General features: G+C 43.2%; 1 protein-coding gene and 1 long non-coding RNA gene across 5 annotated transcripts; both read left to right on the top strand.

Moving 5' to 3' along the window:
- The first annotated feature begins 14,563 nt into the window (after positions 1 to 14,563).
- Positions 14,564 to 39,893, top strand: LOC135282997 (uncharacterized). Its single transcript, XR_010348946.1, has 3 exons — positions 14,564 to 14,666; positions 21,928 to 22,001; positions 39,322 to 39,893. It is a non-coding gene; the product is annotated as an uncharacterized LOC135282997 (long non-coding RNA).
- A 3,913-nt stretch (positions 39,894 to 43,806) lies between these two features.
- Positions 43,807 to 68,615, top strand: YWHAZ (tyrosine 3-monooxygenase/tryptophan 5-monooxygenase activation protein zeta). 4 transcript variants are annotated; one of them, XM_064393309.1, is made up of 6 exons: positions 43,807 to 43,949; positions 46,182 to 46,485; positions 61,229 to 61,352; positions 64,711 to 64,874; positions 64,964 to 65,059; positions 68,494 to 68,615. In XM_064393309.1, exons 2-6 carry the CDS (start codon positions 46,192 to 46,194, stop codon positions 68,551 to 68,553), a joined length of 738 nt encoding a protein of 245 aa, XP_064249379.1. In that variant the 5' UTR covers positions 43,807 to 43,949; positions 46,182 to 46,191; the 3' UTR covers positions 68,554 to 68,615. The 4 variants fall into 4 exon arrangements, with proteins under 4 accessions (XP_064249379.1, XP_064249353.1, XP_064249371.1 ...); XM_064393283.1 differs by having other exon boundaries at positions 43,852 to 43,993; XM_064393301.1 differs by lacking the exon at positions 43,807 to 43,949 and adding an exon at positions 44,029 to 44,149.
- The last annotated feature ends 3,064 nt before the right edge of the window (positions 68,616 to 71,679 follow it).

Here is a 71,679-nt window from a genome sequence, read left to right as displayed (position 1 = left end):
CTGCCTGTAACACTTCTGCAACTTAATGTTTCCAGCTTTCATTCTCCCTTTGTGTTCCCCAGTGACTCATCTAGGCAGGTATTTTCTTACCATCCCATGCAGCCTCTTAAGAGAGATGTTCTTTCCAGGTATGAGCTGAAAAATGCAACTGCTCAGAATAGAGCAGAAATGGGAAGGCAATCTGTCAGTCTGGAATGAGTAATTCAGTTCTTTGCAAAGCAGAGGTTGTTTTTGTTAAAAGCAAAAAAGGGTGAAAAGATCTTAAAGGCAAGATACTTTCACAGCAAGTTTCACATTAATGCATTCAATTCACTCCTCAGGTGGAGTCACAAGCAGCTCTTACTCTCCAGTACTCTGCAGTGGCAAAACAATAAGTATCCATAACTCCTGTGTCATTCTGCCTGCCTTAACATCCCAGGAATGCAATTTTCAAAGAGATAGGTTCTTCTTGGAAATTAAATAAATAAGTTTCTTATAAAAATTTGAAATGCCATTTCCATGTAGTTAAGACCACATATAAAGTCATCTCCTTAAGGAAGTGTGCAGATGAAGAGTACAACATTCTCCTTTCACACATCGTATCAAAAGAGGATCTCAAATGCTGTCTTCTGGTGTCCAGGTCACAGCATGAGTGCTGCCACCCACAGCACCAGCCACAGGAGGTCTCATGCAGACTTCATCCTGGTTTTGAAGGACTTTTTCTGTAAGATGACATCATATATGAAATAATTGAATCCCAATTATTTCATAGTGCATGCTAACATAGAACAGGAAGACCAGACCAGCCTTGAGCCCAGATTTGCTTGTCTCTGATCAAACTATAAATAAAAATTACTACTAAGTCATGAGGTTTTCTTGCTTGGGCAAATTCTCATGATGAACAACCACCAGTGCTGAGGTCCCAGCCAAAGACTTGAGCTCCCACATTTGATTTAGGGCCCATAAATCAAGATGGCTTATGTGATGAAAGCACTGGTATTATCTATCCATGCAGAGCTGCCTTGCTTTTTTAGTTCTTTATTATGGAGAAAGATCATAAAGGCTCCCCAAGTGGAGAAAATTACATCTCTTATTCCCTGATGGCATTCAGAATGAAGATTTTCTCATAGTTTTTAAATTACAGTATCCAAACCCTAAATTAAGACTATCCATGAATGTTCCATGAAAGTGTGGTGTAGGAAGGCTCTGCAAAGGAGGTGATCCTCCCTCACCTGACTGTCCTGGAGGAGTTCAGCCTGTTTCCTCTGGAGGCGCCTGACAGCTGGATCCAGTCCATCCAGTTGTGGTCTGTCTTAAATACCTGGCAAGTTTCCTGCCTCATTCACCATCCTAATGAACATCACACTTTCTGGGAAAAATTACTTCAGCTCTCTGAAGATGCAGGGGAGCCGTGAAAAACTTGAATAAGACTCTTACATTCTTCAGAGCTCTGAAGAGAGGGACGATTTCCAGCTCCCTGACTAGCAGCTCCCTCGCTGAGATGATATTTGGCACTTTCTCCTCTTCTTTCTGAGGGGAGGCAGCCAAGGAGGAACCAGCCTGCCTCTGCTCATGCCCCAGAGATGTGTTCACACACTCACACACACACACAGATATGCACACTTGCACACTCTGCCGTGGCTCCCCTTCCCCCAGCTCCTCCCGGCACTTTCCCTGTATGTGGCAAGTGAATAAAATTAACAACTGTGGCTGCTGCAGCCAAAATAAGGCAAAACCATGGAGAGGGAAGGAGCAACAAGAACAGAGGCAACAAAGGCACAGTAAATCTACAAAATCAGACCAGGTAAAGGGAAGGAATGGGGCTAAGCTGGCCAGATTAATTCCTTTGACTCCCAGCAAGACATCATGGCCTTACTGGAGGCTCAGCAATCAGGCCAGAGGAAGATAAAAACCTTGCTCTGGAATGGCCTAATTCTGACAGGGATGTCAGGTTTCCCATGCCCACAACCACCACACATCCCATTTTTGTCCATGTTACCCCAAAGCCACCCCCCCAGGGATGCCTCCTGTGCAGCTCCTTGTTGTCCAGCCCTGTGTCACCTCCGTGCCACGGCCGTGCTCTGCTGGGTGGCTGAGGCCCTGCTGGGTCAGTGTGGCTTCCAGGTTTCTCATGGCTAGCACCCATCAGCCTGTCCTGTATCTGCCTGCTCCCAGCCAGATGGAGAAACCATGGAGCACATCCCCAGCCAGCCCCAGGCTTTCTGCAGGAATATGCTGCACCTGGCCATGGTTGTGGCAGCTATTTGGGGTCGGAAGGCAACCCACTCCATTTCTGTCACAAGCAGGTCTAATCAAAAAAACACAAAAGACAAAAGTTGGAAGGGGCTTCAAGAAGTCTTTTGTCCAGTCACCTGTTCAAGCAGAACTGCCAGTAAGTCTAGGTCTTTACAGTCCCTTCCAATCCAAACCATGCTATCATTGAGAAGCTCCTTGTTTAGACAAGCAGTTCTTCCCCTGAAACCTTTGGTCTGACTACCCAACAGGAAGTTATGTTTCTCAGCTCTTGCTGTTTTCTTTTAAAGTTGGCCAGACTCTTGGCACCTTTTCCACACAGGTTTCCAAGTTTATTCTGCCTAACAATTCCCTTAACAAGCCCAAATCTGCTCTCCTGAAGTAGAGACTCCTAAATCTGCATCTTGCCTGCTGTGAGTCTCCCTCCAGAGCCTGCACCATTCACCTCAGGATGAGGAGATGGCCCCATGGTCTCAGCTGTCAGCTCACACACCATTACTGATTTTCTTTCCTATTTCCATTACTCACTGAGTTTAGATGCAGACCTGCACTGATGTTTGGCATTTCAATGCTGGAAGAGGTGCCTTTCTGAGCCCTTCTCAACGCTCACTCAAAAGGGGCTGTGTCATGCTATACCTCATCCATGTAGCAAATAGAGATTGAGCAACCAGAGCTAAAACACCAGCAACTCTGACAGAATGTTAAAAAATGGGCAAGAAAACAAAGCACCAGTGCAAATGGTTTGAGAAAAGGTGCTTCAACACTCCTCACCAGGGTACCTGGTGGGATCAAGGCCTGGGGACAAGAGCAGCTCTGCTCTCCCCGTAGTTTGAAAGGAAAATAAAGTCCCAGCATATTTTTCTCACTGGACTTCTCTGCCCCAGGAAGAAGAAGCATTTAAGTTACAGTAATCCCACATTACAGTGCTGCCAGCTTTGCACCTTTCCTTTTGCTCCGTGGTTGTCACACCCAGTCCTCAGAGACGTTACTCCTCTGGCTTCTGCTGTGAGAGGGCTCCTGCTGCCAGAAGCTGCCAAGGGTTAGTCTGACTCAGAACCCAGGCCCTGCACAGACTCCTCAGGCTTCTCTTTGAATCAGCAAACTTGTCCTTTCTCAGCCTTCTCCTTGCAAAGCAGGACATGCAGTAACTGTGTGTACAAGTCAGTACCCTCCCATGGGGCTGCAGCATCTTTGCCGTCTCCTCTTCCAGGGATCACTCCTGATGTAACTGCTTCTATCTGCTTTTATGCCAGGGTAAATCTGGGCCATAATTAACCTATTTTCTGTTATGTAACTAGCTACACCCATGAACAAGAAATAAGACAAGTTTTATCCAGACCTCCTGCCTAGGAGCTTGGCCTCAAACTGCTCTCCCAGGTCTCCAGGGAGAGTTTTTGGTGGTGCTAGGAGGCAGTTCCTGTCCCTGGTTCTGAAGCAGCTGCTGTTGGAGACCCAGCCCCCAGAAACCCAACTCTGCAGTCAATTGACCTAAATGTCTACTGGTATTTGGTAAGGCAGGTGACTAAACCAAGGGGCTGCAGCTGACAGCAGTTCACCCTGAAGACCAATAGCTGGGGACAGTGTGTGGATGTCCTTGAGATCCCCCACAGGCACCCACTGCAGCATAAACAGAAAGGGAGATGAGCGGTGTCAGAAAGACAGGCAGCCTTCTTCCTCCTGGGGAAAAGGTATCTCCTGGGAGGCTGGCAAGGGGAGGCAGCTTCTTCTGAGAATCCTTCTAAACAGTGGCAGGCAGGCTGGCCCAGGAACCTGCCTTGAGGCACAGAGATATGTGCCTGAGCACCAGGCACAGCTGTGTCCATTTTTCTTCTCCCGTTTATTAGTCTGGTGGGTGCTTGATTTCGCTATGCAAAACAGGAGTTTGGGAGCACTAACTCAGCCTCTAATGGTAAGAGCTGATAGCCCAGTTGGCAAAGGGTTCTTGGGGGTTCAAATTCCCTCCAAGAAGGACTTGCACTCCATTGGAAAAGGATTGGTGAGGCATGCCTTCCATTCTGAATGGTCTGGTACTTCCCCTTGTCTAGGTTTGGAATAAAGGTTTTGGGATGTAACTTCAAGGGGAAGAGGGAGATAAGGGCAGCAAATTCTGAGTGCAGGATTCATATCTCCCTCAAATCTTGACAATGGGCAGAATCCAGCCCCAAGAGCTGTCCCACATGTTTCCTGCAGGCCACCATTGTGGGTCCCTGCTTGGCACATTGTTCTGTGGATCCTGCTTGGTGGACCCTTCTTCCCTGCCTCCAGTCTGTATTGCATATGTTAGAGAGTCCTGTGAGGGCACAGTGCCCAGCTTTGGAGCATCATGGCCTGGCACCAGGAGTTTCCAAGTTTCCAAGCCAACGGCATGAATGGAGGAAAGCTGTTGCTGGTACCTTCACCCAAGGGAGCACAGCAAGGCCAAGTGAAGCTGTTCCACTCAGCCTGCTGGGGTTTGTCCCCTGTGCCCCACACAACACATGCCCACTCGGAGGGTTGGTGCTCCATGCTGGGCCCTGCAGGGACAACCATTGCTGCAGAGGCTGCCAGCATGAAAAAAAGTCAAGAGGAAAAGCAGAATTGTACAGAAGCATGCTGACTTCAGGATGTGGGCTTTCAATTTTTCCAGACTGGGAGCAGGGTGCTCATGGCATTAAGTGCCTCATACACATTTCCTCTGGGTTTTTGACAGTGAAATGTGAGCATCATGTTTATCATTAATACGTACTCACTATGCTGGAGTTAGGTGAGCATGTTCAGTGCATAGCTCTGGGGAGTCCCTGTGTTCCATGCAGGACACCCCTGTGCAGCTGAGCCTGCACTTACACCTTGGAGTTCTGCATTGCTGCCAGGCCTGCAGGGAACCTCTTTTCTCCTCCTTCTGAGGCAGCCTTTTCAAGCCCACCGACCACCTGGGGACTGAAATGTCACCATTTTTCCTCATGCTAATCCTGATGTTTGTACTGAATTTCAGCTGGATGATCACCAGTCCTTCTGGAGTCAAGCTGAGCTGTAGTACTGCTGGGATGCAAGGAGGGACTTGTGTCCCTTGGATGCAAGTTAGGTATCTGGAGATGTAGTTTTCATTCCTGTCTCTGCTGTACAATATTAAGCAAATTGTCTGCAGTCAGGTTTTTCAAACATCCAGCATTCACCAGCAAAACTCGGTCTTCAAAGCATGCGAGTCTTGCTAATGCATCATGAGGGAGGGACAGATTTCAGTAGGAGATTTTAGACATAGATTTTTAAAAATTTTTTAATTTATTTTTGCCAATAAGGGTATTGCTTTATTAGAGTAGTCTGGGTCTCTGCATTCTGTTTTCTCTCTGGTTAGTCCTATAGATAAAGATACACAACACTCAGAATATGAAATAATACCGAGTCAAAAATACAAGTTCAGGCTTCGTTGGTTTGAATGGTACTCTCAGGCTTTCCTGAATGTAATTGTTATTTGTAAGTGTTCTCAAACACTTGAGAAAAAAAAAATATGCTGTGGGTTGTCTGCAAATGTTCATTTTGACAAGTTGCTGTCTGTTACTGGTATTGGACTAGTCACACAGTGTATCTTATGTTCCCTAACTGGATGACAAGCTTGGAAAACAGAAGAATAGCAAGTGACAGATACTAGCATGATTTCTGGTTATTTTTTATAGTTCCTGATTTCATGGGCACTGGAAGCTCTACAAATTTCATGAACAAGATATTAGGAATGAGGAACTTATTGGGAAATATGGCAGCCATGGCAACTTTGTCAGAAAATGAAAGGCTCAGTGATGAATCAGGCATCTTCCCTTCACACAATGGCATTCAGTTACTGAGATGTACAAAGAAAGGCTTGTAGGAAATAATCAATAAGATACAGTAAGGTTTGATATGTGAAAGATTTATCTAAGTACTCCTGGCACATCAGAAGAAGTGTTTCATAGGTGTTTCATACTTACTTAAACACAAGGGAGGAAAAAAGGAAACTTCCTTAGAGCTCAAAACAACAGCCTAGCAGCCCAGACACTAATAATCTTTTTGCCCTCTTTAGATGTTCTTCATACCACTCTCTTTCCACTCTAATAACTTCAACATAGCTTCAAGCTAGAACAACAATCTTACAGAGGCACCTTGTTCTCAGAGAGTTCTACCTAATGTGTACACAGCGAGCACCTGGTTTCCCAATCAATTCTTGTATAGAACTGCAGTGATTAACCATCAGATTCCTGGGTTACAGTTCAGTGCAGTTTGCTGGTCTGACAAACATATGCCATCCATCAATCAAACAAGCTATTTAAATTACCTGTAAGAGTTATAGGTAATAGAATTTCAACTGATTTTTAAAAATGCATTTCAGAATAAAACTCATGCTTAAAATATTAATGTTTAGCTAAAGGGATTGTAATTTGTTCCAAAGAGAAACTGCAATATGGGATACGTGGCTTTGGTGGCATTCCTTAACCACAGAAATTGGCTTGGTAGGATGTTCTCCCAGAGCTTCTGTTGCAGTTATTCCCCAGACTCATTTCTTCTCTGCTCAGTGCTTCATATTCCAACCTGTCAGAATCATGGAAAGGGATTTTGAAGCTGAAACATGACCTCCAAGTCAACACAAGAATGTGTCCAAACTGAGAGGTGGGTAGTAAAGCAAAATGTTCATTTCAGGCCCCTTTTCCTTGAAGCTCCTTATAAAGAGAACAGGCCTCCTTCAGAGGCTTTGGACCACGGCACCAGCACAGAGTGATGGGAACCTCTGGTTGGCATCAGCTGGTCCAAAAGGCTTAGTGTTGTACCACAACCTATATGGTAGTAACAGATTTGGCCTGAGTTAGGGTATCAGAGTAAGAGCACTATTACCACAGTGGAAAGACCATGTCCATATTATCCACACTGGATAAGAAGCATTCTTTCTATTATCCATGCAACTGAATTTTCTGGAACTCAGACCTTATGACTTTTTTGGTGATTTGTGGAAGATGAAGATCAGGTGAGAATATCCACAGATGTAAAAAAAAAAAAATCAAAAAAATCAAATTAGTAAATTTGTGACCATAGTGATGAAAAGCTTTGAAGAACCTAAAATAATCTAGCTGAAAGGAAACTCAAGGCACAGGAAATGCAATGCAGATAAATGAAAGCAAGCACCTGCTAAAAGGAAAAAAAAACTCTACACATTACAGAATCCTAAATGAATTGATTGACTGTGTAAAGACACGTGGATGTAATGCTGTGCTTAGGCAGGGGCCATATAAGTAGCACATAAATGAAATGGGAAAGTCTGCATAAAACCAGAACATGATTCATATAGCACATGGCCCCTGCCAGCTCACTGAATGTGATGGGAACCAGGATGAGGAAACACCAAGGGCCCAGCAACAAGGCCTCTCTGCCTCTGCTTGGCAGACATCAGCAATTTGGAACGGACTTAGAAGGCTCCAGTAAAGAGCAGATCTCTCCTATAAATGCTTTCTGCTTGACTAACACTTCTATAGGCAGCTCTCGAAGATGAACAGCATAGGCTTAGAGAAGTGAAGCAATCCAAATTTGTATATGAATGGTGAACAGAAGTCAAATGAAAAAAGAGGTTCCCCAAGGAACCATTTCAGCCTCTGTACTGTTTAATTCAAATCTCATTAATTGCTGTGCCAACCATATAGGTTTAAAGGCAGAAGTACCCATTGCTGATGGGGGATAGTAACTGAGGGACTGCAAGTGTCATGGCCCTCTCTGTAAACGACAGAAAGGCCTGAAAAGTACAAAATTTACCTAAGTTGAGGTGGTTCTGGACGTCATTCCAGAAATGGCTTCCAGCAACTAGTGCTACCTTTTCAGCACATATTTAACAGGGAAGGACAGAGCTGTTATTCTTGGCTCTGCACCACCCCAGACAAGGTGCAGTCACCCGTGAGCAGAGGCAGAACTCACCTAACTCGGAGCAGGGAGAAGCTGGAGGCTGCTGTGTCGGCTGCTCCCAGCTCCCTGCACTCAGTGAGACAGAGGGGCACTGTCACAGTGACTCACACTCTGAGAGGTGTCTGAAGGAGGTGGGTGACTCATCCTTGGGGTGGTCCTCTCCACAGATGTTCTCAGGATCCTAGATCACAGCACAAGTTACATGCCTGCCTTTCTGTCCTGTCTTGCATGACAAAACATTTGTTTCTCTGTTACCTTGCACATACTTAGGACTTCTGGAAGAATGCACAGCCTTGTCTGGGACTTGGTGCACTCAGTTAAGGCCTTATGTATGCAGGAGGCTAGAGCTATTAAATGGTTTTCACAACTTTAGACAATTTGCGCTTCAGTTATGTTACATCTCGGGCCTTTCCTTTCATGCGATGGCAGTATCAGCAAGGTCAGGGTGAGGGTAAAGCCCAGACTCTGGCAGATGACCAGAGCAGGCAGCAGGACACTGGTCATCATGTTCTAGCCAGCAGTGCAGAACATTCTATCACTAAGGTGGTAAAACATGGGACACTGAACACAGAACATTTTGACATCCTATCCTGTTTTCCATCTTCCCATGAATCCAGAGCATTGTTAGCAGACATGCTGAAGAGTGGATTGTCAACAAGTCTGTAGTCTTATATTTATAAGAGCTTGTTATGTAAAGACTAAAACTGAATAAATTAGAAAAGCTTAATAAATAGACATTTAGCAATATTAGAACCAAGGAAAAAGTTCTTAAGTCAGATGCAGAGAGAAAACCAGTAATTATCTGGAAACTGCACCAACTCAATAGGCCTGGGCACCTGTGGCCAGATGTCTCCTCTCCACTTAGAGGCTGGCAGAAGAGCCTGCACAAGATGCAGAAGACAAAAAGCAGGACTCAGAAACTGTACAAGGATTTCCTTTTGGGGAAATCTAGAGATCTGCCTGTGGGACATGTGGGATGTCACCTCTACTCTCTGATCTTCTTCTGCTAACACGTATCTGAATATAAACCATAAAGTCCTCCTAAAGGAAAAAAAAAAAAAAAACAGTTTTCAACATTTATGGAGTCAGGCCACAAGGAAGGGGTCCAGAAGCTTTGCTTTGCATCCAGATGTGCTTTTTGTTGATATCTTCCCTAAGGGGATAAACATTTTTCTGTCTGTCAGACTGTGGTTATGTTAAATGCTTTAAACCCATGTCTCATAATGAGCACCACTGAGAGCACTGGCTCTGTACAGCAGATGGCTGCAGAACATGATCGCCCTGAGAAATCCAGGGGAAGGTCTTGAGCTGTGTTTTTATGTTATCTGCCTTCAGCTGGCACTGGAAAACCCAATCCATCACTTTGACACTGAGGGTGCTAAGCCTCCAGCAGCAGAGGAGCTGCCTTCCTGCAGTGCACACTTTGGAAATGTGATTTCACTGCCTGTACACGCAGCAGTCGTTCTCACCTGTAAGGACAGGTCACTTGTGTGCCTCTTAGGACCATCTGTTTTTTACTTGGCACATTTCACAATGACACCTTTCTGGGCATCTTGGAAATGAAGTGAATAAAGAAGTGGATCAAATTTCCTGTCTTTGAGTAGAGGGACACAAAATAAGCACTGTATTTCAAAACTGGTTAATAATGTTCATGGAGGGCTTGATTCCACCAAAGTTAGTCATGCTGAGTAGTTGCTTTTTCAACAAGTAGCCTATTCATCTCAATTAGATTAGTCACAGCATAAGGAGAACAGAATTGGACTTTGAATAATTTCAATTAATTTTCTGCTGTAAAAAACCACTATTAATTAATATTTCCCATTTCCTCGGCATTTGGCAAATATGTTTTAACTATGCATAAATATTACTAATATTCTACATTTTCTTCTTATAAAGCATTTTTGATAGTTTGTCAAGTTCCACTTAGCTTTTTAATACAGTTTTTTGTCTAAGAATAATTCACTGCATGATCTAAAGTGTCAATCCAGAGTGGGCATTGCTTTATTCTGCTAGAGTACTTGAAGTGAGAGCCAAAATTTTTGTGTACAGAATTAGGAGAATTATTTGACTGATCTAATGAAATTTAATAACATTTCATAACAATTTAATAACATTTAATGTTATCTTTTTTATGTCTTTAATATTATCTTACTCATGTAGAGAAGCATTGAGTTCTGCATTCAATCCTCATGGTCTAACATAATGCAGTTTTGAATTAAAATTCTCTTCCACTCTTACTGGAATAAGTCTGGGTCTTCTACCACACAGGATAAGATGTGCTCCCCTGAAAACCACAGTGTGGTAAATAAATTGCAGAGTATCAGTGTGCAGGTATCTCTAAATATAGGAGAAGGATATCTTGTGGAGTATCTAAAGCATACATGTGGCATCAGGATCAGAGGTGGTGACTTTGCTCCAAAAACATAACTGAGGGAAGGAGCTGTGCTTCCAGAAAGAGGTGCTGCAGCTGGACGAAATTCCTACATCAGAGGGCAGTGCTTCCCGCACTCAGGCAGGAAGGGAGGGGTACTGACCTCCAAAAGCAGGGGTGAGATGTTGTTCCTGAGTTTAGCCCTGCTGCTCCCACATGCTAAAGGGCTCAGTTTCTCAGTCTCTGCTCCTGGTCATAAGCAAGCCATAAACAGCTTAATGGAAGGTTCAGGATATTCTTCCAGAGGGAAAAGCAGGGAGATTCATCTGCCATCAACAGCACCAGTGGGATACTGAGGAGGGCAGGGCAGTCAGGTGAACTTTGGGATTGGGGTTCTGAAAAAGATGATCCTGGACCACTTCTGCAGACAGAGATGCTCCATGACTTGGTACTGTGGGGAAGGGGTGGGGTGCACTGGTTGTTTGCCTGATCTGCTGCCAGAAAAATGCCAGTACTTAGTGGCACCTACACAGTTCCCTTCAGAATTATCTTTAGCTGATGAAAATATCTGGCCAGTTCTGCTCAGGGAAGTCTTCTGTGAGAGCCTCTGGAAACATCTGAACAACAAATTCCACTCCTGCCCACATATCCACAGAGATTTTAGGAGGCATTTGATGGAGTCCAAATCTGTGCTCATGCCTAAGAGCTTGTCTTTGACATGCAACAAATGACTTATAAAGGTTAGGGGAAAATCTGAAAAAGGGAGAAACTGGTTTTACTTGTTGCTTAGACATCTCTCTTTTTAACTTCTGTGAAACTGATACCTGCCAGCAGTTTCATGCTGCTTTCTTACATAACTATACCAATTCTCTCCCCTGAATCACTGCTTCTGACTGACACAAAACCATCCCCTCCCAAACAAGCAACTGATCTCCATGAGGCTAACCAGAAACTTAAGGAACCAGATTGAGAACCACAAAGCAGACAAAGAGGTCCCTCACTTCCATTAATTTCTACAATGTTAGGCTGTAACACTGAGTCCTAGATCAGGACCTCAGTTCTTCTCAACACAGAGCGTAAGCAAAAGAAAAACGCGGGTTGTGAATACAAAAGAGGTACATGCGTTTCACAATGCTGCACTGGGTTATACACATGACATTACAGAGGAGTAGCTTCAGGGAAAACAATGTTTGTCAGCATCCTTGAATACTGAAAATTTAAAATCCGTGAGCAGAGAAACTAAAGAGATGATCAGACCTCTTCAACCAGTCATCCAGAATGCAGTATTAATTTGCTGCTCTACCAAACCCTGAAGTGCCATTCCTAATAGATGGGGAGTGATTTGCTAAGATCCATGTTATTTGCCTCTGGGATTTATAGAGATAACAGCAAGATCAGATAGAATTAACACCTTAACTTATAATACCTCATTTCTCTGAGAACATCTGAAAACCCTTTACAAGCAGCAGTGATCCTTCACTGATGCATGGTACACTGAGGAGTCTGTCACCTCAGAAAAATGGACAAAGGACCATTGTTGCTCTCCTCCTTAGCGATATAATCATTGGCAAGAAACAAGTAAACCTTTTCTTCACTGCTTTGCTTCATGGACATTTCTTTTAGAGTATTCCTTGTAAAATAGTTAAAAATAAGTGGTGCATATAGGTACTATTTTTCCTTACCATAGAAAAGGTTTTCCCATAGGACCAGTAATGGTATACTACAGCAGTGATACTGGCCTCCTTTATCTCAGAAGCATTTTCTAGTTCCTGACACTGAACTGGTCTGATTAGTTTCATATAACAAAGACTGTATAAATTAAGTTGGCATGTGAACCAAGAATTAATCCCCCCACAAAAAGATATGCAATACCTGTCATTTAGCTTTGCACACTAGAAGTGTTCATGATACTGAAACCTGCCATCCTGCAGTGAGGGAAAGATACATATTGGGCCATTTCTTTGAACACCAAAGACATTTCATCAGGCTTTAAGAGTAGGTGAATCCATATAAAGGATGGATTTTTATCTTTACAGCTTTAAAGAAATTTCTGCTGTGTAGCTGTGTTTTTCTTCAATGGTGTAGATTTCCTCCTATTTGTCATTCACACACACACACTCACTTATTAAGGTTAATGAATATCCAGTTTGCTGATGGTACCCCAGGGACCTGTGTTTTTGTTGTAAGGATGCTCCTTCAACAGATATCTCACTTACCTATCAACTTGGAGGTGTAAGACTAAGGATTTCTGTATTCTCATTTCACTTATACAACTACTGCTTTTAAAAGAAATTGTTTCTGGCAGCAGTCCACTGGAGTTTCTGAATGACCTAGTTCCCTCCTGAGGCATGACTCCTAAAACCACTTAATTCAAAGGCAGTTATCCTTAATTCTTTAAAAACACTTGGAAAAAAAAAAAAAGAATCCCAAATTGGGTGTTGTGTTTATCTGGCCAGCACTTTTGTGCTGGCTCAGAAGTACCTTCAAGACAAAGTTCATTTTGGCACATCCAATCAAGTAAAGGATTAATGCCTCTCATGTGGGAAAATAACAAATAGGCAGCTTCAAAGAGTCATCACACTGCCTTGCTCTTCAACTATTCTTGCTTTTAGAATATTGGCTTTTGTCTGCCTTTCCAGCTGCCAGCAAGGGAGGCAACTGGAACCTCGCAAAGAGAACAAATTCAGCCTAGCTGGACCACCATCTCCTTTCTCTTTTTGAGCAAAAACCTCTCTGAACCCATCAGAGGGACAGGCCCTTTCTCTCAGATATTTGAGCACATATCTATATAATTTCCTCTTGTGGAACAGTGCCATCACATTTCCCTTCTTGGAAGCATTTTCCCAGTGTGCAAAGGCCCTCACTGCCGTGCAGCCCGCAGTGAGGGATGTGCTGATGGCTGTACAGTCTGAGGAACAGCACGACTGCCGTCCTGCCTGCAGCCAGAACCTGCTGCACGGGTGCCCCCAGATCCCTTGGGATCACAGGGAGCTTTGTGGAGGGAAAATGCTCTCTAAATCCTGCTTATCTGGCAAGAAGATTTGCAAAGAAGGAGCCCTCTGCCCCCTCATCTTGCACAGACGGTCTGACTCACTGGACTCAGGATTCCCATCTGGATGTCTCTTTGAAAGATGGGTGCAAGCCAAGGAGTTTGTCTATTCTTAGCCTTATCTGTTATAAAGATAGTTTTCCCCATAAAAATCTACTGTCATTCAGCCATCTCAGAGAACACCTGTCTCTAAGCAAAACCAGCAGCAGTGTGAATCCTATTCCCTGCTCATTTTAATGCGGTGTTAATATCAGAGCCTGATGGAGATTATATAAGTGCTGACATAGCTGAGGAAAACCGTGAAAGAAACAAAAATAAATGGAAGTCAAATAATTTGAACCCTGTCACCATGCAGTGCCAGCTATAGGAATGTGAATGGCACTTGGAGGCAGAAAAATCTTCTTACACCTCCTGTGCTCCAGAAATGACAGCACTTTCTTGCCAGCTTCTCCGACCAGCATCTTCCCACTTTCTCCTGTGCTGCCTGAGGACATGGCAGGTCCCAGCTGACGTGATCCATGAGCTGTGCCTCGTGTGGCTCCCCTTGCCAGGCGCTCGGGATGGCTGCGGGAGCTCGGCCCTGGCAGCCGGGCAGCAGCGGGCAGGGATGCCAGAGGGGGCAGTGTATATTAAAAAACAACGCGCAGCCTCTTACGCCGCCTGCAACAAAATTGTGCAATAATTGGCTTGTGCAACCATGTGATCTTATCACTGTGAGCCAGGGTTTTCAGAGGAAACTGAAAGGAGTGAAACACCCACTAGATCCTGCCTCAGATCATCTGAAAGCTCGGCTGTTTCTCGTCCTCCTCCCTTGGTGTTTTACATTTGCTCGCGGTGGTATTTCTCCCTGAGCTCTGGGAGGCCAGGCTGGTTGCCAGATCTGTTTGTACACACTCCCAGGGTGGGTTTGGGTTGTTGGCCACTTTCCCTGTGTCCTGGCTTTCCCCGTGGCTGGGAGCTGAGGCAGCCCTGGTGATGTTCCAGCAGAGGCTGGTACGGCCTGGCAGGGCCAGCCAGGCCCGGGCTGGGATCGGCCCTGTCCCTAAAGGGCTCTGCATGCTGCCACCCCAACAGGGCCAGGGGCACGGGGACACCACAACAGTGATGTCCGAGACAGACAAGGTATGGAGACTTGAAAGGCCTGAAGAGAATGAGGAAAGAGAAATCTTCCTCACTGCACAGTTGAGACAGAAAAATAAGAGTCTGTAAAAACAGGAAGAAATTACAGCAGAGCATGATGGTGCGCTGTGTGGTTCCTGTGCTGGGTTTATCGAGACCATTCAGGACCATTGTGTTTCTAGTCTCCTGGCTGTCCATGACAAATACCCCTCCCTTTCTCACAGATGTGTGTTGCAGCTTGCCCCACCTTCAGAAAGGATCTCTGGTGGCAGCACTGTGTGTTTCTGCCGGGTTACACGCTGTGGCTGACTCTGCTTCCTGCCCACATGTGTTTCCTGAGGAAGCTGCGATCAGTCAGGGATGCAGGGAGACATGAGTGGCAGGGGGAGCAGGAGGAGTGGGTGCTGGGATGGCAGCTCCAAAACAAAACTCTGGACTCCTCTGATAGTCATGGGAGAGAAATCAACATATCCAGAACCTGATTCCTCTAGTCCTTGTGCACATGCAAAAAGAAGATCTGGCAAAACACCTTTTGAGTGCTTGTTTCTCTCTTAACTACAAAGAGAGCCCAGTTGCCTGACTGAGAGATGTGAAACACCCTGAAATCAGGTGGTATCAATCCCACCACATCTTTAGAAATCAAGGCAATTTCACATAAGGACTTGATATATGGCACTTTTATGTGGACACACTTATATGAGGAGACACTTGCATGTGTAACATTATACCAGTGTGCATGAGGAACTGTCATCCTCAAGATGGTACAAACATACCCTTAATAGCTTTACCATCATATGGCCACTTAGTACTTAAAACTGTATCAAACACCAGAATGTCTTTAAAGAGTCATCAGGATAATGCCCAGAAGTGGTCTGGGATCACAGTGACCCCCAGAGCTGCCCAGCCCCAAATTAGAAGAGTGTGAGGCACGAGGCCTCATCTAGAAGTCATGCATGTGCCACATTTTTTTTCTTTTTTAGTTCAAACTGCCTTTTATTAGTCATTGACCTGGTTTAGAAGTTGCAGTGCTACCACTCAAGCTGTGAGCGGAGTACATATTTAAATATAATAGACTCTGTGATCATTTTAAAACTGGCCTAGATCTAGGCCCACAGGGAGCTATAACTAATTTGATAGAAGCTGTAGCTTCTAAATAGAATCACCTAAGACCTCTCCAGAATTCAGCTATGGGGTTCACTGTTCCAGCACAAACCCTCAGCTCAGCTCACCTGACTTCTTCACAGCCCTTCTCAACAAACTGAGGCTGATTTGAGGAGCAGCAAAAATCCGTTTCCTCATGGGTGTCCTTCCCAGTGGGAATTATGAACCAGGGAGGAGGGGAAATATGATTTCAACTCCCCAGACCACTGAAGGGCTGCATTTTTGCACAGTTTTGAGTCAAAGCCATATGCAGCTCCACAGTTTTGGCTGTGGTTTGCCTTAGGTTTTTTTGAGCTAACTGCAATAGTGACTGATCCAAAAGGTAGGAGGAAGTAAAGTCACCGTATGTTTTAAATCTTCTATACTGGAATGGTTTTTGCAGTGTGCAAGTCCCGTTTTTAATGTCAGAAGCACTTCCCACCTCAGATTTTCACTTCTTCAGCACTGACTAAGCACCTCTGAAAATCAGGACTAAATATCTGCCTTTTTTCTGCAAGTACAACACTGTCAAGCAATTAGGTTTGTGTATCTGTAGTAATTTTGGCTGAATTATTTGCAATAGCTGGTACTGCTGTACCTTCCAGACCAGAACATCACAGGGTCTGGCTCTACAGGGTGAACAAAACTTCAGCTGATGGTGGGTGGCACTTCAATGCTACTGAAGCAAAAGCATCAGCCTTCAGAAGCACCATAGCTGAGATTGCCTTACCCATCTCTGATGTCTACTGAAGTGGAAATCAGCCATTGCCCCAGGCTCTTTATTCAAATTTAATTTCTTTCAAATTTCATCTGTTCCCTCTCCAAAAAAAAATGTTTAATGGAAGCTTTGTGTGAGAGTGCTGCTGTGTTTTCCTCTCTTTCCCACTCCTGTACCATAGTCTTAATACCACAAATCCAAGAAAAAAAAAAGAGACAGTAAAGCAAGTGTTAGTGATACTGAGTTCTACGATAATTTTTATCCACAGAATCACAGAATGGTTGGAATGGATCTCTGGAGATCATTTAGTCCAGCACCCCTGCTAAAGCAGGTTCATCTAGAACAGGTTGCATGGGATCATGTCCAGGCAGGTTTGAATATTTCCAGAGAAGGAGACTCCACAACCTCTCTGGGCAGCCTGTTCCCCAGGTTTTCTATCACCCTTGCAGTAAAGAAGTTTTTCCTCATATTCAGATGGACCTTCCTGTGTTTCAGGTTGTGCCCGTTGCCCTTATCCTGTCACTGGGCAGCACTAGAAAGAATCATGCCCCATCCTCTTGACACCTTCCCTTAAGATACCTGGATGCAATGGTAAGATCCCCCCCCAGCCATCTCTTCTCCAGGATGAACAGGCCCAGCTCCCTCAGCCTTTCCTCATAAGAGAGCTCTTTTATCATCTTCACAGCCCTGCACTGGGCCTGGGCCAGTAGCTCCTTGTATTTCTTGAACTGGAGAGCTCAGAACTGGAGCCAGCACTCCAGATGGGGCCTCACCAGGGGCAGTAGAGGGGCAGGATCACCTCCCTTGACCTGCTGGCCACACTCCTCCTGCCACCCCAGGGTGGCCACAAGGCACACACACTTCTGGCTCATGGACACTTCCTTGTCCACCAGGAGCCTCTGGTCCTTCTCCCCAGAGCTGTTTGCAGCAGCTCAGCCCCAGTCTGTGCTGGTGCATGGAGTTATTCCTTCCTGTTAATCCCTCCCCAGGTGCAGGACTCTGCACTGGCCTTTCCTGACCTTCTCTCCAGCCTGTCCAGGTGCCATGAACAGCAGCACAAGGCTCTGGGATGTCAGCCACTCCTCCCACCACGGAACCACCAGCAAACTCGCTGAGGGGACACTCTGTGCTCTGCCCAGGTCACGGTGAATGAGGTGAAGAGGCTGGGCCCAGCACTGACCCCAGGAACACCCTGAGCTGCAGCCCAGCCAGGCTCTGTGTGAGCACAGCCCTGGGAGCTCTGCTCTCCAGGCAGGGCCAGCACCTCCCTCTCTGCTCACCCAGCTCACGCTCCCTGAGCTTGCCCAGGAGGATGCTGTGGCAGGCACTGCCAAAGGCCCTGATGAAGGTGAGGAAGACAACACCCACTGCTCTCCCCTCATCTGCCCAGCCAGTCATGACATCTCAGCAGTCGGGTTGGTCAAGCATGATTTGCCCTTGGTGAGTCCATGCTGGGTACTCCTGATCACCTTCTTTTCCTCCACATGCTGAGAGATGACATCCAGAATGAGCGTTCCATCACCTTTCCAGGGACTGAGGTGAGGCTGGCTGGCTGTAGTTCCCTGGGCCCTCCTTCTAGCCCATCTTGAATACTAAAGTGACACTTGCTTTCCTCCAGTCCTCAGGCACCTTTGTGTTCTCCACAACTTTTCAAAGATGATGGAGAGCAATAACATTTGCCAGCTTCCTCAGCACTCGTGGGCACATCCCATTTGGCTCCACAGATGTGTAGGGACATATTTGCCTAAGAGAACTCTTACCTGAGCCTCCTCAAACAGTGGGAAGTTCTCATTTCTCCAGGCTTTCAGTCTTGCTGCCAGCATCTGGGATTCCTGACAGCCACCTCTTGCAGTAAGGACTGAGGCAAAGAAGGATTTCAGCAGCTCCACCTTCTCTGTATCCTCTGGCATAAGGGTGCCCACCTCATGCAGAAGCAAGCCCACATCTTCCTGTTTTCTTTTTGCTGCTTATTCATTGCAGATGATGCTACAACACACGTTCTGAATCCAGTGTTATACAGATGACCAAATATTCCAGTGTAGGTAAGGTTCACCCATAAAAACATAAGTATCAAGTGCAATTTATTTGCTAACTTTTTGCATCAAATGTAAGCAGAAATGCTGATTATGTTATGCACAATCAGTGTTGCAAAGTCTGCAATATTCATAACTCCACATCCCTTAGACCCTTGTCATTAGAACTGTATCATGCCCTTTCTTGCCTGGGGCACAGGAATTATGCAAAAGGGAGACTTGCCCCCTGGATTTGAATGAAGGATGGATGTGGCTCACTTGACATGCAGACAGGGTTAATTTCTTCTTCTTCCTGCATTCTTTCGAACAGCCATCCCGAGGAGAAGTGTCATATTACCTTACCTCTCACTCCTAGGCTTCTAAGTTGGACCTGGATTTGAATTTCCCTGGCATTAGAGAGGAGTCTCAGTGTTCTGGTTTGGGTCCATTGCACAATGGTAGGTGGGAGCTTCACATGAAGGGAGTTTGATTTGCTTATTCCCCTTCCAGCCTCTGGTTTTACACAGATCCTCTGTCTAGTCTCCCCCCTTTTGTGCAGCTGTGGCAGATACAGGGACGAATCACTTCTTTAAAGAGGAAATGAAGCATTGCCTTCCCACGGGAGAATTCCTGAAGACAGAAAGACAGGGTGGTTAGCACTGCAGCCTTGTCCTGGCTTGCCTGCACATGAAAGTTATTTCAGAATAAGCCAGGGGTTGAATGTAAAGCAGCATAGGCATTCCACAACTGCTGTGTGCATTGCTGAAATCTCAGCAGAAGCAATGGGCTGAAGTAGCTGCATGCTGATTCATTGGGACTCCCCTGTGTCTTTGTTAGCTGTGTCCAACAGAAAGACACAGTTGGAAGATTTTTGGAACTTTGTGTGGGTGAAATAGATACAAAAGCAGAAGTAAACTGCTGCAGAATACTCAGGATTAAATGAAGAATTCTTATTTTCCTAACGTTATAATACTGAAGCAATGAGACATCTCTAGGACTTCTTTTCAGAGTAGAATGAGAAGTCAAGATGAAGACACATGGAAAGGTGCCTTCAAACCATTTTGTTCCTTCTGGGTCCCATACCAAAGAAATTCCAGTCCTGCCTGTGTCCCCTTCAGCTGCACCATGCCTGGCTCAAGCACAGCCAGCGGGAAACTCAAAGGTGCTCTTCACCACTTGAAAGGCACCCTGTGGTGCAGGATTGCTCAAAGGAGCCAGATCCCACTCCAGAAACATCTACTCCATTCCCCACACCGACACAGATGCAATCCAAACACAAACACTGCCTGGCATCAGTTTAGCCAGATTTCACCCAAGTATTCTATGTTAACCTGAAGCACCAAAAGGTTTCCAGAGATGGCTTTTAACAGAAGCTTCATGTCCACCATGTCCTGAGCAGTCTGGCACAGCACCTTTGACTCCACCTCCATCCCTCCCAGCTGCTCGCTGCAGGACAGAAGGAGGGCAGTCAAACCAACATAAACCCCACCTTGAGAGCAGCGAGGCACTGGCACAGCTTGGCCAGAAGAGCTGTGGCTGCCCCATTCCTGGAAGTGTCCAGGCCAGGCTGGGTGGGACCCTGGGCAACCTGGTCAGGTGGAAGGTGTCCCTGCCCATGGCAGGGGGTTGGAACTGGATGATCTTTAAGGTCCCTTCCAACCCAAACCATTGTGTGATTCTATGGTAATATGTTGGAATAAAATGTTTTCAGAAGGGTGACTGCTGAAATGAAAACCTTCCAGTGTGTTCAGCATAAAATTAACATGTATTTTTAACATACTTTTGTCCCCTGAATATGGTAGACTCCAAACTTCCCAGCTGGCTGAAACAGAAGCATTTTATGCCCCCCAAATTTAGGAAATATTTCCCCTGGATTTATAAGTATGCACATTTTTGTCTTCCCGAGAATGTGATCAGAGACTAATGAACAAAATTTAATGTAATGCTTAAAGACTTGTTTGGGTTTTTTCCCCAAGAAATCCTAGGCTATGTCTTTACTTGGAATAAAAAAATGTATTTTAATGTACTTATAAAGTACAAATTGAAATAGGTTTTCCCACTGTTCTGCCTGACAGCTAGAGCAGGGGTTAGGTTCAATTTTTAGAGGGTCTATCCAAAAAAATAAGAACACTTAGGCATTTTTTGAGCTTTCATGGAGACATCTGGGGAAACTGCATTATATTACCTGTGCCTCATTGTGTGAAACACCTCCAACTGTGAGCAATAAAGTAAAAAATGTATTTGAACAGACATAACATTTTTGGAGGGGGATGAAAGAAAAGCTCAATAAATCACACCAATTTGGATAATCTGAAGACCACTCTCCAACACCTTTCACTTGGCACGTTGGCAGTAGTCACAGATATTTTCTCCTCTAGCTGGACCTGCTCTGCAGTGAGCAGCTCCTGCCCTCTCCCTTCCCTGCTCTCCATAGTACTTTTTCTCCGGCTCAGAGAAATGCAGTCACAGAGCATGCTGATGTCTTGCTCCTGTTTTCTGCAGCAAAGATATAATTCTTTAGTCAAACACATCAATTCTATAGAGGTAAAGCTTCAAAAACAGGCATACGCACACTGCTCCAGAGAAGATGTACCATCTGCCTTCCCCTCTCCTCCTCCTCCTCAAAGGAAGGAAGAAATGTAGCAGAGGCTTAGCTCTTCATTACCTGCTTGCACTGACATTCATGAGATTCCCTGCAGGATTTTTCTTGCTAACCAGGCAGCATGAACACCCACAAAAATTGGCAAGGAGATGACTTTTAACTCATTTTCACAAACTGGCTCTATTTCAAGTAGACAGTGTCTCTCTGGTATCAAACCAGGAAAAAAATTGGTATTGCTTTCCTCTGAAAAAATAGAAAAGGCAAGTAGCCATCTTACTCTTTGCCTTGAATACTAACAGTGAAACGTGATGTTTCAAGGATAAAAAGGAATCCAATTTCACCTCTCAAAGCCTGAGGATGAAGTTCCATGTTGGCCTGATAATATATTTTAGCTGAGTATTGTGAAAACCTGAAGTAGAGTTTGCTTTCTGCACTGTCTGCCCCCTTGCCACTACTCTAGACGTGCAGGCACTATTGCTGGCAGCAGGGAACACTCAGATGTCGAATTCAGAGCTTGGACATTGCACCAGGAGAGAGCTGTCACTGCTACACCAGTGTCAGAGTGCAACAATATGCATCCACATGATATTTGTATCCTGGGATTATCAGACTCAGTACAGAAGCAAAAACTTAACTTTGTTGCGATAGGTTTTTTGGATTGAGAAAAGTTAAACCATCTCCTTCAGGAAAAAAAAAAAAAAAAAGAGAAACTCAGAAAAGAAGACAAAATAAAACCAACCAAACTTCTTTTATCCAATGTACCCTGAGTAAGGAAATTTACTCTTTTGGCAGAACTATACACAGCTTGACAAGGCTTGAGATAGACTTGACAGATGACTCAGATCAGAAACACAAAGAAGCAGTGGGTAAGAAAGTACTGTTGTACAAGTGTGGCTGCAGAGTTACTCAGTACAGGAAAGCATGCACATTCTCAGATAATATTAATCTTAATTAGCTTTAATTTAAGTCAATTTGTTGTCTGGGTGCTACCAAGAACTGTTATGCCAAACAGGTTATCCAAGATACTTCCCTGTTGTGGAATGGTTACTTCTGGCCTTTGAGTTACAACCTGGCTGATTTGAGTCTCTTGGGGCAGCGAGGTTCTGTGGCTGCACGTAGGAAGTGGCATGTTTGAGAGACAGCAACCAAGCTGTGCTTGGAAATGACCAAATTTGCTGTGTGCTGTCTCTTTTGTATGGCCCCTATTGCAAGATCAGCTAGCAAGGCTCTGGGAGGAAGCAGCACCCAACAGAATTACATGATTGAGGCTTTTATGAGTTACTGGAAGTCTTCCACAGCCTGAAGAAACAGTTGCAGTTTATTGCATCAATAAGAGTACAGTTTACATTAGAAAGTAAAACCAGCTTGTTTGTTCCAGGAAATTATTGCCATAGCTTGACACCACGTACTACCTTGAAGGTGAAGAGCAATATCACTGCCTTGTAGTCATTAGCAATGATTCTGAACAGCTCATCAGCCTTAATGCCTCCTGTGGCAGACAGGGATACTTTGACTGCAATTGCTACCATTTACAGGTACAGATAGCAAGTGAACTCCTGAATACTGGCAACTGCAGGATGGATGACAAATTTTGTGTTGCTACAAATACATGCAGCACTGGAATCAGTCACCTTCCACCACTTTGTCTTGATCAAGCATGAGATTTTAACTTACCATAGGAATTTATATTGTTCCCTTTTACCTATACTTGTCCAAAATATTATAAGAAATACTGATGTTTCCTGTTTAAATACCCTCTATTTCCTGGCTTCTTTTATGTTTCTCCAATGCCATGTTAGGTAGGGAGTCTTGCTCCAGGTAAACACCAGTTGAATCAGCTTGTCTTGAGTGTGCTTAGCTAGCTCCAGGTGGTCCTGCCACTGCATCTGGCTGCTCTTTGCTTCAGATTCAAGATGAATTCAAGATAAATTCGTTGTTCAGATTTACCACCACTTCTGGCCTGGACACGGTCTAGAATCAAGAAGAGATTCCTTCTATTTCTTTCATCTGTGATGAAGGTTTGAACCCGAGCTCCAAATCCACATACTCCAGTCACTGCAGATATTTGCATTTTGATCCTACACTGCAAAGGTTTTGCTAATAACTACACACACAACTTCTCTGAAGGATGGAGAAACATTTTACATTAGCAATTTACCTGTTGCTGCTGACAGAGTTGAACCATCTCCCCAAAAAATTCAAGCTATCCAGCTTTTTTCACCTTTATGTGTTGTGTCTGATTGGCTTTGAGCTCCAGGAGAGGTGCCAACAAATCTTTCTTAGTGAGAATATTGGTTTTTTCTACTCCTGAGCCAGTGGGGCTGTGCTGGGAAAACCTGGCATCCAGGAGCTGCCCTGCATGACTCCAGTCCACTTTCACCTCCCTCTGGGCAGACTTTTCAACAAAGGATGTGCAATATCTCACTGCAGGCAACTCACCACGTCTCCCTCCCCAGATCACTGCAGCTGCTAGGAAAACCAGTATCCCTCAAATTAGACACCTACTTTAAAGAAGAACAGTGTGCTTCACAGCAACAGACATGATAAATGCTGTGAGTAATGACAGATCCGTGTGTTAACAGCACTATCAGCCACCTACTGGCTCCTTTCTTCTTTTCATAAAGGCTTTTCTCCCCTGGTTTTGCATGAAGCACATACTTCTCGTGTCAAGGTGGATCTCTCTGCAGAAGTTCTGAAGTCCTGACTGCAGCAGTGAAACAGGCTCAGTGCTGATCAAACAGCTGGGGCTCTTTGCCCCAGTTTCCCCACTTGTAATAGGAATAATGTCTGCATTGCAATCCTACTGCAAGGTGCAGTTAATATTTGCACAGTGGAATTTGGGAGATACCAAACATCAGATATTCCCCGGATACACCAGTAAATCAATTGTATCTGCACAGTGAACAAAAGCAGGCACAGATGCTAGCATAATGTTATGTATTTTGGTACAAAGTGAAATAAAAACCTTGCCTTCTGTCCTCAGATTTCTTGTCAAACATCCATTGCTTCAGATGCTGAAGCAGTTAGTAATACAAAACATATTTCTATCCTACTTAATTTTACACTAAAAGTGAAGAAGTATGATTGAATCTTAATACAAAAAAAAAAGGGCTTAAGTTACATTCTCCTGGGATCATCTGTAGCAAGCATAATAAGTTTCTCAATATCTGACCTAATTATATCTGTCCTTCTAAGTTTTGTTTCCCATAAGAGCTAAATGTCTGGTTAAAAATAACACTTGAAATTCCTCCAAGTTCCAACAGAACTTTTTCAGCCTCTCTCAAATTTTATACCTATTTTTGCTTTAATTTTCACCCAACTTTAAAAGTTATGGTTTGAAGGCCAGCATTCTGCTCTGTCATCCAGTTCCTAAATATGTTTGCATCAGATAAACTTGAAAAATAGCGGGGAAAATCATATTATGTGTGTCTATTTCATGTTAGAAAAATATGGCAGCTATCAAAACAAGTGACAGATACACATGGGGAAGGAAGGATGTCTTTGTGGTTGGAAAGGAATTGGCTGTGTTAGAAATGTACCTTCTGATTCTCATCAAGGTCTCTGACAGAAAACACCAGGCAATTCTGCAGTGGTTGTTTGTGTCATCAGTGCTAGCCAAGCACCCAGTGTGAGCCACTGCCCCAGAGCAAAGGTGGTGGAAGGTGACACAGGCCCCAGACCCTGTGACCCATCAGTCCTGGTCAGAGCTCCCCAGCCAAGAGCTGGCAAACTGTACTACTGTTGGGATGGCAGAATTCTTCACACTCACCTCTTCCTGCTGGCCCTGGTACGAGAGGGCTGGCACAGACCTGAAGCTTTGCATCTAAATCCACTTCACACAGCAGCCAGGGATGCCAGTGGCCATTTAAGACCTTTGTGCCTCAGTTTCCCAATTGTCAGCCATGGATAACAGCACTGAGCTCCCTGAAGAGACATCGCAAGGCTGAGGTGCTAACATTTGCCAAGAGCTAGGAAATCAGGTCTAAAATGTTAAAGAAATACAAAGGATTATTATAAACAGTCCCACTCCATTCCTAGGGAGATTGATAATGAATAATCTTTATACAGCACCCTCCACTGTGAATAGGCCAAGAAACGAGAGTCTGCAAACAGAGATACAAACGGGATTTTTGGATGGGAAATTCAGATTAGCCCTTTCCTACTGAGAAGCTTTTTAGGCCTTGTGGAAGGAAGAATCTGGAGATCAGACTGACTATTTGAACATCCAGCTTTGTGCACCGGCAGGAGTTCTGCATCCATCACTGTGGACGAGCCATAAAGCCCATCCTGGAGGTTTATAAATGGTGCTGCCTGCTCACAAGAGCAGAGCTGGTGTGAGCTCTGCTTCCACGGTTCAGCTCACGGGAGGGGGGCGCAAGCAGAACAACAAATGCAGGTTATAATTGCCCAGTCGTTCTGCTTCAAGGGTCTGGGACACTTAAATGTCACAGTATATAAATGGGAATTGTTAGAAGAAATAGAGCAAAGTGATTTCAAAGGCATCCGAGTCCAGGGCTTTTGCTGGTTCATAGTACAGGTTCAAGGCTGGAGCAGATTGCCTGAATTCGCTCAGAAAGAGGCAGTGAAGGGCTGGAGGGTGAGGCAGCAGCTCCTCTGTGGGTCCTGTGGTGAAAAGGTCTGGTTTTGCTGGAATATTGTAACCACCAAACAGTAGCACTGTTTGGTGGTTACAATATTCCCAATGGATGTGTGTGTCCCTGCAGGCTGACAGGCCAAGCTCTCCAGTTTCACTGGCCTTGCCTTAGCCATGAGATTATTCTGCTGGTGCAAAACCTGACTGCAAGCTCTGAATCCTAATATAACTTAAGTATTTGGCTTTTCCTTAAGAATTCCTGTGAGGGACACACTCATACCTTTCCTGTGGGCTGCCTTAGGAGCAGAGGCTGCTGTGAGTGCCCAGCTGTAACTGCAGCACTCTGCTGTGGGGAGTTCAAGGCAGAATCAACCAAAGGCTCCTCAGAAGAGCTGCTGGCACTGAGAATTGCTGTCCTGAGAACAAGGGCCAGGGCTGAGTCGCTCCTGCCACAGGAAAGGGGAAGGAAGGGCAGCACTGTGATGGAAAACCAGGCTTGCTACTGCCACCCCTACTGCAGAGATAGGAAGGGTGAAGGCAGAAATGCTATTGCAGGATGGGGCCCTTCCTTTACCCCCAACAGCAAACACTGCCCTGCTCCCTGTGCTCCTGTGCCAGCCACTGCAGCAGTGAGCACCAAGCAGCAAGGCTGGCAGAGCTCAGGAGGAGTTTGAACAATGCTCTCACACCCAGGGTGTGACCCTTGGGGATGGTGCTGAGCAGGGCCAGGAGAGGGACTCGATGATCCTTGTGGGTCCGTCCCTTCCAACTCAGCTTATTCTGTGATTCCCTGAGCCTTGTTTCCCGGGGCTGGGGCCTTTGTTGCTGTGACAGTCTGAAGTCCTGAGCCTGTGCTGTGCCAGCACTCACCCCGTGTGGGGAGCATGTGGCAGAGTACACTTCTCTGGGAGTGGGGACTGCATCTGCAGCATGGCTGCACTTGTGACAAAACACTCTCTGTCCCTGCAGAAGGCTTTGCTGATATCTAATATCTGCTTGGACTAGATGATCTCTGTAGGTCCATTCCAACAGAACTATTCTAGTCCAGTCTAGTCCAGTCTAGTCTATCCCATGTCTCAGAGCCACGCTATTCTTCCCAGGGATGGGGTCCCATACAGCAGGCACTTTGCAAAGTGTCTGGGATCAAGGCCTCCCCTCCTGAGACAGAAACCATCATGAGGCTGGGGCTGGCACGGAGCAGAGCATCCCATGTTCATCCCCAGAACAACAAAACCACCAGGCAAAAAGAGAAGGAGACAAGACAGCAGAACTGGGCTTTACTTACACGCCATTCCAGCTAGCTGGGGGATGGAATACAACACTGGTAACCTGGCTCACTCCTAATGCAAAGGGGATGTTACTTGTGAATTAAATACAATGTGCTTCTGTTCTCAATTTTCTAGCTATTCTCCCCTGTATAAGGTGTTGATGTGATTTTATTTCTTTTGTCCATCTCCTTTTTTTTTTTTTTAAGAGTAAAGCATAGTAGAAATTAGGGATCCTAGACACTTCTGTAGGTTTAAGTAGCCCAAATTTTGGAAATTGAGTGGGGAGGGGGTTTCACTAAGATGTTTTCTAATTAAAAATGGTTTGCAAGCACCAAGCCTATGATGATGACTTCTTTGATGATCTCTCACAGCTCTACCACTATCACTTTGAGAAGCAGTACACAGGAAATGGCTGTTATAGAAAAGCCAGTGAGATAAATCTTGAAATAATTTTACCAACATTAGGCATCCTATTTGAGGAAGAAACTGAAGAGAGAAATTTTTTTTTCACATAAAATATTGATATTTCCAAAAGCAAGATATTCATAGGTGATGAGACTGATTTACAGCAATAGTGCACACAACATTCACTTGCTCCTAGATTGTGAGCAGGAATGTCAGACTCATTTCTAAATTGGGCAATTGCACCTGTATGTATAACATTCCAAACATAGTAGGTGCTTCTTACTGTTTCCCTGTGTCTGATTTTGAAAAATCTGTTCCTTGCTAGATTGAACTCCTTGCTTCTCAAGTACCTTCTCTAAATACAAGTTTGCATGTGACGTTCATCCAGGAGTTCTCTGCAGATCCAGTTCTGATGCTGTTCCTTCACATGTTATTTGTTTTAATTTTTCCATAACATTTTTCAGTCCTCCCTTTCGTTTCTATCTAGCTCTCAATAAACCTTTATAATCCTGATATGCTGTTTTCATAGTTTCTCCAATAATCTCTTTGAAGAGGCTGGACAAGCTAGACCATCTCTCAAATGATACAAAACATTTTCCTAATGTGGATATTATGTGTGCCAGGAAATTCCTGAATCACTTTGAGTACTCCCATACTGCATTCATGAATGTCAGCAGCAGTGACAGGAGCTGTCTGTCCTTGCTGAAGACTCCTTATTCCCAGGAAGGATATTCTGCACCTCTAGGTTACCACATCTGCCACTGCCAGTTCTAAGAAAGAGTTTCCCATCCCTCAGCAGGAAATATTCAATCACCCACCCAAAGCCCATCAGGACTAATTCTATCCAGTATCTAAGCAACAATTCAGATAGCAAATGTTGGGGGGGAGGGGTGGGGGGGAGGAATTTATGGCCAAATACTGTCCCAATGTCTCTTTTTTAAGCAATGACCTTTTTTTTCTGCCTCTTGCCTAGACCAAGTTCTGATCACCCAGGAAAGGCCGAAGCAGAGCCACTTTAGGCAGAGACATAAAACCAAGATTGTGTCCCATGGTAATTCTGGATTTCCAGGAGAGCTGCTCTTCAGCTGTTGCAAGAGCCTTTACACAACCACTGTTCCTCTGCTCCTCTCCCTGCCCTGTCGGGAGGTTTCCTGCCCTGCCTCCCTCAGCACCCAGGCTGTCCCAGCTGGCAGGGCTGCTTGTGGCTGAGCTGTTTGTGGCTGTTTGTGGCTGTGCTGTGCCCTGGCTGGGGGCAGAGCCCTGCCCAGAGCAGGACCCTGTGCAGGCAGGGCTCCTGCTGCTCCAACTGCTGCAGGCCTGCTAAAGGCAACGAGGGCTTGTTCTGCTGTCTCTATTTGTGAGAACTTTCAAATACCAACGTTAAATCCAGGCTTATCCTCTCTTTTCTTTACATAAAAGCTTCCACTCAAAGCAGATGTTCTCAAATCTATTATCCTCTATATTGTTCATATTGGTTCTAATTTTTCCCACGTTGCTCAAAGCTCTATCCTCAGGTGACTGTTCTCTGAGCTTTCCCAGCTCAGCTTTAACTTTCAAATAAGATTTATCCATTAAAAAACAATTCTACTGCTTTTTGCAGCTATCATTTTGTCACATATGGATTTATTCAATAAATGCTTTTAATAGCAACATTTCTAGGCTTTGTTTGTCAAGAGCTGCCAAGGCTTTTACAAGCTGGGGTTGGCACAGACGCTGAATTGCCTCTCTGTACCCAGGGGAGAGCTTCCTGCTGGTCATGACAGAGGTCCTGCACACACAAGTAAATGAAAGGAAATTAAAAATATGGGTAGCTACATAATTCACAGCAAGTAAATGGTAAAGAGTATCAGGCTTCCAGCAACTTCTGGACCTCAGCAAAGCTTCTAGTAAAAGCAGGAATATGTTATTTTAATTTGCAGTTCCAAGATCTACTGAAAAACCTAAAAGCCCAGTTTCAACACAAGCACCACGATAGGGAACTATATAAAGGCCATCAGCAAGAGCAAATTCAGCCAGCCCAGGGGCACTGGGAAGTGACAGCTGACAGGACAGAGGAGAGGTCAAGATCAGTATGCCAAGAATCTCCCATTCGTGGGTCAGCCTGAACTTACACAGCATTGCTGCTGCCTGCCTGCTGCGTGCTATGGGGCAGTGGGTGTCCAGTATTTGTGTCTTGGTGCACCCTGCATCCACCCATGCAGGCCTTCACAGGTGTCTCTTGAGCAGCTGTGGAAGGTGGTGGTAAAAAAAAAGAGGGAGTCTTTCCCTCTCTTCTGTTCCTCAGTCCTTTCTGAGGTGTTCAGATGTCTATTGCTAAAGTGTTCTCCTTGAAAGTGGCATAATACTAAGTTTGTCTAAAGCAAAATCAAAAGAGAAAAGAAAATACATTGCCTAATATTGGTTTTTAGGTTTTTAAAGAACTCTAAACTTGTTTTGGTGCATCTTTTGCTTTCTTTCAATGAAATACTTAATAGAGTCAGACATTAATAGGATTTCTTTCTGCTCCATTCTTTCCATACTTACCCATTCAGTCCCACAAGGACTTATTAATTAAATTCTCTCAGAACAGTGTTATCTCTCTTTGACTATCTCTATTTTCTGTACTGCAGCTTGTGTACATTGTAGAGAGGAACCAGAGAGAGAGTGAAGAACCAAATAAAAAGATCCCTCCAGGAATACAGTATTGGATTATACAAAGAAAACCAGCAGTTCCGATTGCTCATCCTTATTTCCCAGAGGAGGCCTCAAATGTCTTTGTTCTTTGGCTCTTTAAAAAGAATTTCCTTTTCTGGTAAAATCATTTTACCTGTGAAGTGCAGGCCAGGCTTTTGGTCACATTCACCTGCTTTTCCATTAGCAGCTGTTACAAATTGTCCTTCATGTTTGGGCTCCAACAAACAGCTTTGGGGTATTTTGCAGCTCCCCATGGCTTTGTGCCTGGGCTCCAGGACCTTCCACCAGACCTGGGTTTCCAGGGAGAACATGGCCTCATGTGAGCCACACAGTGGGCTCTTCTCACATCAGAGTGTCATAAATGTATTATTGCTGACAACAGTCATGATGAGATCCCGGATAAACCAAAAAAAGGATGAGCATGGGGCCCCAGGCCCCCTCTCATCTCCTGAAGGGCTGTACCTGTTTTACAGAGAACAACTTCTGCTCCCAGAGTTGTCCAAGTCGGGTCCCCCAGTGCTAAAGTGACCACAAATAACAGAATAACTCTTACAAACTTAAATGGGAAGTACAGTAGTATATATAATTAACAGAGCATTTCAAGCTGTGAACTCCCTGTCTCCTTGAAGTCCACAAGTTATGAGTCACAGCCATCACAGCCTAAGGTATATGTGCACATATATACACGTCCTGATATGTTCAGCATCTTGTTCTTGTCTAAAAATAAGGTTGCAAAATAGAATGGGAAAATCCATATGCTCCCTTACACTGGGAACCTGATATTACCTCCAGTTTACCATTTCCCAGCTAGCTAGATATTGTATCATTTATGCTGGATCTCCCCCAAGATTAATGGCATCATCTGCACACTGTTAACAGCCTAATCTTGCTAAATCTCTTTGTTTTGAATGTGTCTGTGCCTGATCTTCATTATTTTAATTGTTTAATATATTATAATTAATTAGATCTAACAGATTCCAGTTCAGCCTGACACAGTCACATCTGTCTGCGAGCTGTGGGCAGCACAAGACAAACCAGGCTGAATCCAGCTTTTCAGTCCAGAGACCAGGTACTATTTTTGCCACTATCTTGTTTATCTGCAGGCAAGTTATCTATCTTTCTGTGTCTCCCAGGGATTCCAGCTTGCAGTGTTGAGAGCCTAGCTGGATCTCAGCACAGGTTGATATTTTGACACGATTGTTGTGGAAGCAGGAATAACAACGCTCAGCCCATCCCATCCACAGCTGCCTTCCAAGCGGGACTGGCTCCTGGGTAAACCAAGCACAGCAATAAAGATTGTGAACATGGACGCTTGTGAGTATGGATGGTGTTTCAGCATAAAACATGGAAACCTCCCTTTCCTCCACACCCACCTCATGTCAAGTTCTGGCAAGATTTTGGGACTTCCCACAGGACAGACTTTCTACCTACACCTTTTACTTGCTGTGCGTGGCAGAGCCCCATCAATCATGTCAGTTTTTTCCTGAAAATGCTGCTGCTGTTGCTGATGCACAGGCATCCAGACCCTTTGCACCATCTCTCCAATGGTGCATCTTCATTCTGCTCACATCCAGCTTGAAGCAAATAAAATTTTTTTGCCGGGGATTAAGAGCTATTTGTTTCTTCCAAAGGTAGAGCTGTGAGAAGAGCAAGCTTTCCTTTCCAACAGTGAATGAAGCTGCTTACTTTCTCTTCCCCATCACCTTAACAGAGCACTTCAGTGGGAAGAGCACTCACCCAGGACATGGAGGACTCAAATTCAATTCACTTCTCCACCTCAGAGAAGGCAAATCCATTTCTTCAGGGCACACTCTTGCTATGAGTCTCCACAAGGGGATCTTTAGCTCCTGCTAAATGTTTGTTATGTTTGTCCAAAAATTAATAACAGAGCATTGATCCTAAGAGCAACAGCAGCCTGCTGGTCTGCTGTCCAGAGCTCACAAACAAGGGTGAAAAGATTTGGCTCTGCTCTGTGCCATAAGGACTACTTTTGCATCTTATCTGGTGATCACTGTGTGAAATAAATTCAGCATATCTCTTCGAGGAGTATCAGGGTTCCCTAGCACCCTCCTTGCAGCAGTAAGCAGTACAGTGAAAGACCAAACTCTCCTTATATATAAACAATCAGACCTTGACTGAATTCATCACAAAAAAGAAGACAGGAATAAACAAACATATGCAGAAGACTGGTGCTGTCATCTCCACAAGAAAACCACATGTTAATGCCTCCCAACCTGATAAAAGACATTCCCTTTGGCATTGTGGACAGTCAGCTGCCCGGGGTCCCCTGACAGTAATGAACAGATGCTCCAGGGAAAACACAACTGGTGTGGCGTGAGAAGAGCAGCATGCACTTGGTCCAGCAAAGATGAACCCCCAAGGTTACAGAACAAGTGCCCACCAGTACCACACCTCAGAAACACTGCCTCTGCAGTACCCATGGTTTTGTGGCAGCCAGCCTTCTCTAGAAATGTCTAATCAAGACCCTCCCCCCAAAACCCCAGGAAAAACATTATCTTACTTGGGGACCTTGGTACAAAAGAGCAGAGAAAAGGGTCTCTAGCAAACATGGAGACTGATTTCAAAACACTAGGGGAAAAGAATGTACCTCCTGTATTTTTGAATCCCTTTAATAATTGTCAGATCTGTAAAAATATTCAGTTACAACAACTGTAATCAAAATAATATGCTATGTGTTTTTGTCATCTTGTTTAGGGATTCTTTTCCACTCCCAAAACAACACAGGCTTGTTTTTAGATAGAGACACTTTTCTTCTTGCAATTTATTTTTCCTCCAAAGAAAATGTGCTTTCAAATTATATGCAGGGTGGATTAATGAATTTGAAGCAGTTTCCAGGCTGTTAGGGGTGCAAAGGGATAGTTTGTGGTGTTGGGGCCAGGTATGCTCACATCCACGCCAGCAGCCATGACCACAGACTGGGAGGAACCTGGCAGGAGCTATTGTAGCCAAGGGAGAATTTGTCAGAGCAAGAAGCTTGCTGGGGAAGGGAGGAGCAAGACAAAATCACCAGCAAGGCTGGTCTGTGGGAGGAAGATCACAGCAGGAGGGAGAGCGGGAATTTTTGGTTGGTGGCAAAGCACCAAGGCACAGGAAAAGAGCACTTTAGTTCTGCATATATCCAAATGAATGTATTGAGCAGTCCTCAACCACCCTCCGAGCTGCTATGCCATATTTACTTGGGGAAGTGATCTGCTGGGGATATAAATTGTTATAGGAACGTCAGAGTGATGCTAGGGAATGTGTGAGCCAGGGGCAGGACATGGCAACAAACTCCCAAATCTTCCTGGGAGTGGCACACTGTACAAGTGCCAGGAGAGGATTCATTTACAACTGAGGTGAAGGTACCTCAGCCTAGCTTGTTACCCAAAAACCTGTAGGAAAAATCTTCCCTGAGTTGTGTCCAGATGCTGAGGAGTAGCTTTGGTGTCACAGACCAAGTCCTCATGCACTGAGAACTCAAAAGCTTCATCAGAAAGAGAACTCCTGACTGTGCTTTCCTCATCACCAGCTACCAGTAGGAGATGGAGAAAACAAAAAGTTCAGAGAGTCAGAGTTTCTTCATCAGTGGTGAGCAGCTGTAGCAGAGACTGCACTGACAGACGGATATAAGCCTGGAATTCAGGACATTTTGAGAACTTCCTGCCTGGACATCAACCATAGCTCTAGCTGGACACCTCCAAATCTCCACTTTGTCTTGTAAACTGCTTCTTAAAGAAACCTCTACCCCATGTGCTTTCTGATAGCTGCAGGATACAGTACAGATCTTTCCACATCCCATGTGATTATCTATGGATCTCATCTCTAGTAGTGATTTTACTACTTCTTTTTCTTCAGCCAAATTTTGAAACTAGATAAGCTTCATTCTTTTATTACCCTCCTTTTCTGTTTTCACAGAAAGTGGAACATTTTCTTCAGCAGATTTTTCCCCCAAATCTTGTCCCTCCACCTGTTCTCCTTAGAAAGGCACCTAATCTCTGCTTTTGAGTTCTGAGCTTTCCTTGTGCACACCATCTTCTCTGAATAATTGGGTTAATCCATAGCCTAGCAAGTCTTCCCGTGCACTGTTGTCTCCATACAACTTTTTGCATTTGCAGGCGTGAGCTGTAACCAGCTCTGGTGACAGTTTTTCTGTAAAGGAAGAAAAATGACATTGTAAAATCTGGAGCTGATCAACAAATCTGTTGATGAAGCTCAGAGCAACTCGCAGCATTCTGAAGTTAGTCTACTGCTATTATTGCTGCTCACATGCTGCTTATTGTATCATAGAGATCATCTGGTTACAGCCTAGTTGTACTCTTAATTAGCCAACCTAGAAGTCTGCCAAGTTGGAAAAAAAACCAAAAGAGTTTAACTGAGAAGTGATACATTAACTATTTGAGAGATAATATAATGTATAAACTTGGTGGTCTTATTCAGGAGTTTAACCTTTTTCTCATTGAAACATCCTTTTCAAATTAAGTGTTACAAAAAAGAGAACCCAAAAGTTGGGAGAAAAAAAAAGAGTGCCTGTCCTGTGAGACCTTAGGCCTGGATTTTCTTCTTCAAAAATCTTTCTTTGGGGCTTAGGTTTCAAAGTCTGCCCCAGATAAATGACAAGAAAGATTGGCTTGGTAACTCTGGCACTAGCTTGCAAATAAGATCTCAGCCCCTTTTTCAGCCTCAGGTTTTTCCATATGGCCACAGGGAAATCATGTGGACATTTACCTGAGAGCTCTGTCCATACAGAGCCCTTCCCTGCAGGACTGAGTGTAGATGTCAATTTGCTGCTGACCTCTAAACGACTGTAAAACTGTAACTTGGCCACATTGCAAGTACTCCCACTAATTTTATACTTCCTGGGGCTTATCTATTATGCAAAACCAGTCAGGTCTCACAAGCTGGAAGCTGTGTAGAAGAGCAGCTTTTATCACAGCCCGGTACTATACATGTTGTAGCCTTTGTTTTGACATCAGCTCAATTGTGTCCTGTTTAGATAATTGACCAGAGAAGAACTACAAACATTTCCAGGCTAGATAAGTTATCCATCTTATGGAAGAATCTGACAGAAAAGACAAAGGAGGGAGGGCATTTTTCTTTGTTTGTCCAGATAAGCTGATTTGTAAAATATGCAACTCTCACACGTTTTTTAGAGTAACACACACCTGTGGGACAGTTGGAAAACTCCATATTAACATTATAAAACCATTGCAATGTACTATTTGAAATGTGCGTATAGATTTAAAAAGTAATAATTTGCTTCATTCTAGTTAGCCTCTATTAAACTAGATTCATTAGCTCCCACACACAACAGCTGGGTCTTCAAAATGTCAGGTAGCTGACAAGGGGGCATGATAAGAATCCACAAGTGTTTCAGGAGTATAAATATCAAAGCAGGAGATTCTCCAGTCAGGATGGAAAAGGGTAAGTACCAATTAGTTTTGTTCCAACTATTGACAGGAGCACATCCTAACAGCCTGGTTGAACTTCTTGGAGGAAGAAACAGCCAGCCATTAAGTGGCTCACACCAGGGTATATTTGAGACCTCATTTCTAAATCAGACAGGATTCTTAGAGCGGATAAGTTACAGAAATTGATGCTGAGCCAGGAGAGCAAAGGGAATACAAAGATAGTAACAGACTCCAGAGATCCTGGGAGGAAAAAAGGTGTTCAGGGCCAAAAGGAGGAAGAAGAGGCAGGGCAGGAGAATCGAGTTGTTCTGTAGGAACTTAAACAAACAAGGTGGGCTTTGATTGATTGCTTTCATAGACTTAAGTTCCTTGTCTCCTAAAATCTCTTCTGCCTTTACAACCTCAGGTTCTCTTCCAAGGCCCACTGTTTATAGGGCACATGCTCTGCTCAATCAAAAATCTTTGAGCCCACTCCATGGGGCTGGGGGCTCCCAGTGCTGTGGAAGGGCTGCACCCACCTGCCTCTGCCTCAGCACAGGCATTTCATTACATGCTTTGTCCTCCGTACAGCTGCACTTTTTCACAGACCTTATTTATCTGGAGATTTCAGCTCATCTTTCAAATCTGCTTGAAACCCAGTCCCAAAGTTTTTCGGGGGAATTGCTGAATGTACAGAGAGATAAACAACACAATCTCACAAAGCTAACTTCAAAGGCAACCGGGCTAAAAACCACCAGGTTTTAATTTCTGACCCTGCTCATGCTAAATGTTGTCTAACACTTTGGCAGCAATATGTGGCCCTGAGATCTTCCTTCAATATCCTACCAAAATATAAAATAAATCCTGATAAATGTAGTCAGTATAAAATAAAGTGAGTTGAAATTGGTTGCTGGGATGCAAAACTGAAGCTGACAGGCAGTTGTGAGGAAACTTGCAAGAAAATGCTTATTTTATGTATTTCTTTGGGGCTTAGCAGCTTGGAGCTGTCAAGATGGTTTTGCACATGCTCGGCAGCGAAAACAAGGGAACTGAGTGATTTTACCAGTAGAAAATGTAAATTCCTACTGCATTAAGCAAAGCTTCAAGATTAGAAGTGCTATTAATGCCTATAACTTGAATAAAGTTACTTTAGTATGTATTTAGGGGCCTAAGTTTTCCTTGTAAAACTACATTTGAATTTCTTTAGTAGCCTGTTGTGATAATCTTGCCAAGAGCTTGTGGAAATCTCTATAAAATAAAATATAAAAATATAATATTAATATAATATATAACAATAATATAAATATATAATATAAAATCTATATAAAGTAAAATATATTAGTAAATTTACCTCCATCCACAGCTCTATCAAACTGTTCAGATACCAGTAAGTGATTCATGAGATTTTTTAACTCTAGAAATTAAAATGGACCACCTCATGAAACTATCTTTGAAGTGCTGTCTCATTTTATTTTTAACTTCAAATTATTATCTGATAAATAATTCTCTGTATTAATAATTCCTTGTATTACCTTATAGACATATAGGATCAATATGTTACCCATTGATCCTTTTAATGGCAAATGCTTAGAGTGAGAGCCTAGAAGCTGGTGTGCATCCTAGAGGAGCTATGCTGTTTCATTTTTAGGTCCTCCAGAAATCCTCAGAACATACCTTATGAGACTTGCACCTTAGTATTTTTTTCTGATCCCTTCAACTCCAACAACTATGTTCTAATTCTAAAGAATGCTAAGAAAATAAATAATTTATCTTTAAAAAATATGAGACAAACTCAGGATAAATGCATGCAAGATGAGAAGCTCTGATATTAAGTGGCACAACTGATTTGAACCAAGACATTATGGAGCCTTTCTCCTGACAACCAACATTAAAATAACATTAGCTAGTAAGAACAAATACATAAAAAATAAGTCCAAAAATAAATCAAAGTAGGTATAATAGGATGATGTTAGTCTCAAGTTTGCTTCAAGACATCCTGTCTCTTCTGGCTACCCTTTTTAAGTGTTACCCTGCTCACTCAAGAGCAGTCACACATAGTGGAAATGAAGACAAGCTAAAGAGTTCTGAGTTCCCAAATCCCAATGGCCATTGTTTGCAAAAAGTAAAGAATTGTATGAATCTATAAATGAACAGGATTCCTCTGGATTCAGTAACTCAGCCCTGTGTGAAGGATTGGGATAAGCCTGATGCACGGTTAATTTATCAATGCCATGCTAAGTTCACTCAAACTGATACTTGCAGCCCCAGAGGACTCAGGCTCAGTCAGTGCTCCCAAAGGAGCAGGTGCCCAACCACCTTTGTGCATTCCAGGGCACAGCATGCCCATCTTGGCACCATCCCTCTTGCTTCCTGGAAGGAGAAATGGTGCAGAAAATAGATGTGATGGGCTCTGATCTTTGGAAGACACACAAATAGCTCAGCATTAGGCAATCAGATAGCAATGAGAATATAATAAAATCATAACACATAAACCATGTATATTCTACTTGCAGGCCTCTATCTAGGCAAGTATTTTCAAACATTCATGTTAAATCTCCTTCTTGTTGCTGATGGTGGGGATATTTCATTAGCTTCTTCAAAATTCTGATGATTGCAGCAGCATCCCTAAAACACTTGCTCCCTAGCTGCATCTCAAAATAGTCTGATTAATCAACCTTACTCATGAGTGATGAAGTTATTACATGCAACTTTTGAGTTCATATCTAATTTTAATAATTGTAAGATCAGGGCAAGTACAGAACAAACTGGATTTTCCCTGAGAAAACAGATACACCCAATGCAATGGCATGATGCCTTTTTCAAAATGAGCTCTCAACAACTCAAGAATTTGCACACTTTTACAATGTCCCTAACGTACTTGAATGCTACAATGAAAGGAAATAAATGAGATTCAGGACCTGTGCATAGACAGAAACTTGCATATATGTGTGTGACAGCCTCACCACCCAGACCTCTCAAACCTTCTTTCAGCTATTGGGGTATTGGAAGATATTACAGCCAATTCCTGATGTTTTCCCCTATCTCATACACCGAGGGTCAGAAATAAAGTTCTTTAGAGTAAATCCAGCTCTTAGTGGCCTCTCTGCCAACTCACAGTCTTTCATAAGTTTCGGGAGCTTTTTCTAAACAAGGAAGACTAGCATGTAGCTTCCTTTCTCAGAAAGGTCAGTAGGAAGCAAAGAGCAGTGCTGATTTATCTTCATCACTTGGTGACAGGTTCTGTGAAGGCAGTTGTTATTTTACACTATTTTTTTTTTTTCAGAATCAGGGAATGTGGTAACCTACAATTTATCATTTCTATGCCATTTATTTGTTGGGTATCCTGTCCTCCTTGGGTACTTACCACTATTGAAAAGATGTTTGCAGACATTTTAAAATAATTTTGGTGGAAAGTATCTTCACATTGTACTGACAGGTGAATTGGAGGAATGACCCTCAGGGACACTTCCAACCATGCACTAACTCTCTAATATATATACACCTAAATCCATCCATACACAAAATCATTTAAGGATTTGAATCCAAGGTAAAGTATTACTTATTCAGGACTCACTGGTCTGTTGATTCTTTGGCTAGATTTGTAATTTCTATAAAAAACTAGACTACAAACAGATGAGGAGACTGCAGAATGTTTGATGAGGCAGAGAGAAAGGCCTTGGGAGATCCAGCAGCTCCCACTACTTTCCACTCAGTGATGGAAAATAGTAGCCTTATCCACAATTCATGTTTTATCACTGGCACCAGACAGAGTCAGAATCTGACTCATTTTAGAACACTGGGGATGGGGGAGGGAACAAATAATAACAGAATACTCTAAATGCATGCTTCCTTCACTTAGGTCCTTCAGGTGGGTCAACCTACAAGAGTGTCCTGAGGACAAAGAGTATCCATTGATCCAAAAGCACAATCAGACTACAAAGGAGGTGAACAAAAGATCTTATTCCCTTCTGCAAAGCTTGAAGTTTGGCTTGCAAATCACAGGCAGTGACTGAGGAAAAAAATAAAAATATGTAAAATATATACCTAAAAATATCAATAAATATTTTATTCCAGAAAGGCTGTAATAACTGAAGGATCTTACTTTTGCTAAGTGGGAGAAAGAAACTCAAAACCCTACAGAAGCACACAAAGGCTACATAAAAATACACCCATATGCATATGATCACGTAGCCTGAGAATCAGCCCAGAAAGGTATATAACAAAATCACAATAGTCAGGATTTTAAGCAAGCAGCTTTTGGAAATGTAGCTCTTAAGAGCAGGAGAGCACACAACAGAGCTGCCAGCTCTTCTTTTTTTCCCTCTGCAGGCCATAAATCTGCAGAATCATCTCCTGGTCTCTGGGGAAATGCCCTTTGCCTGGCTGCCTTTGCTCATTTTCCTGTTCCCAGGAAAAAAAAAAAAACCAAAACCAACACAAACACCAACCAACAGTAACTCAGAACATCTCCATATTCTAGCAGCAGCCTGTTAGCACCAAGAGGCACCACCACGGAGCCTTCCAGTCCTAACAGCATTCACTGAGCTATTCTTACACATTTCCTGGGTTGTTGTTCCTGGTCTATGTGAGGGTGACCCCCAAAAATCCTGCCATCCTCTTCTAGTAGGGGGATAACCCAACCTTGTACTCGTCTACTTTTAATTAAGTATGCTTAAGCACAAGAAAGAATAACTAAGCACTTGTGGAGAAAGAATGGGAAGGAAGAAGAACTAAAAGCTGTTTTAGAGGGGAAATAAAATACATCTGGAGTATTTCATTCCCCTCTCCATCCCTGGATTTCTTCCTCTCATGTAAGAAAGTAAAGTAAGAATGAGTGTAAATAAACATGCATATATGCACTTTCATATGCAAATGTTTCAAATTCTACAAATGAGTTTTTGCTGCTGGCTGCCGCCTGACAGTCTGAGATAGTGAAAGTGCAAGTCATCGAACAAAAAGCTGTGAGGACAGCAACAGAGAAAATGCATCTGAAGAACAGGAAAGCTGCTTAAATCCCAGGTTTTTAAGAGACTTGAGTTCCCTGGTCAAAACTGCAGTAAGCAAGACAAAATAAAACATTCCACAATGGGGGGAAAGTGCAGGAAATGTAAGAATAAAAGACAGCATGCGAGTATCTGTTTAAGAGCCAGCATATGCAAAGGTGAGTAACAGCTAATTCCTTGGATCTGTTCCAAATGGCAGCGCTCATGAAATCCAGAGGAGTGGGAATGGTGTTTGGCAGAAATAGCCCACTTAAAGGGGAAAGAGTGCAGCGTCCACTGACGCACGGGGCTGTGAGCAAACAAAACTATGGTCAGTGGCAATTAGGGTTGTTGCTGGAGATGTTCCGTTCACTCCAAAACCAAAAATAATGGAAAGGACAGAATGGAAAGGCTGATGTTTTCCTTCCACAAAACTATTAACGCTGCCTACAGTATTGCAGCCTACTTCACACGGGATTCCCCTGTATTTCCTGGAAATATCAAAATGCAACACACACTTGTGCTTCATTCTAATGCAGGCTCCAGTCTGGGTTCTTTATGCACTTTTAAGGACTATAATTTTTCTTGCATCAGTTAATTTTTCATCATGTTACCAGAAAATATTCAAGTACCTCAGAAAACGTATGCTCTATATTTGGGTGGTTGCCATTTCAATGAGACTTTTCTACAAAATAAGGGTTTTTAGCTTATGTTAAAAATGAACTCTGTAACATAACTTGAAACAAGATGCAGCAAATGCTGTGCCATCATACCATCTGTGTTCAAGTACAGCTCTAAAGCTCTCCTCCTATTGCTTCCTAAAGTGGAAAATAATGGTAAAAAATAAAAACATATAAGATGAAGCATCGTGTATTGGAATGCATTATGAACGTGAGCCTTACAATGTTTGTTTCAAACCCCCCCACCCCGTACCTGTGTACTCCAATGAAGCATCATTTGGAAACCAAAGAGGAGGGTTATAGCCTTCACACTTAAATTAAGCAACAGTGATGTTCTCACCTGACACAGCTAGTAAATTCTGGTGAGCTTCACTCTGCACAATATTGCCTATTTTTGCTTTTTTTAGCTCTTTTCACAAGCTTTCCAACAATATTTCATAGGAACATGAGTGAAATTCATTAAACATTGGAGTTAATTGAAGGAACTAGAACTGATGAGAAATAATTTTTAAAATTTCCCACTGTTAATGTCTAAGATAACAGAGATTGATGGGCAAAACTTACGTGGAGCACATTATGACAAACCCCAACACTTTAGGCCACAAAAACAAACACCGCAGGTAAAATGCCACCACAGAAGAACTAACCACTCTTTATGTGATATAATGAAAAAAAGCCTGGTTCTTAAGCAGTCAGCTTTGACATGAGGATCTTAACGTAGCACCTTTCTGATACTCAGTCAAAATACAGGATCGGTGTTTTGAAGATGAAAGTGACCCCGTTCTGATCACTGTATCTCACTCAGGTCCACAGCCTCTTTGTCCCTGCAGGGTGCAAGGCCACCCTGGGCAGCTGTCCTGGAACTGCCTGGAAAAGACAGAGCGAGGCGTACAGGCAAGAGCAGGAGGCAGTGCATCTGCGGGAGAACCTGGAGATGCTGTTCTCCGTGGTACCGAACCAAGCTGCTCCCGGCCGCTCTACAGCACAGATACATCCACAACTTCCCCCTGCTTCCAGAAGCAAGCACCTCACCCTTCCTACGCTACTCCCTCACTCTGCCCCACCTAGAGATTTTTATGGCTGTAGACATAAAATACAGGCCGGTCCTGCGGGGCTTGCTCCGAGCAGGGAGCCGAGCGAGCCCCGGGGATGCGGCGGGAGCCGCTGCCGCCCGTTCCGGCCGCACAGCCGGGACACAGCCCCGGGGACGTGAGCGCAGCCCGCGGGGTCCCGGGAGCTCCGCAGCGGGCGGGAGCGGGGCAGACGGAGCCCGCGGGGTCCCGGGAGCTCCGCACCGGGCAGGAGCGGGGCAGGCAGAGCCCGCGGGTTCCCCGGAGCTCCGCACCGGGCGGGAGCGGGGCAGGCAGAGCCCGCGGGTTCCCCGGAGCTCCGCACCGGGCGGGAGCGGGGCAGGCAGAGCCCGCGGGGTCCCGGGAGCTCCGCAGCGGGCGGGAGCGGGGCGGACGGAGCCCGCGGGTTCCCGGGAGCTCCGCAGCGGGCCGAGAGCCGCCGGGGTGTCCCGCAGGCACGGCAGCCTGCCGCAGGCCCCCGGAGGGAATCCCCCTCCCACTCTGGAGATGCTCCTGGCCCATGGCAGTGCCAGATACAACATGAATCTAGAAGAGAACCTTTAGTCCTTTTCAAAAAATATATTGAGGTGCTTTCTCCATCTTATTATTCTCCATTTTATTTCTAATCCTGTGAGGCAGTGCTGATCCCAGAGCCCAGGAGAAAGCAGGAGAGATCAGGACACTGCATACTTGAGACAAGGATTCAGGCTGGGGCATGCTGTTCAGAAAGGGGACAAGTGAATGCCGACTTCCAAGACCTTTAGGAAAGAGGGTGCGTTTTTTTCAGAAAATGAAAAAAGCATTTCCAACAACAGCAATGTTTATTAATACTCTTCCTACTCCTGTCAGCACGTTCTCATCAACGTTTGGGTGGTGCAGTCCGAAATGCCCGCTTGCCTTTCCAAGGGAGAGGCTTCCAGAGGGGCATTCCTGCCCTGCAGAGCGGCTGAGCGCCCACCCGCCAGCCCCGGGGAGTGTCCCAGGGCCGGCCCTGCCGCCATCCCGGCCTCCCCTCCTCTCCCGCCCCTCACGTGCGGCGCTCCCGGTGCCGGATGAGGCTCCGGGGCGCGGCTCCATGCGGAGCCGTCCCGCAGCCCCGCCTGTGCCGGGACAGTCCCGGTACCCCAAAACCCTGGGGGCTCCGCCACCCAGCCGCGCTCGGGGCTCGGCGGGGCTCACTGGCGAGACTGGGCGCTCCGGGCGGCACAAAGCCCGGAGAGCCCGCCCGGGGCGGCGGTGACATCCGCGCACACCCCACGGCCGCACGAGGAGGCGGTGCTGCCGCCCCCGCTCCGTGCCGCAGGCGCGGGCAGCGCTCCGCCGCCCCCGGGCGGGTGCGGGGTGTCCCCGTCGGGCCGGGGCCGGTGTGGGGGGGCCGGGACGCGGGCCCGAGCCCGCGGCGCCCCCGGGCCCGCCCCGCTCGCCTCAGGGCTGGGGGCGGGGGAGAGCCGCGCGCCCGCGGGCGGGGCCGCCACCGGCTCTGGGCGTGACCGCGGGGGGGGGAGGGGGGAGCGAGGGGGGGAAGGTTCGCGCGCGCCCTCGCGCTCGGTTGCCATGGCGCCGCTTGACGTCACGGGCGGCGCGCGGCCCGCTCGGAGCGGCGCGGTGATTGGCGGAGACGCCCCGTGCGCGGCGCCGGGAGAGGGAGGGAGGGAGCGAGGCTGCAGCGCCGCGAGCGCCAGAGCCGCACAGTCCGCGCCGGCCGCCCGCCCGCACCGACGCACCCGCGCCCGCCTGCTCGCCCGTCGCGCACAGGTAACGGGGCCGCCGCCCGGGACGGCTCCCCCGGCACGCGGCAGGTCGGGAGCACCGAGCGGGGCGGCCGGGTACAGCGCCTTGCTCCCCTCGGCGCGGCTCTGCGGGGAGGGAGCGGGGCGCGGGGGCCGCTGCGCGGAGCGGCGGGGGCCTTTCTCCGCCGGCGAAAAAGGGGCAAGCAGCGGCGGAGGGGGCGGCAGGTGAGGGCGACCCCGTCCCCGCAGGGAGGGGAGCGCCGCCCCCGCCGGGCGGGGGCCGGGGCGCGGGCGGCGGGCGCTGCCGGGTGTGGTCGCCCTGCGGGAGCCCTGCCCGGGCGCGGAGGAGCCGGGGCGGCCGCCCCTCGGCCGCGCTCGCTTCCTTCCCTCCGCCCAGGCCCCCCCAACCCCCTCTCAACGCCCAGGCCTCCCCCCCCTCCCCCTCCGCCCATCCTCCCCGCCCCGGCCGAGGGGTCCGGGCGAGAGCGGCGGCTCCCCCGGGACTGGAGGGGGCTCCTCCTCCGCCGCTCCCCCTCCCCCTCGCCGAATCCCCCGGGAATGGACCCGCGGGCTTTCCCTATTCCGGGGCGGGGACGCGGCATCCTCCCCCGGAGGCGCTGGGCGGAGGGGAGCGGGAGCGGGGCGGGCCGGGCTCCGGCGCCCACCCGCCGTGACAAAGGCGGCGGGCGCGGCGCTCGGTGTCCCCGCGGCGGGCGCGGCGCGGAGCGGGAGGGAGGGAGGGAGGGAGGGAGGGCGGGGCGGCCGCAGCGCCCCGGGGCCGCCCGCGCGCCCCGCCCTCCGCTCCGCCCGCCCCCGGGCCGCTCCATTTTCTGCTGTCACCGCGCTCGCCGTGCCGGAGCCGCGGCAGCGCCCAGCCCGCGGGGGCGGCGGGCGGCCCGCCCGCCCGGGGATGCTGCCGCGGCAGCCTGCGGCGCCCCGGGGAACGGCGGCGGGGCCGGCGCTGTGGCCACATTTGCCCCAGTGGCCGGGCCCGGTGGTGGGTAACGGCCGCCAAACGCTCGCTGTAAAATGGCTCCTTCGCCCCGCCGCGCGGGCGAGTTGTTCAACGGGCGTTCGCAAACTGACGCCGGGCTTGTGCCTCCCTGCTGGGGCCCGGAGCCATTGAAACTCGCCGTCACCTGGAATGGTAGAATGTGCTTAATTTATTCCCAAACACTGAACATAGCCCTGCCATTGTTTCTCCTAACGTCACCTAAAATGGCAAAAGTGGTTAAAAATGAAAATGCTTGGTTGGGCTGTGTGGAACACACAGAAATAGATAAAGCACTCGTGACCAAAACTGGTTCATGCTTTAATAATCTTGTTAAACTTTAAAGGATAATGTATCCCCAGAGCACATAACCAGTTCCTCCAAATGATCAAGTTAGGATACACAGAAGAATAGGAGTACATATTCTTCCTGTTTCAAAAGAAATTTCTCAATACCTCTGCTTAGCAGAGTTTGATTTTTAAAAAAAAAAATTAAGTGCTGATAGGACAGCACTTAAAGACTATGAAGTATTTCTGCCAGGTTGTGCTATCTGAAATACTGATGTTGAGGTCATATCTTTAAGTAGTAAAATTTTCTTTTGTCTGTTAAAGCACAGCCTCCCAGGCATAGCAGCAATACCTGACACAGACCATCCCATAATGGGAATTCCCGTTTTGGGAAAGGGAGTAGCATTGTGGGAAGGTGTACAACTCACAATTTAGATGTTTGTTGCACTATGACTTTTTAACATCCAGTGTGGGATTTGATTTGCAGATGTTTATGTGAAGTACCTCTGCATGTAACTGATTCTTTTAAGGCTCAGAATGCTGCTTGGTATTCTTTGTCCTTTATTTGGTTGTCTCCTGTGGAAAGCTTACTATTGGATATTTTCTTTGTCAATTTTGCTACACTGATAATTAATTTTTTGTCTTATGAAAGAATGGTGGGAAGAATTAGGATCATTTTTGTGCATAAGATAAAAATTATTTGGTTTTGGTTCACCTTTGGATGCTTTTGTTTGTGTTTATTAAAATAACATGCTTCTAAAAGTTTACAGTTTTTCATGAGGAATCAGTGCTTTAACTCTCTACTCCATGTGTCCATGTGTTTGAGCAGCCAGTGCTGCTAGTATGCCCCGTGTGCTGGATTTCAGTTGTGCCTCTTACAGTTCCCAACTAGAGAATACACGTTGCTCTGGCTGTGAAGTTAAAACACCTTTGTCCTTGACCAGTGTCTGAATAATGCCTCACTATTTTTCCCCTTCAGAAATATCAGCATGGATAAAAATGAGCTGGTGCAGAAGGCCAAACTGGCTGAGCAGGCTGAAAGATATGATGACATGGCAAGTTGCATGAAATCTGTGACTGAGCAAGGAGCTGAGTTGTCCAACGAAGAGAGGAATCTTCTCTCTGTTGCCTATAAAAATGTTGTAGGAGCCCGTAGGTCATCTTGGAGAGTCGTCTCAAGTATCGAACAAAAGACGGAAGGCGCTGAGAAAAAACAGCAGATGGCTCGAGAATACAGAGAGAAAATTGAGACCGAGCTAAGAGACATCTGCAATGATGTGCTGGTGAGAAATAATGAAACTGTTGATCCATTTTTACTTAGAATTGCAGAGTAAATGGTGCTGGGCCCTCTGGGACTATTTCTAGTCTGTCAGTAAAGCTGTGGTCTCCTGTGCTATTTCTGACAATAAGGTTTAAAAAATGTCTGAATTTTTCTTTCCCTCTAATGTGCTGATTATTTATATACAAATTATGGTTGTGAATGCTAATAAACTTTGAGGCATGTAGAAACATTACTGTACATAAAGTAGTAGTTATGAAAGGTTAACATATTTCCCTGATACTGAAGTGTATATAGGTTTAATTTGGGGGTTTCTCCTCCCCCAGTGCCCCTTCCCCCTTAATGCGGTATTTGTATCCTAGATGTCTTGGATTTCTGCAATTTTAATTTGCTGCTGTGGTTGTAAGAGGTAGTTCTTACTCTACGGAAATTGTGCCCCTCCCTGGGTAAGATGATGTAATGTTAGTTATGACTCAGCCGTGCAGAAAATTTCTTGCAGGAAGAGGCAGTAGAAGTGCTGTGATACCCACTTAATTTTTTTTTGTAGCAAACTCAAAAGGTGTTCAAGTTAGGCGTTTTCTGAGACTTGTAGTTATGTTGAAATGTGCATATGTACAGCAAGCAACACTGCATTTTCACTGGGAGGCTGGTTTATGAAATCCAAACCTCTCCTGAATGCTTATTCCAGATTGTCAGGTTTTTTCAACTGCACACGCCTGTGGTGCTTCAGTGGGCACACAAGGAGCAGCTGTTCAGTCCTACAACCACTTGGAAGGTAGAGGTTATGTCAGCACTAGAGTTGTCCACTGCACTGTGGACGCTGCTGGCTGTCATCCCATGTGTGACAAGGGATCACCTGCAGGTGACAGAATGACATGTGACATGAGGGAAGTGTTAAATAGCTAAGTGCCTGAAGGTCTGATACCGTATGAATGTTAAGATCAATGAGAAGCATAAATTCTGCTTGATGTGTGAGATAACTAAATGATATGGGTGATGATAGCTTCTAGAAGACTGGTTCTCCAAGGGTTTGTCGGAGTCAGCATGGATAACTGAGTCCTGGCTTCCAGTTCAGGCTGGCCGCTGTGGTTATTGTAACACACCCAATTTTGTATGTTTTGTTATGTCGTGTAAGGATAACTCATTAACTTCCACTCTGAAAATGAAATGCAGAACTTAGTCCTTGGAAGAACTGATTTACTAGTGCCTGTGTTGTAAAGCAGTGGCTCATATATTCAAGCCAAGGAAATGAGGATCCAAATCTGCCATTCTAATTGATTGTTATTTCTTTCTTTAATTATTTTACCAATGGGAAAGTTGGGGTGGATGCTTTCAATTCAGGGTCTGAAATTCTTTTGTAAGCTACATTTTGGTTTACGAAATTATTTTAATTAAATCTGATCTTAGAAACCTTAGAAGAATTTAATGTTTGCAGTTAATTTTTTGTCTGATAATGGAAACCAGGTTAAGGTGGAACTAGCTTTTATTGTGCATGCTAAAAACAAAACCCAGCTTTTGAGTTTGCTGCAGCAACTAGAGTGCCTGGGAGGGGAGGAATATGGGTGGAGAGTCTTGTTAACTCTTCTGAATCTCAAAGTGGACTTGAATTTCTTTGTGTTAATGAGACATATATAATTCAAAGAAGTTACTGTTCTTTAACATGCTACTATTTTTAAGAAGCTAATGACTGACTAATTTTTAACATTGCCAGTCCAGTTTTTCTTAATACATTAAAGAAAAATTACTGTCCAGAAGAAACAATGCCTTAAGCAGTGATTAGCAGTAATAAAACTACTTTTTTAGACTTGCATTTAAAAAGAAAATAATTAAAACATTTGTATTCAAAGGATAGGTTTTAAAAGTACTTTCAAATTAGATGTGCTACCTTTGATGTTGCCAATTACATTGAAGATTTAGATTTATATTTAAAACTATACTCTTGTTTTCTTTCTTGAAGTATGCTATGCATGTTCATTCTTACCTGGAAATGTGGCTGACTGTATTGCTTTAACAGAGAAAAAAAAAGAAGTGTGGTAAGATTCAGTTGTTTAACATGAACACAGAAGTCTGTACAATGCTACATTCAAATGTAGAATTAGGGTTTGGTTTAGTTTTTGGGTTTTTTTTTCAGAAGATCTCTGTATTTTTTATGCAGCATAATCTAATCTATAACTGTCTACAGAAGTGAAAAGTGAGGCTTACCCCCATCTTAATTGGTGTGAAGTATGCCATTAATTAATAAGACCTGAAATGTTAAACTTTCAAAGCTTTTAATCATGAGCCTTATGAATTAGAGTACAAAAGCAGCTCTGCAACTCTTGTATCTTTTATTGAGGCTGTGCTCTGAGCTGTTGCTGTGTCTTCAGTTGTCTGCTAGTGTCTTAAGTAATGTTTAATGCCCAGGGGTGTTACATCAGAGCTGAGTATGACTGCCATCCCAACTTCAGTGTTGAAGGGAGGAAAGCAATTTAGAGAATGTGTTTGTGACTGGAAGAGTGTGGCCAAAGCTGGCTCCTCTGCAGCTTCCTGCTCTCTTCCCTCATTTATTGGAATGAAATACAGTGTACTGGAAGAAATAGCTCCTTTAATCCTGTAGATGCCAAGTATACTAAACTCTGCCTGGGCTTTGTTTCCTTCTCTTCTACTAATTTACAGAGAGAATAGGAGCAATTAAAGATGAACTTCTTTCTTGCTTCATTCCTATTGGGCCCAATGATAAAAATTTTGATAGTTATGTGATCAGGTCCAAATATTTATTTTTCTCCTTTACACTGACCTTGCAACAGGAAAAGACAGCATCTGCATCCTTGCCACTTCCTGAATCTTTTTTCTTTTCAGCCTGCCATGGAGCACCTCTACAACTCTGCAAAAGAGTTGAAATCATCCTCTTGTTTCCTGCAGCCTCAGAGTGCTGCTGTACAAAAAGACACCTTAAATATCTTGTTCCAGCGCCAATTCTGTCAGATATGCATTTAAATATATTAAAGCATAATATAACCAGCTCTTGTTTGGAATTGGTCTGGTAGTGCTGGTAAACATCAAATAATTGTGCTACATTGGGTATAGTACAAGTTCCTTGCACTGTGGCAAAGAAGGCTGTATTTCCAAATTCTTCAGTAGTAATGTAGTGTGTGTGATGCTCTGTGTAAGGAAATATGTTACCATACTTGAGCATCTGAAAAGTGCTTTGAGTGTTATAGAAAATTTCCAATTGATACAGGAAATTAGGCTTTTAGTTAAATACTTTTCCTCATGTTAGCTAAGTGTGTGCTTCACGTTCTGTTTCAGTTTTTATAGTAGAAAGGAGGGTCTGTCTAAGGTACCAGTATAATGATATATAGTCATCTTTCATTTGTCATTTCTATAATAAAAATCGTTATTAATGTAACAGGTGTGGATTTTCTTTAAACTGCCGTTAGCAGAGAAGTGAGTTGTAACTGAAGTGATTCAAATTAAATCTGCAGTAAGCTGAATTTTTCAGGATTCTGAAGTACAGAGAAGAAGAATGGAGATGTCTTTGAATAGCTAACACCCTGCACTGCTTGTATGTTAAAAGTTCTCAGGAGCTCTGGTAGCTTTCGGAAGTCTCTTACATGAGCTAAATGTAAACTAATAACTGAAAACATGACTGGCTATCTTCACATTAGTATGGATATGATTGCAGGCAGTTGCACTCTTCCCTGGGCTGGCACATACTGCAGCAGTCCCTGCCTGTCCTCCCAGTGCACAGTATGTGACAGTTCCCATGTCCTTGCCTGATGCCCAGTCCTGTGGGTGATGTTGCTTCCCCCTCCAAGTTCCACAGCAGAAATGCCCTAAGTAAATCTCCTCTGGCAGTGCCCAAGCACCCTTTCACCATTTCTTTGCTCTTTTAGTTGTTAAGGTCTGGAGAACTTCTGCAAACCTTGGCTGCCCTTCAGCTTTCTGGAGTTACTGTTACACATTGGTGCTACTCAGCACTTTTCCCCCACTCCTTTCCTGCCAGAAAAGTAGCAGGTTAATGGTATTGTTTAGGACCTTCCAGTAAGATGAATTGTTTGCTTTCTTCACTACATTATTTCTTCCAAATTTCACCCTCAGAAGCATAAAAATGTACTCCTTGTGTGCTCATACTTGAGATTTCTTTGCACTTGTTATGGATGCTTCACTTTTTAAAAGTGCTGATTGTGAGAGCAGAAGGTTCAGTTACATCTCAGATTAGTGACTTTAGGTTTACATTTCTTTTTTATGTGTATTGTTTGAGAGGAGTAGAATGCTTAGTAGCCTGTAATGGGGCTGCAGTTCACTGGGGGAAGGGAGTGTAATTCCATTCTGAATGCATCTAAATGGCTTTTTAAAGAGCATACCACAGAATTAATGCCTATTGCCATCATTCTCAGATTACTGTGGAACTATTTCCTAGTTGCCTGCAAACATCTAATAAGTTACTATGTTAAGTTCTATAAAATGTTTAATAATTCTGTAATTCTTATTGACAGGGTTAGGGAATTTGGTCTTCTCTCCTACAGGAAGCCATATGGTTTTTGATGTGCAAGTACATGAATTGTCTTTTTAAAACTCAGCCACTGCATGCTCAATGTGTCCTCCTGATGGTTAAAGTGCACAGCTAACCTGTGGACTGACGGTACCATACAGCCTTCTTGCTATGATGATATCTTCTGCTAACAAAAAATTCAGTGTTCTGACTGAAAATCACTACCTTCAGTTCTGTGATTCCTTCAGACTTCCTTAATTTTTTATTTTTTATTGCACTTTGGTTTTGAGATCTGTGGGGTTTTTTTGGTTGTTTTTTTTTTTCCAGAAAAAAGGGGAGACATTTGTAGAACCTTCTATTTGCAAAAATGTCAGTTGCAGAAGGGGGTGATTAATGTGTTGAAATCTGGGAGTTAGGTGCCCAGAAGAATTGAGGTTAGAAGGGAGATCATTGTGTTCAACTGCTCAGAACAGATCTAGTTCGATCACTTTGCTCAAGGCCTTGTCAGTCTAATTTTTATTATCTTTAAGCATGGAGATTCCACAGCCTGTCTTAATATTTGTTCATGTTGCTAAGGAAAGAATACTAGTGTGTAATCAGAGCTTCTCAAGTTCCAGCTTGTCTGCTGCCTCCTGTGATGTCACTGTAGACCTCAAGGAAGAGTCTGGTTCCATCGTCTCCAGGCAGCTGCACACAGCAGCAGGATCTGCTGGTCTTCTCTGGGCTGAAGAAACCCATCTCTCTCAGCCCTGCCTTGTACCTCCTGTGCTCCAGCCCCATAGTCTCTTCATGTATCTGTATTTTTCTTGTGCTGTGGAGCTCAAACCTAGACATAGAGTCAAGATGTCATCCCAAGCTGTTAAAATTTGCACTAAAAGATAGTAATTGGTAATGTGTTAGTGACATAAGTGGAAATATGTGAGTACTCTGGTTCACAAATGCTCCTGTGAATGAACTTTTATATATTGCAGAGCAAAATGTAGCCAGGATTTGCTAACTTACAAGGGTAGTTATAATTCAAGCTTTTGTTTAACTCTCCAAGTCTGGCTTTTTCAGTAAGGGCTTGGTTGGTATCAGTGCTCATATGTGTTGAAGGTAGGAAGCAGAGGCAATTTGTATCAACCTCATTATTTCACTCACTTCCCTGATTGTAGCTACACCCTTTCAGGTTTGGGGGTTTTTTTGGCTGTTGGTTTTTTATTTTGGTTTGGGTTGTTGGTGTGGGTGGTTTTTTTGGGGTTTTTTTTTTTTTTGTTATTTGCCTGCAGTGAAAGCAGTACCTAAGCTAGAGTAATTTCCTTTACTTTCGTAAGCGATTAGACTGTTGCAAAATTGTTGAATTTTTGATAACTAAATCATTCATGGATCAGTGTAAATATGAGATTACTTGTGTTGTTTTTAATTTATTCTAATCTTAGCAATAAGGGCATCCATAATGTTGACACATATGTTTAATGCTCCCATTTGTCATAAAATCAGCGAAGGTGCTCTGCATAAATGCAGCTACTCTGCTTGCACATATGTATACACATATGTACATGTATCTGCATCCTCTTGCATTTATTGCAAGTAGGAGAAACCTTTATTATAACCAGTAGCCCACTGTACTAATTTCATTTGGCATTAATGTTTAATAGTTTGTTTGATTTACAGTAAAAAGATACAGAGTGCTTATACTGCTCAAAAGCATTGAAGTAACAACTTGCTTTATTTGACAGCAGCCTTCATTGTTCAGGTACTTTACGTACCTACTGCTGATACTCAGTTCTAAACAGCAAATAAAGTTGATAGTTTAGTCACCTGTGACAGATAACTTCATCTTTGTGCTGTTGAAGGAAGAACTTCATTGCATGTACCTGCAGTCTTCTGGAGCTGCTAAGTGTATTTGTTTCACTGGTTGGTTGCTTAGAAATCTAAGCAGAAACACTGCATTGCTAATGTATCATCTCCTTCTTGTGCCTATGGAGGCTGTAAGTGATAGAAACATAAAATTTAGAATATGAGCAGAGTTAGTGCATTATCTCTACACATCTGTACGAACAAATTCTGCACTATCTCTGGTTTTATCTGGAAACTTGTGTCTCGTTACCGTGCACGTGACAGAAGTGCGTTTCTGAAACAGGTTCTCAAAGGCTTCACTTGTGCTTTGCTGTGGGCTGCCATCAGCTCCTGCCTCTGAAGCTGCTTGTCCATTCAGGCAGTGGTTGACTACCATTTTTAAATAGCTCAAGAAAGTTTGTGCTATTGAAGTTGATTGAAGAGAGTTAAGATTGTAATTATTTCTTAAACTAATTTTTTGTTTTACTGAATGTTAACTCTTGTGCAGTGGCTTATTTTTCTTGAAATCTGACAGAACATTGGCAATGCCTCTTCAAAGAGAAGTAGTAAGAAGTCATGTTCTGTTGAGACCAACAGTAAATTCTTAAATTTTTTTATCAGGTATAATATGTTGGATTCAATGATCTCAGAGGTCTTTTCCAACCTATTTGATTCTGTGATTCTCTAAGGCAGCTCACATGAGGCTGTGAAAAGTTGTCCGTTGTTTTTTTTAGGCAGTGGGGTTTTTTCTGGATATTACCCTTTGTGATTGTTACAAAAGATTCAACAAAAGTAATCTGATCTTTCAACTGGTCCTTTTCTCCTAGTGCAGATTAGGTTTACATTGCTAAAGTGGCATTTCTCCTAATAAAATGTTTTTATTAACACTGCTATAGCGAGCCCCTAGTCAATCTGCATTCTGCTTCAGGAGGTTTGAAATCTGCTCAGAGTGCAAGCTGCTAAAAGATAGAAGCTCCTGCTTCTATTTCTGAGCAAGGATAAAAAGTGTTGCATCATATTTGTGGGGAGATTTATTAGTATTTGTTTAGAGACCAAAACTGTAGAATCTTTAGACATGTTCTGGTTTGGAGTACAGCTGCAATAGCCGTAGCTGAGACCTACATCCTGGGCAGAAATTGTCACCCAGCTCAGTTGGTTTCAGATTTTTATTATCTCAAGTTTCACATGCATGATTATGCATATGGCACAGTTTTATTTTGATGCAAGTCTCCAATATTCAAGAAGTAGTTTAATGAGGTGATGCTGAGAAAAAAAAGGCCCAGGTAAAAATTACATATTGACTTTTGTCCTCAGTGGAACTTTTATTAAGATCTATAGCGATGCCTCAAAAATATTAAGACTTTAATCCTAACATTTTTATATTAAGTGTCTTTACAGTTGCTGCCTTTCACATGAGTTTCCTCAGATTGGGTTACTAAATTGGGGAGGTATTTATGCCTGTACTTCAGAATTTGGGTTCCCTCACTATCATGTTTGTTATGCATGTTTTGGTAGAAAACAATAGTGATTGGCAGGAAACACCTGAGGAGGCTTATGAATTATCTCAAGAGTGTATCCTGATAGTCTAAGTTGAGGAAGGCAGATCTGCAAAGGGAGCTATGTGTATGGCTGACATAGTCTGAACTGAGATGCTGTTCCTCATTGCCTCAGGTGCTGTCTGTTTCTTGTTTTGCTGACCAGTGGTGTGTCCATGCCAAGGACCCTGTATGCACTTTTGTGCCTACACCTGCTTCTAAGTGACTTGTATCTCTCTTCCAGCATACGTCTCAGCATGAAGATGATTTTTCAGGGTGTTCTCCTTCTTCCATGTTTCCTTCACCTGCCCACAGTGATGCTGCTTTTTGTTCTCTTTTCTAAGGGAGCACATTTAGACTGGTTTAGTAGTGCTTTTATGTATAAACTAAAATTGCTTGCCATTGTTTCTGTCATACGGGATTTTCTTCTGTCCATTAGTCCTTTTAGATCTTTTTTTCAGTTGCCATCTTACTATTCAGACTTCATTTCCTCTGCTCGTTTCCTTTCTAGATCTTCACAAGATTGACTACTGCAAAACTGCTAATCAAGTGTACCTTTTTCTCTGCTCTTAGCAGTTTCACATCTCCCCCTGTTGCATAAACACTGCAAATTACTCCACAGTCAAATTCTTCCCTTCCCCTTTAAGATCCATTGTCCCAATTCCTCCCCTGCTGAGGGTCCTGCTTCTCGCTTTATGGCTTCCAGCCAGCCTTGTCACTTTTCTCAAACTTCTGCTTCTTTTTCTGTGGGCAGCTAATTTGATGGGAAGAAGGAATAACTGGTACTGAGAACAGGCAGCAGGCTGGGTTCCTTCTTCAGCAGATGTTTCAGCAGAGATCTCCAGTGCCTCAGCAGCCACTAATATTGACAGCTTTTCTTGCATTCCTGTTCTCGTGAGCAAACTAGTAGAGAGAATTCTGTAGGTGACTTTAAACTGTAGCTTCACTTTTGGCTGGAGTAGAGGGCTGAGAACAGTCCTTTTGGTTTCCACAAGAGGGATGGAGGTCACCCATGAGGCAGCAGAGCCCTTAATCCCAAACTCTGGGCAGAGCTGTAATCAGGAGCAGCATAGTAAGCCTGGGTCAAAACAGGGTTTGGGAAGGATTGTCTAAAAATATACCTCTTAAAAATGCAAGTACTTGTCTCTTTCTCCAACAGTTCAGATGGATGTGTGTAAATAAAATGACTGGCCACAAATGGTTTAATTAAACCCTCTGTAGTGCATGTGCCAATCTATGCAGTGCAGCTAATTGCATGTGTTGTTTTATAGCTCATAACTTTCTTAATCCTCATGTGGAAAAGTCATGGAAAATCATTTGCTAGCTTCTAATGGGAATTGATAGGAGTCCTTTCTTTTTAAATGAAACTAAAAAGTAATTTCAAGACAAAAGTAACCCTCATGTATAGGTACACAGGTATCTGCAGCTTCTTCTGTGGTGCATTGTGGGTATTAAGGTTGTTTTGATGTAATGGGAGTTTGAACAATGTGTGGAATGTGGACAAGAAGCCTTTTAAAGGTTATTACCTCCAGAGAAACCACATCTGACTCAGGAAATCCCTGGGCATTGATGGAGGCTAAGAGAAGCATGAGACTTTCTTGTTTTGTTCATGTGGTTTTTCTAGTGGCATCCTCTGTTGGGCAGTGTTGCAGTGAGGTTAGCAGACAGAGGAGTCCTGTCAGCCAGTATGATTCCTCTTGTGTCCTTACAACATCTTGGAGAAGGATGCTACTTACATCGTGAAAATACCAGGCTGTTGTCATTAAATATTAAATTAGTGTCAAGCTGAGCTTAAAGAAGAGCGTTTCTTTCACTGATTTAAAAAACAAGAATTCTTCCATGTCATCTTCAGCTCTATGTCATATACCATGGGTGGGTGACAAGTGAGTTGAAGTTCAGCTAGTACTCCTGTAATTTATTCTCAACATTAGAAAAAACATCATAACTATTGTTAGATGTCCTTAGATACTGCATGAATACAAAAAGGCTGCTTATTTATTAAACAAAAAGCCAGGTTATTTCAGAGAAGAACTGATAGTATTTAAAGTACCTAAAGTTTATCGATATATTTTCTTTCAAGTTTTCCCATTCTGCACCTTGGTTCTTTTGTGCAAGAATATATTTTTATTTCTCCTATAAGTTCTGATGTTTTTATTTAATTAGATATCTTAATAATTAATTTTTTCATATTTAAGAGTAAGGTTTCTCGTTCCCAGTACTTTAACTGTGTATTATCCACTAATTGCTACTACATTTTCCTAGAATCTGATGACTGTTCTTACTTTCCTGCTTGTCTGGAGGGAAATATAAAAATAGAAAATCGAGCTGTTGATGCAATCATCTCTAGTGCATTAATAATTATCTAAAGTTTCTAGGCAATAACATGTACTGAGACCAAGCCTTTGATAAAGGGAAATAAGCACTGAACTAGAAGCAACAAGGCAAAACTGAGCATTAAAATAAAATTAATTTAATGCTCTTATAGTGGATTTGGAAATAGATTTCTGGCCCACAGACGTCATTTGCCAAAGATGCAAATGCTTTTAAAACAAGAGTGGTTTTAGGCTTCAAGTGTCAGGAAAGGATTCTTCAAGTCTTTGTGTTGGCTTCCTGTCTTCAAGTGCAGGCCTCGCCACAGCTGGACAACTGAAGCATGTCCACTTGCAGTAAGAAGCAGACAGAATTTTAGGGGAAGGTTGCTATTGGGATTTATTGGTAACTACTTGTGAGGCTTCTTTCACATTCCTCAGTCTGATAACTCTTAACCTTTCAGACTCGATCTTGCAAAACCACAGGAGCCTTGATAAAAAGCCTTTCATCAAAGTAGCTCAAAATGTGATGTTCTTCATGTTGACACCTGTTGACTGTATCGTGTTCAAGCAGTAGAATATGTGTAAGAATGAAAGAAGTCAATCTCTCTCCAGTGTAGTGTTTAAAATAAGCCAGGATTGAAATTCACCATTAGGATAATTAGGACAAAGACTTTCTCTAGTACTTGCTTAGAGTGAGGGAATGTACCAAATCCTACCAATGGTGTGTGTGAGCCCAGCTGACATCTCCTGAGTTTGAGTGTCTTTGTTGGCCAGTCCAGAGAGGCAGAAAGCTGTTGGCTTAGTCATAACCACAATTGCAGGTGTGAAGTGTTGAAGCCTGATCTTTGAACAGCCAGCTATTAGTAAGAGTTGATATTCAGATTTAGTACATCCTCTTTTTAAAAAAGTAATTCCCATTAAATCTTTCTGAAAAGATTTGCAGAAAGTGCTAGAAGCACTTGTACAAGGTGTTACGGGTTTGGGCTGAAAAGTGCTCTAAAATGCTGCTGCATCTGCCTAGTTGGCTGCAATGGTGTGATTTATTTCACAGCAGTTAGATTCTTGCTGTCACATTAAAAGCTCTGACAATTACTGCTGTGTCCTTGAGGGGTTTCAAAGGCAGGGACTGGCTGTTCAGTGTTGTTCAGAAAATTGTTCCTACCAGATGCTGATGAAGATGCTGTAATTAACTGCCCATGTGTTAGTATATATCCAAGTTGGATGGGAGTTTCATGTGGTAGCAGGAACATAATGAACAAGCATGAGACCTTAAGTACATAAAATGTAATAATAGATATAGGCTGTATGCATTGCAGTGATGCAGGTCACATCAGCTTAGTACATACAGATCACCTAACTGATCCAGTCTGGACTGGCTGCTCCCACTTGTGTGGTGATCAGCTCTGTACCATAAACACTGCCGTATCAACTGGTAAAGGAGAGAGAAGGTGGACATTGCTGGTACTTCTTAAGCTATGCACAAACAACCTATCAATAGAACTTAAATATCAAGATATATTCTTCCTTGTGGAAAAAATTGTATCCTCCAGAATGCTTTGCAGTTAAAGCTGTTAAAGAAATGCACAAGATAAACAGTATTCCCCATAAGCTCATGTGTTGGTGGATAACAAATTGTTAGATTTGTTGTGCTTTTGATTCTGCTATCTTCTGTAATTGAACTTTAAAAGGTTGGTAGTTTCACTGGTCTTACCTGTCTGGCTTTCTGTAGCCATACCATGTCCATGCAGGTTATGCTTTCACAGCCACTCTCTAGGATAAATCTGTGTACCCTGAATCTTCAGGCTAACTTTAAAGGCGTGGTCTGTGAGTACTTCTGGCAGTAAAAGAAAATAGATAGTGAAATAAATTGACTAATACAAACAGAAGAAATTGAATTTATAAGACTAAATAAATAATAGGGTAGGAATCTCCTTTCAATAATTTCACATGCTACCTTTAAATATTCATCTGCTTGCAGGTTTTATTGTTGCTGTTTATGAAGTGTTTGGCATAAATAAAATTCTTTCAGAGATACGTGGCAGACCAGTCCTACGTGTTGTTTGTATAGAATAGACTCTTTCATCCAAATATGAGTGAGCTCCCAGTGCAGTTTGAGTTGGAGTCTCTGCATTGGCTGTGTTCTGTGAATAGCTGTTCAAAGGGATTTTCTCAGTTCATGAGTCTTTGAAATTCAACATGGCTTTAGAACTTCTTGCGGTACAAGATTTACAGTGTTGAAGCTCCTTTTGCCCTGCTGGTGTTGGCCTGTTTAAAAAGATAATTAGTAGTCTTTCCTCCTATCTGTCTATTGCTGCAATTCACCCATTCAGATTGCAAACAACTTCACCTCATTTGTGATCTGAGTAAAGTTTCAATCTTGGAGCTTGGTTGCTGCTGTGTGAATTAGCAGAGCTGTATGTTTTAATCAAATGACCTACTGTAGGGATGAGGAATAATTTCTGTGTCTGGAATCACTAAATCTGTTTTGGTCTGGCCAGTGAATGGGGGATGCAGAAGAAGGGCAACTCCCCACAGTGCCAGAAGCGTGGGTGCAAACTGACACACCTGGCTTAATTGAAGTCTCACAGAGAAAAACTGATCAGGAGCCTGATTCTCAGTAGCTGGCAACCTTCAGTTGTCACTGGAGGTCCTTGGCACTCACGGAAATGTTGTAGCTGCAAGCCTTGAAGCTCTCTAGAGGTGAGGACAGAGTGTGTAAGGAGTCACAGAGAGCTGAGGTGTGTGACTCATAAACCTGCTGGCCTCCTGCTACATGCCAGCCTCACTGGGACAGAGCTGGCTCTGGACCCTTCTCCTGGTGTGGTGGGATGCCCTCAGAAGGGTGCCTTTGGCATGAGGCAGTTCAGCAGCCCTTTCGACTGTCTCCAGAAAAATACTGTTGAGTTCCTTCTGTTGCCAAAGAATTGTGTGCTGTCATTTGGATGGGAAGTGAGGACATGCAGGATTTTTCAGTGTCTTCCTGTGTGGTTATAAAATGAAGTTATATACCAAACCCCATGGTACTGGAAAGGCTAATATTAAAGATAAACAAATCCACTATGTTGAAGCCACTAAAGAAAGTCCACTTCCAGGTTTTTATCTCATTGTAGCATAGGCATGGCTGAACCTTGTCTGACTTCTGTGTCTATCAGCCTGATTTCTTTATTATCTGTCTGCTGCAATAGATATGAGATAGATGCTGTGATGGGTCGCTTCATTTTGAGGAATTTCACACAAGTTTTAGTCTACCAATAAATATTCATTATTCATATAAGTGAATTAGCAGTACTTTGCTTAAAGAAAAAAGCAACCAAAATGAAAACCAAGACTAGACTTGCTCTTCTTGCTCTTTCTGTGAATTACAATTTTCTGTAGCTTAATAGTTGGCCTACTAGGCAGAGCAGGTAGCACAGGTGTCCATGTCACAGTGCAGTAGTTGCAGCCTGTCCCAGGAGTATGTCCTGTAAGACATTAATTTACATTAACTTGCTGGATGGCCTTGAGAGGAAAGCGCTGTAAAGCAGCAATCTTTTCTATAAGTTGGAACTAAATTAGTTTCTGTGTTTTTGTGGTATCCTTGGAAGTAAAAGTCAAAAAAGTGAAGCAAAACTGCAGTGCCAGTAATCTTAATTTATATGGGAAAAATACGGCCAAAAATCTGTACTAAAACCTCTTTTAAAAAATTATTTTCTGCATAGCCTTCACCAAGTATATGTAAGAGCTTCTGATTGAATTCTGACTATTCAGGCATGCTGTACCTTTTTTGACTTTTAAATAACTGGCTTTTCTTTTTAGAGTCTTGACTTCAAGCACTCAATATCACAAAGTTTGACAAGCTTGTACCTTAATTTGATTGAATGTGTTGGAGCTAGTGATTTTTTTTTTCATCATAATAGAATTCTTGCTAAATTACATGACTGCCTCAGCTGTGTTAACTTGCTATGTTAACAAGCAGTTAGAATAATCTAGAAAAACCTGGTCTTATATGTCAGCCCATGGGGAGGATTTGGTGGAGTGACTCCAGAGAGCTACCTTTGCTTTGGAAGATAAAGTCAGGTAGAGGTGCTACAGAGCTGAATGTCTGATTGTTAGCTGTCTGAAAATGCAAGAATACAGGTTCACCTTGTGGTTTTTTGCTGGGAATGCCACTAGAGCATTAAAGTTAATGGGATCTGGGCTAAGGAAGCTTATTTATTGCCTGTGTATGTAAAATAATTAGGTATCTGATTTGGCAACTGATGATATCAAATCCTTTTATTGTACTTTGTGGATGCAAGCTTTCTTTCATGGTATACCCTCTGCCCAGAGTCTTTGGACTACCTTATTTCTGCCAGAGTTCTGTATAGTGATTTATAGAAAGCCATCCTTCTCATATAAAACTCATCTGCTAAATTGACACAGCCTCCTTCTCCCCATCAAGGCACACAATGCAGCATTCCTTTTATATCTAGAATTGGAATCCAGAACACGTTCTCTAGCTGACTGTGTTATGTAGGATGTGAAGAAAATAAGAAGTGAAGCTGTCTTGACTTTGAAATAAATTGAAATATAATTGAATTGTTGGTTCAGCATATGTTCAAAACACTGTGTTCTTTGTTTCCCTTTTAGTCTCTGTTGGAAAAGTTCTTGATCCCTAATGCTTCGCAAGCAGAAAGCAAAGTTTTCTATTTGAAAATGAAAGGAGACTACTACCGTTACTTGGCTGAGGTTGCTGCTGGAGATGACAAGAAAGGTATTGTATGATAAATATTGTCCAGTTAGATTGCTTTTGGTGGGGTAGTGACACAACACTAATTTTAGAGTAATTCTGATTTGCATGTAAATTTCTTTAGTAATAGGCTTCCTGTTTTCTGAAGGAAAATCAGAGATTGTTGGTTTTCAAATGAATTACAGAAATGTCCACATACGTGCTCATGGAGGCACAAAACAGACACTGAGTCTCAAAACCTTGAAACTGTCTCCAGCTTCCTCACGCATGTATCTGGTTTACCACTGCAGTACTGGTTTATGCATTTCTGTCTGGCTGAATCTTAGGGGTTTTACCCCTTAGACTTATTCTTGCAATTCCTCCTGCATTTCTGCAGAATATAAGTCTGCATAGGTTCAGTGAGCAAAGAGACTAGAAACAATCTGGAAGAGAAAAGGTTTAATAAAATTAGTCTTATTGTAAGGAAATTTTCTTCTGTAACCATGGTAGTTTAATGTCCAAATGTTTTCAGTTTCCTCAAAATTCTTATATTTGCACGTAAGCAGCTTGCCACAATTGCAGGTAAGTTGCCTTCACCTAATTTTAGTTTGAAAAGTTAATATTAGGTACTCAGCATTTTGAGTTCCTTACCTGCTGTGGTGGGAGCCATCCTGACAGCACTGCTGCCTCCGTGCAGAGTCCCCTTCAGTTCAGAGCAGTGCATTAGCAAGATCCAGCTCGCTGCAGACAGTGCCAGGCTGTTTCCTGGAGCCACTTAGGGCTGCTGGCAGTGTGCCCTGAGGAGCAGCACACCAGCACAGAGCCAGCCTGGTGTGTCACACTCCCCTGGGCTGCCCTGAGCCTGCAGGGATCGGGGATGCGGGACCCCGCGGGGTGTGGAGTGAGCTGTGCAGCCCCACTCTGCCCTCAGCAGCACCTGCAGCCCCTGGCTAAACCCCCCGTGTGGCACAGGACCATGGCTCTGGGACCTCAGAGACACAGATGTGAAACAGACGTGGGATAATTTCAAGGGGATAGATGTGTCTGCTTTACTGGCATGTGTTCCATCCACATCACACAGTGAAGCCCAGTTTTCTCAGCACGCTGGATAACAGAGAGTTACACAAAGATCCTAAGACTCGTAAGGCTGGATTTGATTTCTGATGTTTACTGCATGCAAACTGAGCCAGGCTTGGTGACTGCAGAATTGTATGTGCTACCAGTACTTTAGATCTGTTATAGAGAGTTACCGTGTTTTCCTCTGGTAATTTTAGTGATCTCTGTTCACATGCATAGGAGATACAATATTTTGAGTCTCAAAGTTTCTTTTTCTGTTGAGGATTAAGTAACAGGCTCTAAAATTAGACTGTGAAAATCTTTGTTTAAAGTGCTTTTAAAGCTTTTTTTAATTTAACTCAGTCTCCTGGCTGAGTAGATTTTGGTGGGTTTCCATTTTTTCAATTCATCCCCCCCCTCCAGTGTTTCATGTCACATGTTTTTCCTTTATGTTTTCTGTGACCTTGAAGAAAAGCAGTTGATAATTATTGTGTAGGAAAGAATGGCTGTTGAGTTGGACACTATTCTTCCAGCCATTTGCAGTAAATAGAGCAACAATATAAAGCTTCCAACTCTAGGAATTGGATTTTTATCTTCATAAAGGACATTGTTTATTTTATTGGATGGCATTCCTTATGGCAGTCTAGCAGACAGGAATGTCAAGCAAGTACCTCACTCTGTTTTATCCTTTTAACTTTGGAGCTGCACTTCCTAAAGAATCCAAGGTTAAAAACTTTTTTATACAGCGTGACTGATGTAAAAATTAACAGAATACATCAAATTATGCACTAAGTGCTCTGAGTTGTTGCTCAAAAGGTAACTGTTTTCTCAAATAGGGAGAAAAAATACACTTTGAAATTATGTTAAAGAAAAAATACTAGAAAATAAAACTCAGCTTCATTCCCTGAAGTGACTTGTTTTTCATTCTGCTTGTTTTGCCTTTCATAAACAGCACCATTTTCTAAGGCTTTTCCATTATGAGAGGAGCTAAACATTTCTCACTATTTCTAAATTTAACTTGCAGTAAACCTAGTTCTTCTCAACTGTAATGTACTAAGTTCTAGTCATCTTCAAGAGGTTAGGGCAGCTGTCAGGTCTGAAGCATTCAGTTATTAGTGATGAGTGCAGAGAGAGCACTGTTGAACTGTGCAGTGCGTGTCCTCGCTCTTCCATGTGGCAGAGAACAATATGATCTAAAGGTGAACAAATTATGATTGCATAGACATCCTGAGTATTGGTATTCAGTTGTTTTCAGACTTGGAGTCTGAAAATTCCTTACTTAAATCCTGCTGTATTTTTGAGTCTTTTCCTTAAAATTCCTTTCTGTGTTTTTGAATACGTGCGACTGCACTCTTGCAGACATCATGCTGGATGCATTTCTGGTTTGATCCAGAAATGTTAGGGTTGGAATCCTTTTTGCATCTGAATTGGATGACTTTCTGCCCACCTTTTTCTCAGATGCTGGTGGAGAGCTGAGGAACAAGTGCCCCTTTGTGCTCAGCATGCAGTGCCTCCCTGGCCCCTGCAGCTTGTGGGCTGTGTTGGGCCGTGGTCTGTGACTTGTGCAGGCAGAACCTGCTCTAAGTTCAGGTGCCTTCAGTGAGAAAGGAAGCTGTTAAGCTCTTCAGTCTTGATATACACATTGTAGTTTTGCCAAGTGTTAATAACCTGTACAACTGAACCAATTAAGAGTGACAAGAGTGACAATCTCTAAAATAAAGGAGCCAAATTATGCATTTTTCTCCCTTCAAAGTTTATAGGTACTAGAACTTCTAAGTTAGGTGAAAATGCTTCCCGTATCTGCACTGGAAATAGAACTGTGTTGGAAGCTTTTAAAAATATGTATTTAATTTGATTTGAGATACGCCACAATATCTTTGCCAAGCAGTTTGAATGGAGACTCACAGATGACTGTCACTGAAAGGGTTCAGCATGACAGGCAAAGGTCATCAGTGTTTCCTGTGACTAAAATGTGGTTCTCTAATGCACTGCAGTGTTTAAAGACATTGAAATTGTGGTACTGTATCAAGTAGATGGTGGGTTTTATCTTCAGTGCTACAAAACTGCTGCAAACATTACTAAATACAAGTAGTCACAGAGTGTTGGGAAGAGACTCGAAGCTGTGATTTGGTCAGTAACAACTTCCCTCTTTTTAATAAATTGAAAATGCAATTTAATAAAATCTTCATTAAACAGTACTTGTTAGATAAAGTGCTCATTCACAGGCGTTCACTCCTGACATGGTTTCTTCATGCAAGTGTGAACACAGTCCTGATTGTATGTCTGCATACAGTGTGTGAATGACTTAAATTTATGGGTTTTGTTTGTGTTTGTTTTTTCCCCAAAGGGATAGTGGAGCAATCACAACAGGCATATCAAGAAGCTTTTGAAATCAGTAAAAAGGAGATGCAACCAACACATCCCATCAGATTAGGCCTGGCTCTGAACTTCTCTGTGTTCTATTACGAGATTCTCAATTCCCCGGAGAAAGCCTGTTCCCTTGCGAAAACGGTAAGTCAAAGAGGGGGAAATTCCAGTTAAATTATTTGCATAACCTTTTGTCACATGGCTAATGGAGCTGTTTGTTTTTACAACGCTAGGCTTTTGATGAAGCAATTGCTGAACTTGATACATTAAGTGAAGAGTCATACAAAGACAGCACGCTAATAATGCAGTTACTGAGAGACAACTTGACAGTGAGTATCATCAAAGTTTGCAAATAGATTACAGGATTGGTCTTCTGGCAGTTCAAGGTGTCCTTTTTCTTCCTGGCCATGGACCTGTGTCTTTCACTCAGAAACAAGTCTATAGTACATCATCCTTCTGAACTAAATATTTTTCCTGCCTAGTTTTTTTGGGTTGTTTGTTTGCATGCTAATTAACATGATTTTCTGACAAATTACAAATTAACCACATTTTTCAGGCTATTTTATTCAAGGAATCTAGCATGTTTAAATTATGAGTCTGAACTGTGACTATCAAACCTACTACCCAATGTTAAGCAGCATTTGAGAATGCAGTTGCATTTGCTTCTTTAAAGATTGTCAAATTTCATACAGCTTATTCTGCATTAATGTATCTGCAAGGAACAGATTATACATGAAAACTGGAAACAAAGCTAGCAGCTAGCAAGTCCATTTAAGGACTTGTGGTTTAGAGGTTTTTTGTTTGGCTTTAATTTTGGTAAAGCTGAAATGGAAATTGATGCTAGCCAGGCTATTTCCATGGCAGTTGTAACATAACTGTCTTAATTACTTTTTTTTTTTCCTCCTTGGACTCACAGCTGTGGTGTAAGTTGTCAGAATAATCAAAATCTTCATCTTGTGTGTGGGATTTTTTTATCGTACTTTGAACTTTAAAACTGACAAAGATAAACATCTAAAGCAAATGAAACTTAAATGTGAGCAAACATGCAATAGTGTAATTAGATGGCTTAGTTCAGTCCTTGGTCTGTGGGGAGAAGAGCTGCAAGCAAGAAATGAAAAAATAAGAAACACTTCTTATTGCCACACGCAGCCCCTTGTTAACACTTTGTGCTTCTGATATCAGAGACCTTTGCAAAATAGCTGCACTACTTTAAAAATACCTACAAGTAAAATTGTGCAGTTGTAAAAAATTGGAGTTGCCATACTTTCTGCTTTTGCATCTAACATTTATTTTCTCTTGTCTTTTGGAGCCTTTTCCATGGGAATGGCAACTTAACACTGCTGCAAAAACTACTTGTTATTGTTCCATTTGTTGCTTACAAAACAAATGGAAGTGATTTCTCAACCTCTGTACTGGAGACAGATAGAGGGCTGGCATTGCTCTCAGTGTCTGTGTACTGTCCCCTTGAGTAGGATTGCTCAAGAGCTGCCCTCTGAATGAGTGGTTTTGAAACAGGATAGAAGCTGACTTTAATTGCTAACTTCCAGTAAAAATAATGTAAAGCTTGTCATAGCAGTTGGAAAGCAAATTGTTTCACACAAGAACAAAAGTCAGGCTGAGCTACTATAGTGTGTGAATTAGGGTAGTAGGCCTGATGATTGATGTGAGCTTTCCGTTGCAAGGGAGAAAGCTGTAAACAGATGCAAGAGTCTTGAATGAGTGATGTCTTGCCTTAAATGCTTAGTGTGATCTGTACAAGTGCATTGATTCCGTGTTTATCCACAACTTCTTGAGGTAGAAAATAACTTCTGATATGTATGCGACTGACAAAGACTACAGTGAATTTCATAAATGTAAAAAAGGTCTGTTTTGCTGGTTATGCATGTGGTGAAGTCTGAAGTAGGTGGGCTTTAGACAGTGATTTAGCATGTTGATCAGTTCTGTGCAGTAGCACTTTCCTCAGTTGGTTATTTTACCTCAAGTCTTGTATGGCTGAAGAAATCTGTTCCTTCTCTGTGGGGACTGAAGGCAGAGGAGTGTTTAGAGGGCTGTTTAACATATCATCAAAATCTGTTTTACTGGAATTACTAGATAATTTTTTTGTTCTGTTAGGAAATTTTGTTGTCTTTTATTAAATAAAAGGCAATCCTTCTTCCTAAGCATTTCCCTCCCACCCCAAGTAGATTGGTTAAACTGATCTCAGTGTCTCAGTTGGTAAAATTGGTAATGCCCCTTTCATAGCACTCAGGCCCTTTTGTCTTAATGAATGTGTATTTTAGATTGGACATGAGGAAAATTTTCATCCCTAAAAGGGTTGTCAAGCAAGGTGGCCCAGGGAAGTGTTGAGTCACCATCCCTGAAAGTAATTAATTTGTGTAGGTGTAGTATTTGGGGACATGGTGGACTTGGCAGTGTTAATGGTTGGACTTGGTGATCTTGAAGGTCTTTACCATCCTAAATTACTCTTGTGACTGTATTCTAGGGGCGATGATTTAGGATAGAAACCTCTTGATTTCTGAATTCTGATAAAATGATAGAATTGTTCTTACTAATTCTCCTCACAAGAATAGCACTGAATTTGGGACTAATGTAGTAACATAATAATGTACTAAAGATTGCAGTGCAGGTCTAGAAACAGACTATTGGTGTGCTGTTATCTTCAGTAACATAACTTGCTACTTAATGCCTTCAGCAAGGAAGATTAAGTGCAGATACCATGCATTATGTTCAGAGCAAGGACAAGGCTACTGGTCTTGTACTAGTGTCATTGTTGCCTTCTGCTCCTGAAAGTATGAAATTTTCTGATGATGGATTTTAAAAATGAAGGCATTCTGCAAGACTTCAATGGTATAACACTGTCAGTGGAGAGAATTAGTTGGTTTTATGTTTTACCACCTTATACTGTAAAGCATGAATGATTTGGTTAATACTTCTCTAACTCTATAAAGCGAGAGATGACAAATCATATTAGGCTGGGGATAGTTTGGAAGCAGCCAGCATGAGATATTTGGTTCACAAAATAATTTCTTGGCACTGGCTGTTGCTCTGGAACTGATGCTCAGTTTCCTCAGTTGGTACTTAATCTTGATATATGGTTCCTTAGTATGATTTTATGGAGCTGAAAATAACATTTTGTGCATAGTGCGTGCTTAGCCTGATTTTCTTCCATCCTTGCCCTGCTTGCCAAGTTGGCAGCTCAGTGTTCTGAAAGTTGCTAAAGGGGAGCACAATTAACTGAACATAGCCAGAGGGTAGAGATTTTGATGAAATATTTTGGGGTTTAAAAAAAACAGAGAAAACCTTCAGATGCCTGTTCTGAAGAAAAGGTAACGTTGGCTGTAGCGCTGGATGTGGAGAGGTAATTTTACTGAAGCTTTTCCTTCAGAAAGGCATGTAAAACTTGATGGGGGAGAAAGAAATTGCTGTGAGTTCCCGATTCTCACTTACCCGCTCAGTAGGTCTGATTCTTGCCTGCTTGTTAGTTGTATTTTAGTGAGCCCTTTGAGTAAGGTACTTGGGTTTTGACTGTTCATAAACTTGCTCATTAAATGAAGGGTTGGGTTGCCTAGAACTGAATTTTGATCTTGCCGTAGCCAAGAAATAGATTCATGTTGCTGTGTGCCTTTTCCTGCTCCACAGTGCTTAGTAGCACCTGTTAGAAGTTGCTATTAAGACATAGACCTTCTTTCTAAAAATTACTTCCTAATTGTTAGTAATAAATGTATAATAATGTACCTGTTACTCTGTTTTCTTTCCTCAACAGTTGTGGACATCGGATACCCAGGGAGATGAAGCCGAAGCAGGAGAAGGAGGGGAGAATTAACCAGCCTTCCAACTTCTATCTGCCTCATTCTGAAATTTAAACAGTAGACCATTTGTCATCCATGCTGTCCCACAAATAGTTTTTGTTTATGATTTGACAGGTTTATGTTACTTCTATTTGGATTTCTATATTTCCCATGTGGTTTTGTTTAATATTAGGGGAATAGAGCCAGTTAACATTTGGGGAATTTATCTGTTTTCATCTGAGGTGGCCAATATAGGGTTGTGAAATTTTTATACAAGTTTTACATGTTTGGCATAGTACTTTTGGTACATTGTGGCTTCCCACAAGGCCAGTGTTAAAACAGCTTTCTATGTCAGGCAAAGGTGACTGCTTGCATATTGGTCTGTCACGATGGAAAAAAGGGATAATCAATGTTGCAGCCACAGGTGTAGTTAGTCTGAATATCCAACCTGGAGCACACATGGCTGTGAATAAACTGATGTCCCATAGATATTGCATGTCAGGGGAACATGTGACATCTGTGGAATATTCCAATCAAGTGTACATCTTTGATTGCAGCTGAAGTGTTCCTTAAGACAGTTCGATAACCCAGTCAGCTTTCTCTAGAGAAGGACAGAGAAACGGTTCACATTCCATTATTTGTAAAGTTACCTGCTGTTGCTTTCATTATTTTTGCTACACATTTTATTTGTATTTAAATGGTTTAAGCAACCTAAGAACAAATGTACAAGTAAAGATGCAGTAAAAAATGAATTGCTTGATATTCATAATGACACTGTATATCGAGCACAGCAGTAAAACAAAAACCCATGTATTTAACTTTTTTAGGTTTTTTGCTTTTGTGATTTTTTTTTTGATACTTGCCTAACATGCATGTGCTGTAAAAATAGTTAACAGGGAAATAACTTGAGATGATGGCTAGCTTTGTTTAATGTCTTATGAAATTTTCATGAACAATCCAAGCATAACTGTTCAAAACATGTGTATTAAGTTGATGTAAGTGGAATAAAAGTTTTATGAATGGACTTTTCAACTACCTTTGGTGTAGATTTCATGTCATCTGTCTTCCTACACCTTTAAGAGGAATGGCAGTACTAGACAGAAATTCAATATAAAGTATATTTCTGTTACAGAAAATTTTAATACACATTTAGGTATTTAGTTTATTTTAGGGAAGTTGAGATTGAATACCCCATACCTGATTTTAAGATTGCTCTGGTTAATTAGTTTAGAACTTTTAGGTGCCTGAGCTTTTTGACTGTTTGTGACTGGAACTCTGGAGATACCTTAACATAGATGGTCCCCAGACTTACAGCAAAAGGCATTAGAAGCTTCTTTAAGAGCTGACTTTTAGGAATAGTTTTATTTATATGGAAAACCCTTGCTCACTACTGTTGGGCCTTTAAAGAGAACTGAGCAGGAGCCTCCATATTGTCCAGAGGTTTCAGACACTACAGCTCAGCTTGTGGAAAAGCCCAGAGTGATGAAGCAACGATGCTCTTGTATTCCCCATCCTCAGGGAGGTGTGCATCCATGGTATTCAGACTAACTACAGCAATTGTGGATACTTGGTGTGAAACTGAAATAGTTACAGGGAAATTGAGACTGATTTTCAAAGTGTCATATCCCTGTCAAGTACTGAGGATCTTGGAAAGTAATGGAATAGCATTCAAATATTGTTATACTTACATAGTCAACACGGGGGAAGCTTAAGTGGCTTTTTCTTGACTGAGCTGCACCTGTAAGCACAGTGTAAGTATTTTCTAGGTTTACATAGTCTTTACTGGGGTGAAAAGTTACCAGGTTAATCTTTATATCTGGAGGAAACAGCTGAACCACCTCACTGAACATGAACTCAGCGGCCTTACCCGTTTGCACATGGAATTGACTTCAGCAAGTTACAGATCTTACTTTTACAAATTAGGTATTCCTTTATTTTTTTTTAATTACATCACTGCATTTGGATCATGGTGTTCCATTTCCAGGAACATCTGAGCCCTTTATTCTGGTATTTAAGGATGAAGATTGGTAGAAAAGGTGGTTAGGACAATTTTACACCTTTATAAAAGTAGTTAGGGACATAGTCACCATGCCTAGAATTGGAAGGTGATAATCTGTTACAGTACATAATAAAAATTAGAATCCAGTTAAGAAGAGGAGAAAGGGAAGTGTATGGAGGGCAGAGGTTAACAAGGCTTTCTGAGGAGAGTTTGGTGCATCTCTCAGTCACCAGGGAAAAAGTAACAATGACTTCTTTAATACATGAAAGCACTTGTCAAAAGGAAAAAGCAGTAATCAAATACATTTACAAAACAAAGGGCTACATTCCAGTCTGGAAGCAAGGGAAGTTGACAGACCATGACTAAAAAAATTCCAGTGGGGATATCTGATCCACTTTTAGAAAGGAGCACAGCTCTGTAGCATATGTGAGTTCTGTCTTAGAGATGCTTTAATGAAGACGTTGCCTGCTTCCCTTACTGAAAGGACGTGGCTTTCAGCTAGCATGCTAAACACTTGAACTGGATGAAACGGTGTGCCTAGAAAAATGCCCTTTTTTTTTAGCCTTTATCCACCTCTAAGTTTTGAGTAATAGGGTTCTGTGAAGTAATTCCATGTGCCTGGAGAAATCAAGGTATTCATGAAAATTAAGAAGCACACATAATCATGCCAGTGGAACACAGCTAAGGAATATTTTACTCTTACGACTTCGAACACAAAATATGAAGGTATCTTTACATAGGTCACTAATGGTGTGATGGGTTTTGTTGAAGAAAGCCTTCTCTGATCTCAGCAGTTATGCTGATCTTTTAAATACCACAGAAGGTTCACATGGAGTCTTCATTTCCCCCATTCTTCCACTCAAGTCATCTACAGTATGTGATGAAGGAAAATGTCCTGTATTGGGTGATCAGCCTTCTCTTACTGCAAACGTGTTTTCATGTGTTTTCAGTCTTTGTTCTGACTGAAGCCCCTGAAGTGTGGCAGTGCTGCCTCCTGCTTTGCTGAGCAGAAAATGCTTCCTGTTGAGTGCAGGACTGGCAGCACACACTGCACACCCTGCTCTGGGCTCTGTCTGCACAGGGACAGACGAGGGCTGGGCAGCACAGCTTGAGCAGCTGAACCCAGGAGGGACTGGGGGTGTCTGCATGGAAACCCCCCACT

This window comes from Passer domesticus, chromosome 1, assembly GCF_036417665.1.
Source record: "Passer domesticus isolate bPasDom1 chromosome 1, bPasDom1.hap1, whole genome shotgun sequence".
NCBI classification, from domain to species: Eukaryota; Metazoa; Chordata; class Aves; order Passeriformes; family Passeridae; genus Passer; species Passer domesticus.
This window is presented reverse-complemented; position numbering and strand designations above follow the sequence as displayed.

Coding starts and splice junctions, on each gene's coding strand:
- YWHAZ (XM_064393309.1), top strand. CDS start 46,192: ATGGATAAAAATGAGCTGGTGCAGAAGGCCAAACTGGCTGAGCAGGCT. Junction 61,353..64,710: donor TGCTGGAGATGACAAGAAAG/GTATTGTATGAT, acceptor TTTTCCCCAAAG/GGATAGTGGAGCAATCACAA. Junction 64,875..64,963: donor CCTGTTCCCTTGCGAAAACG/GTAAGTCAAAGA, acceptor TTACAACGCTAG/GCTTTTGATGAAGCAATTGC.